General features: G+C 35.3%; 4 protein-coding genes across 4 annotated transcripts; 2 read left to right on the top strand and 2 right to left on the bottom strand.

Annotated features, from left to right (window-relative positions):
- Positions 1-40980: 40980 nt before the first annotated feature.
- LOC111911902 (ethylene-responsive transcription factor WIN1) lies at positions 40981-42452 on the top strand. The gene is made up of 2 exons (XM_023907652.3): positions 40981-41208; positions 41814-42452. The coding sequence occupies exons 1-2, from the start codon at positions 41126-41128 to the stop codon at positions 42328-42330; spliced, it is 600 nt and encodes a 199-aa protein (XP_023763420.1). The 5' UTR covers positions 40981-41125; the 3' UTR covers positions 42331-42452.
- A 7817-nt stretch (positions 42453-50269) lies between these two features.
- LOC111911903 (RNA-dependent RNA polymerase 6) lies at positions 50270-55403 on the bottom strand. The gene is made up of 3 exons (XM_023907653.2): positions 55188-55403; positions 51630-54446; positions 50270-51321 (listed from the first exon to the last, which is right to left on the bottom strand). Exons 2-3 carry the CDS (start codon positions 54351-54353, stop codon positions 50446-50448), a joined length of 3600 nt encoding a protein of 1199 aa, XP_023763421.1. The 5' UTR covers positions 54354-54446; positions 55188-55403; the 3' UTR covers positions 50270-50445.
- A 7677-nt stretch (positions 55404-63080) lies between these two features.
- LOC111911904 (SPX domain-containing protein 2) lies at positions 63081-64744 on the bottom strand. The gene is made up of 3 exons (XM_023907654.3): positions 64221-64744; positions 63781-63907; positions 63081-63701 (listed from the first exon to the last, which is right to left on the bottom strand). Exons 1-3 carry the CDS (start codon positions 64497-64499, stop codon positions 63259-63261), a joined length of 849 nt encoding a protein of 282 aa, XP_023763422.1. The 5' UTR covers positions 64500-64744; the 3' UTR covers positions 63081-63258.
- A 5280-nt stretch (positions 64745-70024) lies between these two features.
- Positions 70025-71019, top strand: LOC111911938 (uncharacterized). Its single transcript, XM_023907705.1, has 3 exons — positions 70025-70289; positions 70385-70495; positions 70583-71019. The coding sequence occupies exons 1-3, from the start codon at positions 70025-70027 to the stop codon at positions 71017-71019; spliced, it is 813 nt and encodes a 270-aa protein (XP_023763473.1).
- Positions 71020-72089: the final 1070 nt, after the last annotated feature.

Below are 72089 nucleotides of genomic sequence, written 5' to 3'. Positions count from 1 at the left end.
AAATAACATTATTATATATTATTCTCATAATATATTAATTATATCTCTTCTTTCTTAACAAGTTATCCTGTCAAGTTGCTATGGTGAAGGCAACCCAAAAGGATCATGCATAACCGGGTCAAGTACTTACCAAATATAGTTACAACCTTAGACACTAATCCAACAGTCTATACATAGAAACGACTCTTGCTCCTGCAAGTTGGCTATTTATTTTATGTGATAAAAATGTTCCTTTTTAACATTAGGGTGTGTTTCAGTTGAGTTAGGGATAATTTGATTTTATTTTCTATTTAACAAAGAGGACATCAAATTTGACTTGGACTTGAAGTTAAGAGGTTTTTATTTCAACTCAATTAAATATGTTTTTAGGCTTTACAATTGCATTAGAATCTTTAGTGTCATTAGTTTGAGGAATTTTAATCTTCGCTATTTAACTTCATCATTATGTTGCAGCAGGAAATTCATTAAGAGAGAGAATTCAAACAATAGTGGAGATGACTTGAAAAGAAAATGCATGTATTTATCATGAGTTGTGTTGAATATGATATGTTTGTATATATATTATGTAATGTAATTATAATTGTAATTTGTGGTGTTAGATGTGGTTTGTAGAATTTTAGTAAATGCTACATTTTATTGTTATTTGTATTAACATATGTATTTTAAATAAAATTCTAGATGTTTTACTTTAGCAGCTATTAATTAATATCGTTACATGGTATGTATTTGAATTTTTCGTGGTACACAATGTAAATATATTGACTTCACGGAGGTTTTACAGTAAAATCATAGGGCATCATTAATACTTTCTCCCAAGGCATCAAATACTTTTGGACCGGCCCTATATATATATATATATATATATATATATATATATATATATATATATATATATATATATATATATATATATATATATATATATATATATATATATCATTTTTATACATTTAATAACATATTAAAAATATATAATAATAATAATAAAAATAATAATAATAATAATAATAATAATAATAATAATAATAATAATCATACTAGTATTATTGCTTATAGTTAAATAAATCAGGAGAATATACACAAATAATGTTCTAGCTTAGTGGTAAGGTGTTTGCTCTTTTTGAGCCGGAGGTCAGGTGTTCGAATCTTGCTAGCGTCCTTTTCTCTCTTTGCGCTGGTTTTTTAAGCCAAGCAAGAAAAGATCAGCGCTAACGTGGCGCTTCGTCAGCCTCCAATAGTGGGTTCACCAGTCTATGTGTCACGCCACTTGTGCCGAAACCGGTTATCCAACTGGTTAACCTGCTAAGTGGGCAAAATTGCCAAAATTTATGTAATTTTACAGCTTTAGTGAACCTAAAAGTCATTAAAGGGTAAAACTGAATATTTATTAAAAACTTAGGGATTTTCATGACATTAACCCTTTCAGGATAGCATACTATAATTCGGTCAAGTAAAAGTCTTGGGCTTAATGGGAACGGTTAAGTAAAGGTCTTGGGCTTAATGGGAATAAACATTGACCTTACTGGATGTGATAATATATTCGGTCAAGTAAAGGTCTTTGGCTTAATGGGAATAAAGATTGACCTTACTGGATGTGATAATATTAGTTAACCGATTTAATCCCTGAAATTGTGATTTAGAGCCAAAAAAAGGGTGAAATGGGAGTAAGTGATATTGTTGGACTCTTTGTGTGAATTGAATGTTGATAATATTGGTTAATCTACTCCTGGATCAATTCAATCATGGCTCTCCTTTCCTCAATTACTCAAAAATTGCCACTACTATTGCCTGTAAATTGACTCGTATCAACTTCTTTCTTTGGAAAGCACAAGCCGTTCCCATTCTTTGGGGTGTTCAATTTTTTGGGTTTCTTGATGGATCCATTGTCGCCCCAACAACTAATATCACCGTAGGAACAGGTGATGCAACAAAATAAGACACCAATCCTGATTATGAGGCATGGGTTACTCAAGATCAAACCATTCTGTGTGGTTTGCTATCCTCCATGACTAAAGATGTCTTATCTCAACCCACTAGTTGCATAGATATGTCAAATCAACTATGGACGTCACTTCATATAATGTTTTCAACTCAGCACAGAAGGAATACTATTTAGATTCGTATGTAGATCTCAAACACAAGGAAAGGTGATATGAGCGCATCTAAATACTATCAGAAGATGATAGGTCTTGTCGATACCATGGCCAATATCGGTCATCATATGACTAACGAGGAAGTTATTAGCCATATTCATCCTGGCTTAGGTCCAAGCCACGAAGATCTTTTTAATATCATCACTGTGATTAGCAATCAACAATCAGTAATGTTATCGAAGTTCTACTCATATTTTATTGCTCATGAAACTCAACCCATGGCAATGAACAGACCAACATATTTCACATCTTCTACCACAACTATAATTCTTCCAATAACAACAATCATCAAACTAACTATCGTAATAGTGGTACTAACCGTGGTCAAGGGCGTGGTCATGGAAGACATAATGGTGGAGGTCCATGTTTCCAAGTATGTGGTATTCCATATCATAATGTGTTGAATTATCGAAATCGATTCAACCATGCAAATCAAGTCGAGGAGTATCGTAGCGGAAATAACGCCATTTTTGGAAGCTACAACAATGACCCAAATTAGTACATTGATATTGGATCCACCGATCATTTCACCAGTGACCTTGATCACTTTTCAATACCAGAAGGATATCATGGCAAAGATCAATTTCAGGTAGCTAATGGAACAAGTTCACATTTCTCACGTTATTCATTTTGAAATTCACAGTCTTAGTCGACGTCTTTTCCTTAAAAATATCTTACATGTCCCTCAAATTAACAAACATCTTATTTATGATGCTAGACTTGCTTCTGTTAACAATGTAATCATTGAAATTTACGCTAATGTTTTCTTTGTCAAGGACATTCTCATGAAGAAAACTCTTCTATTTTGTAAAAGTAAAAGAGGTCTCTTTCCAGTGCCGATCAACCACACTTCTCGTTATGTTGCGTCTAGAACTAAAGTATCATCAAATAAGTTATATCAACGTCTTGGTCATCCAACTTCAGCAGTTTTCAAGTCTATTTTGAAGTCAAATAAATTAGATTCTTCCTTTAATAGTGTGTCGTCTATTTGTAATGCATGTCAATGTACCAAGAGTCATCGACTTCCTTATAATTCCTTTGTTCATGTCACTTCATCACCACTTGAGCTTATTCACACCGATGTTTAGGGACTGGCACAAGTGTCTAGTGGAGGTTTTAGATAATATGTTAGTTTTCTAGATGATTATTGTCGTTATACATGGATATCATGGATTTATCTTCTTAGACATAAATTTGATGTTGAAAAAGTTTTTTATAATTTTAAAAATCAAGTTGAACTTCTTTTAAATACCGAAATTCTCACTATACAATCTAATTGGGTGGTAAGTACCACAAACTTCATAAATATTTTCAGCAATCTGACATTTCGCATCGTGTGTCATGACCGCATACATCACAATTAAATGGAATGGCAGAACAAAAACATTATCATATTGTTGAAACTGGTATGGGTCTTTTAGTTCACTCATTCCTTCCACTTTGTTTCTAGGATGAAGCTTTCTTAACAACCTGTTATCTAATAAATCGTATGTTAAGCTACACCATAAATAATTCTACTCCCATTACTCGTCTCCTCAATATAACACTAGACTACACTTTTCATCGAAATTTTGGATGCACATGTTGGCCATGTCTTTGCAAATACAACGCTCACATACTTGATTTCCAGTCTGCTTTATGTGTTTTCTTAGGGTACAACTCAATGAACAAAGGGTGCATCTACAACGTCCCAAAAATTACCTCTTCCCTCTCTACCATACCATCATCCATATCAAAGTGTGCATCTGCAACGTCCAAAAAATTACAGAGAGCCTTTCGATTTGAAAACAGATGAACCGATCAAAACCTTCAACTTAAAAACCATAAGTGACATTAATTTGTTGAAACCATAGTGTTGTTAAAGTTGAATTATAAGAAAGTGGAAATCATTCTCTTTGATGCGTGTAAAAATTCCTATTGAGCTCTCATAACATCCTGATTCCCAGGTATGAGATTTATTTCCTTAAGCATATTTTCCATTTGAACTCGGCGTGTTGGTAGACTCAATAAGACGTGTTGAAGGATTCTTGGGTCACGTGGTGATGGGAAAATCAACGTGTTGGTGGCTGGATGAGAAACCCTAAATTTTAGGGTTTTGCACCCTATATAACCACCTTAAGTCCTTAAGGCTGATCTTTTATCAGCCTCCAAACCCCTACATCGGCCCTTGTGAACCCTAATCATCCTCCCCTCTCATTTTGTGAGCTAGTATGCTGTGTTTGGAGCAAAAGAAGAAGTTGGAAGAAGGAAGAAAGGATTTAGCAAGCAAAGCTCTCATCTTCAGTTTGGCACTCTTCTGGACCTTTGTAACTGTCAAAGATTTGATTTTTATTCCTCTATGTAGCTAGATCTTGAATTTTGTACTTTTTCTCCACATTCTTGGATGTTGCTATGGATGGATCTTATAAACTTTGCAACTTTATGAATCTTCAGGTCAAGATGACCTTGTAGTGACTTAGATCTGGTCTTTAGCCAAGTTTTGATGCCATGCATAGAGTTTAGGTCATATTTTCCCTTTTTGACCCATTTTGGTTTCAAGACATGCATTGGACATGCATGTCTATATAGCACCAACCTTTGGGTCGATTTTGAGGCTAGAATCTCTTCTGGAAAGGTTGGGTTCCAGATCTCAAGGATTTTGTTCTTATTGGTTAAGCCCTTGAATCTTCAAGCCTTGTGGATGGGTTTTTGAGCACATGGAGTAGCCCTAGAGGATAAAGTTGGAAACTTTATCCTTTTTGATAGAATTAGATGTTAGATATGAGCCTTGGAGTCCCTAAAATCATAGGATCAGTTGAATGTATTAATCTCGGGAAAATTCGGCGAGTTTGCAAGCCAACTCAAAGTGTTGGCTAGGATATTCCCGACCTTCTAATTATTGTAAGAACTTGACGAGTTTATTGGTACACTCGACGAGTTGGGTCAACATGGACTGTTGGCCTTGACCATTGACCATTGACCTTGGCTTTGACCATGGTTGACCAAGTTTGGCTTTTGATTTCGGGATTTTGATGGAATTTGTTACATGGTGGTTGTAGGCATTTGAGCCGGGAGCTGAGATTTGGAGTAAGACCTTATCAGTTCTGCACTACTTGTGAGGTGAGTTTTCCTCACTGTACTTATAGGTCGAAGGCACCAAGGTAGACCCTTTAGATTTAATATTCTGCTATGTATACTATATTGTTGTAGTAATTTGTTAGATCAGTATTCTGGTATTTAGGATGTTGTTATGCTTAGTGATCTGTAAGATCCGTCTGTCTATTTGCTGACTGGTTAGTAGCATGTTTCTCTATATTATGTGCACATGATTGGTTGGTGGCTGAGGCTTCACTTCTTTGTGCGTAAGCCAACAGGCCAGGACATTCCAACCCGATGATTGAGGGCCTATGGTATTCCATCCCGAGGATGATTGGACCCATAGTATGTTGGCATTCCAACCAATGGTTGAAGGCCTGGGGTATTCCAACCCAATGGTTGATTGGGCCCACAATATGTTGTTATTATATTTATGTTGTAGACTATGCATTGGTATTTGGGGGAAATCACTAAGCTTTGGGCTTACAGTTTCGGATTATGTTCCAGGTACTTTAGAGGATCACAGGAAGGCAAAGGTGTGATCATGCACATCCTCATATTTTGTTTTAGGATTTTGGGATTACGCTGATGCTTAAACTCGTTTTGAAAACTATAATGTCAACAAGTATGATTTTTGGTTGGTCGAAAAAGTTTAAATTTTCATGAATTTTTATGACTGTTACAAGTCGGTATCATAGCCTTGTTTTGAGTGAATTGGAGGAACACTCGTGTGAATCCATTCTCAAACTAAGGAAAAAGATTTTTTTTTAAATGATTTTCAAACGATATTCAAAATAATCAAGGAGGATGTGATGTGTATGATCAATCGGAGCTAGTAAGTAAACCCCAAAATACATTTCTATTATTTGATATTATGATATGTTAGAACATCATGGTAGTGATAGGCTAGCGACCTTCATGATGTATGCATGAAAGAATTGCCTAATTATATGATGCATAATAGCCTAGGGTCATTCTCTAATGGAATTGACCGCATTACTGTAGTTGCGTAGTGTATGTATCATGGTCATACATAACTAAGATCTTGTAGCCTAAGATTGTTTGGTTTGGCCTTATTTCCTATTCTTGTTTGATGAAGGGCTTAGGGTAGGATCAGATATTCGAATGTCTATAGGGTCCGTCATTATGTATGGCTATCATACACGAGTGTTGCAGGGTTAGTGGAGGTTTCATGGATGAGTGGTGTAGGGTCAGCCGACCAGTTTTGATATGTGTAGTTATCCTTTAGGGTGTGATGATTGAGAGTATGAGTACGTTAAGAATTATTTTTAGGGTTGTTGTGGTGATCCTATCGGACAACTACGGGTAGGTGTGGAAGGTAGTATGGGTCTGTACTACTGAAAGCACATGACCAGTACACGTAACAAAGAAGCCACAACCCCTAGGGCTTGTTGGGAGTTGGTTCCCCTGTTATATTATGTATGTTATCTGATATCTCCCTAGCATATTTTCAGTATGGTGACAACGGTGCGAGTTGAGATCGGATCCGGATCGGGATCAGGAGCCGGTAGGCAGATAAGTTGGATGCCCGAATTAGGGAGATTCTTCATGACAAGGTTCTGACCATTATCTGGGGTCAGATATTGGAGTTGTTTTGGTCTATTAAGACCGCGATGATGGAGTTCTTTGATGACAGATACTCAATCATTGTTGGGACTGTTACTGCTGCATCCTCCGTAACTATAGCAGCTGCTGGTGCTGGACCAGGTCGGGTTTTTCAGTATCGGGACTTCGAAAATACAAAGCCCTGAATTTTGATAAGGTACAGGACCCGATCATTGCCCTAAGGTGGATATCTGATTTGGAGGGATGTTTCTTCAGTTGTTCATGCCCTGTTGACCAGAAGGTTAGGTGCCCTCTAAACCTTCTGAGGTCCGGAGCGAAGGATTGGTGGAGGCTCGCTACCAGTTCCTATTTTGCTGAGCAGACGCCTGTCGTGACTTGGGACAGTTTTCTGAGATTTTACGCTCCCGATATGTTCCACTGGTAGAGCTTGAAAGGTTGGTCCAGGAGTATCTGAATTTGAGATAGGGTTCTAAGATGGTGACGGAGATCACCAAGTTTCTCAAGGAGAGAGCTATGTTCTGGCCTAAGTTTGTTGCATCTAAGTAGGCTTAGATGGCCCGTTACTTAAGTATGCTCAAGACAGAGATCAAGCAGTTTGTTTCTACTCAGCGTTATGGTTCATTTTTGGAGATGCAGGAGGCCGCCAAGCCGCGTGAGATTGAGATTGATTTTCAGACGAGAGAGGCAAGACTGGCCCCGATGCAGTCGCAGCCTATATCGAAGCGGTTTAGGGCCGCTGACCCCAGTTCACGGAGTCAGAGGGGTTGCACTTGTGGGAATGGCGAAAAGGTGCATGATATAGCTTGTCGGACTTCTTCGGGTTGCCATAAATGTGGCAAGCAGTGCCACATTGCGAGTGATTGTCGGTAGCGGACACCAACTTCGAGTGTCAGACTTTGTTACCATTGTGATCAGGTGGGCCATATGAAGGCCCAGTGTCCCTTGCTAGCTGCCAGACCGGCTTAGGCTCCAGCTCCGACTACTTTGAGGATCATTAACGAAAGTCAGGGCAGGGCGGAGCCCACGAGGGCTCGAGGGCGCGCTTTCCAGCTTACCGCCGAGGAGGCCAGAGCAACACCGGATGTTGTGACTGATATGTTTCTATCCCTCATCTTATTGATTATGTATGTATTATGCTTATATATTTGCACCTTTGGTAGGTACGTTTCTAGTGAACTCCTTGCCTGCTTCAGTTGTGTTTGACTCGGGTACGAGTTGGTCCTTTGTTTCTTGGTCTTTTAGTAGGGAGTTTGCTTTTCCCTTAGGGGAGTTGGATTTTCCGTTGCGAGTTTCTATCTCCAATGAACATAGGGTTTCTGCTTCTTCGGTTTATCATAGTTGCGTTCTGGAGATCTTCGGGGTATCCTTTCCGATCGATTTGATTCCTATCCCCATGGGGGATGTCTGCTTGATTGTGGGTATAGATTGGCTGAGCCGTTTCGGTGCCATGATCGACTGCATGGGTCAGCACGTGGTAGTTCGAACCCTAAGTGGGGGAGAACTGGTTATTTATTTTGGTTTATTAGACTTAGTAGTTTTATTTTATTTTGGTGTGTATTTAGTTTGCTTAAATTAGGATGTTAATTTATTTTTTGTTGATGTAATTTTTTATTCCATATTGATGCTCTTTAATCTTTTAGATTTTTGTAGAATTTTCCCCCTTAGAAAGATGGCAGTAAGTTCAGCCGCTAGGTCGACTGTTGTTTTGTCATGAGAGAAAAAAAGAGAAAAAATCGTGAGAGTTTGAAGTTGATAATCGAGAGCCACAAATTTTAGTAAGTATGGGGTGTGCGTTGATATTTGGAGAGATTATCACTCTAGGAGTGGCAATTTTGACTTCCTCGATTTGCTATGGTATGGAAGAGTTGTTCCCATGCCATGGAGTTATGTTTCAACGCGAATCAGAAGTATCATCCCAACTGTCATGACATGGTTGACACTTTTCTATGTCGTGGGGGAGTTTTTAATCACAAGTGGAGATTGCCATCGTAGATACCACGACATGGTCGGCACTTTACCACGTTGTGGTCATGTTATTGTTCACGATACAAATTTTTCCTCATTTGACGCCACGACGTGGTTGACACCTTCCTACGTCGTGGTTACTGTACATTGCATTATTTTTCAATTTGTTGCACCACATTTTAGAATTCAATGATTCTTGGTTTTATTTTCCAACACATTCAAAGCAGCATTCTAGTTTCTAGTCTTCCAACAAATTTTTGCAGCAACTTTTAGCAGCCCCATTCAATCTCGCCACTACTACCTCAGGGGAGTCTCTCCTTTTTCTCCCTCTTTATTTTTGTGTTCTTTAATTGTTTATGCATGCAATGGGGACATCGCATGAATTAAGTGTGGGATTGGGGGTCGAAAGCTAAAAAGAAATTTTAAGATTAATTACCATTGCTAGATTGGAAAAAAAATTAAAATAATAATAATAAAGACTTGTAAAAAAGAGTCTAAAACTGAATCTAGTTAAAAAATTGTTGTATTATTATGTTGAGACCTAGGTTGATAGTGTTGTGTGGGACAATCTAATGCGAGCCTCGATGTTTATTTGAGACAACATATGTTCTAGTGTATTTATGGCTTCCCTGTCCTAGTGAAATCATGGGACAAAAACATCTTGCTTAGTTTGAGGGACATAATACGTTTAGCATATCCAGGACAACTTATGTAATCATTGCACTTTAGACTAAGGTCTTTAACCAATAAGGGTTGAGGATTAAGTTCTCTTGCTTAAGCATATATTTTTATTAGGTTTTTAGTAATGTGTGAAAAAAAAAGTGATTGCAAAAAATAAAATAAAAAATAGTAATAAAAAAGAAGAAAAAAAAAAAGAAAACCGTTGAGTAACAAAGCATATAAAGTTGGAAGAAGAAAGCAAAAATCGCTATTGAGTGTTATTTTATTGTAATTTTTCTTTCTAGGTTATTTTTCTATATGTATGTTTGAGAGCTTAATCAAAAATTACGTTGAGGTTAAGAAAGATTTATGATGATATATTCGGAGGGATGCATACAATGAATGTTGTTCAAAATAAGTGGGGGAGTGTTTATGAGGATCATAAATATTTGGGATTGGGGAAGGTTTTAGAAAATTTAAACACAAATATATGCATTGTGGTCTTGATGTAATGGATGGGCTCAAAATGGATTGTCTTGTGCGATGTTGGTGACTAGGGCTTTGATGTGATAATATGATAATTAAATCAATTTTGCTTGGGGGCAAGTAAAAGACTAGTGTGGGGTAGTTTGATAACGTCTATTTTATACATATATTTATGAATTCTTTTTATTATTATATACTATGTTTTTAGGATATTTAGAACTAAAGGGTACTTATAATGCTTTAATTTATCTTTTACATGTATAATTTGTTGCTAGGAGGAAAGATCTGAAGGATTAGAAAGTAGATTCATGCCTAAAATCATTTGGTTTGTTGTTCTGATTATGATTATCATTCCTGTAGGAACCCTTTTTATAACGAACGGTGGATGCGGAAGAAAGATATCTCAAGATTAATCGTGTTTTTGGAAGTATGAACACGAAGAACATATTATGAGTTCATAAGAAAAGACTAAGAACAAGAGAGAATAATATTGATGAAGCATGAAGAACATGGTGGGAGAGAAAATCTCCATGGGTGGGAGAACCCACCAACTTTCTCTCTCTAGATTCCATTGTGAGAAAATTAATCTTCTAAGAAAAGTAAAAGTGGCTAGCTTTTTGAGATAAGACCAACTCTCCCTTTATATAGGAGGGAGAGTATTTACACCACAAAATACAATAAAGGGAAAATACAACCTAATAAACACTCATTATTTGTGGAGCATTTACATGTACCAACATTCTCTCCCTAAATGCTTACAAATGATGAGAGATACAATAAGTGATACAAGGCTATAATACAGTAATCCGACTAACAAGTGTGGTAATAAAATGAGATCAAGTGCTGAAATGTCTCTGAAACTCTGAAGTGACTGTGAAGTCTGAAACTGGCCATGAATCTCTAACAATGAAGGTCTTCGGCTTCAAAGCACAACCAATGAAGCAAAAAAGATAAGATTCAAATCTTCAAACCAGTCATAATCACCCAAATAAGGAGGTCACCATGAGCAAGTAGAAGATCCAATAAAAGAAACACTTCGGCTTCAAAAAGTCTGAAAAACATCTTGAGTTCTCGAATCATAATACACCAAAATTCTTCAAAGAATAACCTGCTAAAAATGTGAAGCATCCATAAAATGAAGTCCGGATAATGATAATGTGAGTCCAAAAACATTGTCCAGCAATGCCAAAAATTTGATCCAAGGATCAAAAATAAGTGCCACATCACTTCGCCAAAATAATCCTCATCTTCAACATATCACAAATCCAAACTCGTGAAACCATAAGAACTGAACCAGATGCGAACACAAAATCATCTTGTGGTAGAGTCCGAATAATAAATAATCTGAATCGGAAAACATCGAGTAATACAAAAAATTTGATCTGTGAAGACCAAAAATAAGTTTCACATCGCATCACTAAATAAATAATCGTCTTCATAAGTCTTCAAAAATCAAAACTCAAACAATAATAACCAAATCCGGATGATATTCTCTCCTTATTTTTGATAACCAATGACCGGATATCAAAAATCAACAAATCATCGGATGGAGAGTGTCGGATACCAATAGCTAAGAGAAGCTCTCCCTAGATGTATGAAGGGTCTCGATAAGAATCAAGAAAGATTAGAAGAGATACTCTTGCGGTCATGAGAAGGAGGGTGACATAGTTGTTGAAGTTGTGCTGAGAAAATCATTTGTTGTGCCAAAAATATATATCCAAATATCCAAACTGCGGTGTTAGAACCTTGAAGTGGCTTCAAAGAAAATAAAGTCCACTTGCTTAAAATAAGCAACCAAGTCATAATAATCTCATAATGTGAAGAATGCGAAACAACTTTGTTGATCAATCGCTGTTGCGGTGCAAGCATCACAAAAAGATAATATGAAGTCCGACTGCGGTAGGAGTATTCTTCCAATAATAATAACCGACATGAAGTAACCAATGTGACAATCCAAGGTTCGGTTGTGGCAAAAATTGGTGTTAAATAAAATAATTGGTTTAAATAAAAAAAATTGGTTATAATAAAAAATGACTAAAATAAAAAAAAATGGTGTTAAAAAAAATAATTGGCTGAAAAAAAATTGTCGTTAAAAAAATAATTAAAAATAATAATAATAATAATAATAATAATAATAATAATAATAATAATAATAATAATAATAATAATAATAATAATAATGGCTATATAAAAAACTAATGAAGTTTTTTTTTTTAAAAAAAAGGGTTTAAAAAAAAAGGAAAGGAAAAAGGAGGGGAGGGGAGGAAAAGGTAGAAGAGGAGGAGGAAGAAGGAAGGAGAAGGAAGAAGGAGGGGGAGGAGGAGGAGGAGGGGGGGCTGAAGGAAGAAGGAGAAGAAGGAGGGAGGCTGAAGGAGGAGAGGGGGCGAAGCTGAGGGGATCCGAAGTCAGGAGGGTTGCGGGTGGAAAAGGGTTGGGTTCGGATGGGGAGCTGGTCGCGGGTCTAGGTTGGTTGCGGACAGTGGGTGCGGATGACAGGGGGTGAAGCGGGTGAGGTGTGGCTTCGGATCTAAGAAGGTGCAGGGGATGCGGACATGGCGAAGACTACGGTAAGCGCTAGCAGGCAAACGATTGCGGTCTGAAGGAAGAAGGCGGGTGTCTGTAGATCCGAGCTACTGATGGTCGCTGCTGTCCGAGCCAGGAGGGATCCAAAGCTGCGGTCTTGAGTGACTTCGGTCAGCATGATAAGGTAAGAATGGGTTGCGGTCTCTTGGCTGCTGACCTCGGCTGCAGATAGGGACATTGAGGACCTCGGATCAAAGGCTGAGAAGGGATGCTGAGAGGCTTCTCAGGGGACTCCGGTAGGCAATTTTTGGCTGTGGTTCGGGGGACTGGAAAGGGCTGAACAGGTGACGAAAAATGCATTTTTTTCATGAAAAATGGTACCGCAAAGGCCATTTATTCATATTTTAATAAGGGAATCTTTTTATAAAGCATTTTAAGTCAACATGTGGTCTTGGGAAGGCAAAAGGAAGAGTGTACAGGGGGTTTTTAAGGGACAAAAGGTGATGGGAAAGGACAATGTCACATGGTTTTTGCTTGGGAAGGCAAAGAAGAGTGAATTACTCTTTACCCAAAAGAGCAAAAAGGACAAAGAGCTTTTTACAAACACAATATAAGTCCAATATTTCTTCAATTAAAGATCTACAGCAAGAATAAATGATGAATAAAAGTCTTCATACCTCAAGAAGATTTTCAAGCTGCTGGGTAAAAAAAGAGCACCACTTCAAAGAAAATAAGCCCAATATTGTGTCTTTTCTTCCAAGATTAAAGAGACTCCTGGAGCATAAATTCTACAACTTTTGACAGACCACAAAATTAATTCTCTTCCCATTTTTTTTCATTTCTTCAACAGCAACAAAATAATAACTTTTAAGAACATCTTTTTCCAGCAACAAAAAGAACGAGCAGCAGTAGCAACAATTTATTTATTACTAAGATAGAATCACTCATAAGATAGAACTAAGAAAGAAATAATACAAAAAATCCGGTTTGAAACCCGAAAATTTTTCTTGCAGAAACACAGAAAAATCACAAGATAATCACCGAACGGGAGTCGTTCCCTTGAACTAATCATGAGATCTTCAAGGTACGACTCTGATACCAATTGTAGAAACTTATTTTTATAACGAACGGTGGATGCGGAAGAAATATATCTCGAGATTAATCGTGTTTTTGGAAGTAGGAACACGAAGAACATATTATGAGTTCATAAGAAAAGACTAAGAACAAGAGAGAATAATATTGATGAAGCATGAAGAACATGATGGGAGAGAAACTCTCCCTGGGTGGGAGAACCCACCAACTCTCTCTCTCTCTCTAGATTACATTGTGAGAAAAGTAATCTTCTAAGAAAAGTAAAAGTGGCTAGCTTTTTGAGATATGACCAACTCTCCCTTTATATAGGAAGGAGAGTATTTACACCACAAAATACAATAAAGGGAAAATACAGCCTAATAAACACTCATTATTTGTGGAGCATTTACATGTACCAACAATTCCAATGTGATTCCATATGTTTTTACTTTCTGATTTGGGTGTTAAAACCCTTTGCTTTGTGTTTATGATTTGATGAATTTTGAGATTATGAATTAATTGCTATTTGGATTGTTTATTCTGATTTAATTTATTCTGTCAAGTTTGATTGCAAGATACATATGTGTTAAAGAGTGTTACTTTATTCCCCATTGCTGAATTAATAGGGTTTAGATGATCATTCTGACTGTGTTAATTTAAATCATAGTTGTCCATGATCATTGGTAATTATGACTACAGTTATATCAAAAGATAGGGTTAGGAAATAAAGTGAGGAACTTTAATGTGTGTGCATGAGTAAATGATCATTTTTTTTGCATGATTTGATTCCTTTGATCATTAGGATTAATAAAGATCAAATCTTGCTTAATACGAACTGAACACTGATGTGCATAGTTTTTTGTTCACTTGATCACTGAATTAATAGTTGTGTTAAAATCAAAGGATTAGTAGTCTGATCATGATGTTAACTATATTAGAAATCGGTGAATAATGAATAAATATCCTTTGCACTTAGTAGTTAGCCAATTTTTTGAGATGAAATCCAGTCTAAACCAAAGTACCTACACACTTACTAGTTAGCTAGTTTTTTGAGATGAAATCCAGTATAAACCGAAGTACCTACAGAGATTATTGTTTAGTTAGTTTATCGCAATTTGTTGTTTAGTTGTTTGTTTGAGATTTAATTCTAGTAAGCCCCTCTTTACGGCTTTTGTGTGTTTAGTGTAACCTATAATCAAAAACTTTAAATTCATTCACCACCGTTCCCCTTGTGTTCGACACCTAGTCTTACCATGACTATACTATTGCACGATTAGGTACATTGCCTAGTGTGTTTATGAGTCTGGTTGAAATAAAATCCGTTTTATAAATTTAAAACTTGAGTAATTAATATATATATATATATATATATATATATACACACATACATCAACAATCCTCGACTCTAGAGCAACCAAAACTCCTATATATATATATATATATATATATATATATATATATATATATATATATATATATATATATATAACATACATAACGGGCCCCACCCAACCATACATAACGTGTCCAGCCCAACCATACATAATGGGTCCCGCCCAAGGAGTACACGAGCCCAGCCCAAACTCCATTACCATGAGCTACATACTGGTCTTCCATACAATTTCCAGGGACCAAATCCTGGTCCGCAATACAATACAAAAACCATACATAGTCTGGAATCAGATAGACAGCCAAACAGATGATCCACCCAAAAGCAATAATTCATACAAGGACCATGCATTCAGTCATTAGACCAAGAGTTCCTACGCTATCCAACATTGACTGCATATAAACCATAGGGTAATCATTCAATAAATAGACAATATTATCATTACCTTAACCAATCATGACACCTAGCAGTATCACGTAATCCTCAGGCAAGACTTTATCTGTCTAGCATACCATGACACCCAGTGTCCTACACCGTACATACATAACAAGGAGTTATCCTAGTCAACTAGCATACCGTACTCTAACTTTACCTTTATCATACCATGCAAAGGATACATAATAGGATACGTGACATAGTGAGAAACTCACTTGAACCAAAGAATCAGACATCAACACTCTCTCACACCTTGCACTCCTCAAACCGACTAATACAAAAAGAGATGAATCCTCAATCAACAACCCAAATCCTCCAAGTTTGACCACAATTCAAATTGGTCAAAAGTCAACAGTCAACGATCAACAAAAGTCAACGGTCAACCAAGTCAATATCCAGCATGCCGTGTGTGACAACCCGATTTTTCAACTCTTTGTAATGACCTAAAAAGTCAAGTATTGTAACCACTTTTGAGTTAATAAAATTTACTTCGATATTAAAAAGTCCAAAAAGTTCCTATTTAAATTTCTTCTATGTTTAAATGTCATCAAACCATGATCGTACGTAAAAAGAACGCCCAAATCCGACTTCGTATATTGAAGTTATGATTTTTCCAAGTTCAGCTTAGCAACAGACAGCTAAAAACTCGAATCGGAGATCGAGCGACTTTTGGCCGGAATGACCTAAATGAGAATCGAAGGTCTCGTCAATGGTATTTCAGCGGTAAAAAGTCTGGCAAAAACCGACGTCAGATAAAGAAGTTATGAATCTTTAAAGAAATTCCTTAATCACGACATTTTAATAAATAAATAATAAAAATTATTTCATAATTTGCCAACGGAATCTAAACGAAAGTTATAGATCTTAGTCTCACCTACGCGTGGATATAGAGAACGTCGAAAACGGAGTTCGTATGAAGGAGATATGAATTTTAGAAGTTTATTTAAAATAAATATAAATTTAAATATAAATTCTTGGTAATATCCGAAGGGGAGTCAGCAGATAGGACCGGAGTACGCCCCGCGTACTTGAATCAAGGGCCTCGGATCGTCCACGTCGCCCCTATGCGAAGCTATCCGACCCATCCGACCCGCCCCATCCGAAATACGTAAGTGATGACGTCTCGTACGCGCTGCGTACCCTCGTACGCCCAGTGTACAGAGGCGGTTCAGCACCCCTATAAAAGGGATGCGAGGCTTTCCGAAAAACTTGCTCATTTCTTCTCATTCCCCTTGCGTTTTGCCTCGTTTTCCGTGCCCACTCTACCCCGAAGCTCTGGTCTTTTTGCTCAAGTTCCGAGGGTCGATTTTACTCCCGAGATTCCCGAGAATCCCGAGAAAAATCCGTTTCCCGAGACGAAACTCTGCCCGGTTTTCCATCTCGCTATCTTCAAACTTCCAAGTGAGTTCATACCCCTAATCAATATTTTAAATGCTTTTTAAATGCTTTAATGGGGGGGAATACAAGTAGAAACAAACATGTTATATTCTTATATATGTATTTTATAACTATGTTTGTCATTTAACGGATTTCACATGCTACAAAATGTGATGCATGAAAGGGTTTTAAATCTTAAAAACACATTGTTATCAAATGTTTTACCTTTGAAATGTATATTAAAATGACATCAAGTCATTGTTAATTATTGTTCAAAACACATAAGATGTCTTACAAAACCATTTTACATTCTTGAACTAATGCATGTACACTTATATTCTTAAATATGTATTGATGTTATAGTTTACAACTTTCATTTAATTTCTCACACCCTTGAGTAGTAAGAGTGTATAAACCTACATGATCATCCAGTTATATTACAGTAGATTATCATAGGGATAATTTGAAGATATCAAACATTACTTCTATTACAAGGAATCACACAAGAGTCAGTTCATTCATGAGTCTATACTAGTATATTACCTGATATATATGAGTACTTACAGATGTTTACCTGATACATGAATATGTTTACATATACATACCTGTTACATGGACACACATACATGAATGCCATATAGGAACACTTTTACATAGGTGCATTATCCTGTATTCACTTACCTGGATACTTGTACTTAGATCTAAGAGGATAATTTATTAGTACTCTCTATGTAAATTATCTTTCCTATCCCGGTTCAATGGGATATCTAGGCGGGACTTACCATTCCGAACCCCACTGATTAGCACCAGTGGTCGATGACCATCTTCGGAGGTCTAAGGTTACTACTTATATTAGGAAGATCGATTTGGGACTAACCCTTCCGTCCACCTGCTGCTGCTACAGAGGACAATTGGACAATCTTCGGATGTTCATTAGGTTATACATTTCGCTTAATGCGATGTTGTGTTGGTCCTAGTACCCAGTGACAACACTTTCAGTATTACATTTTTCCTGTTTACTTTATTTTGTGATACATTCACATAAACGATGAGTTAGACTAAGCACTTTTAGTACTAGTCAAAACAAAGGAAAAACTATCATTTTACAAACAAAACATTCGGGTCTTGGTAGAAGACTACACTTCATACTTACAAAACATTCGGGCCTTGGTAGAAGACTACACTTCATACTTACAGAACATTCGGGTCTTGGTAGAAGACTACATTTCATACTTATAGAAAATAAGGGTTTTTCTAGGGATTTCATACTTACCTCAACATTTTCATTTAAAAGGTTTACATGGCCTTCATAACAGATTTTCACAAACAAGGCAATGACACTATTATACTTATGAATTCACCAGCTTTAAAGCTGATACTCGCTTTAAAAATATCTTGTATTCTCAGGTCATCAGTAGACAGGTACGGAGGCCAGGCTTTGAGAAGACGGAGTAGACAAGTCTCGTCTTTTATTTTGATTGTATATTTTTGGTGTCTTATTACAATGAAAGAACACACGTGTATTAAACTTTACTTATGATGCAATGGATGATGTTGTTGCTTGTTTATTATATTACACTGTTGTGATACTGTACATGACGTCTTCCACCCCTGAACGTTTCCGCCGTTCGTGGTTTTAGGGTGTGACACCGTGGAGACCTCTTCGCCACTTTGTAGGCATGTCGGAACAGAACCATCGACATACAGGACATCACCATGTTATGGGCCCTCCTTGGCCACGTTGTGAGCATGTCAGGACAAAACAATCATGAATCATAACTCCAACATGCCATGGGCCCTCCTTGGACACAGCGTGGTTGCTATTAGATCTCTTATTTCATCATTAAGAGCTTAATCCTTACAGATCTAGTCCCTTTTAATGACTTAATGGATAAATTTTCCAAATTTATCAATTGGGGCCTCAAGTAATATATACAACCTTAAGTCCATTAAGTCCTTAATATGACCAAAACTTATGCATGGGATCAAGAACACTCAAACTGAGAATTTTTTCTCACTTAATCAGAAGTCCAAGACCACAAGACTGTCATAATGAGCTCTGGAGTTCCTCAAATTCCAATATCATCATGAAGGGACCAAAATCAACTAATACAGACCATAAACATGAATCTCAAATAAACAAGGTCAAGGTGTAAGCTTTATACCTCTAATGGTCTAGAAACTTGAAGAAGATGATCGATCTAGACTTTATTTTTGCTTTCTTGAACCAAGAAGAGGTATCTTCCTTTACAAGCTTCACCAAATCATGAAAACAACCTCAAGTTCAAGTCACCAAGCTCATAATCATGGAAGAGAGGCTAGGGTTTCGAAATGAAGAGATTGAGGCTAATGGAGATGAACTAATCCAAGAATTACATGCTTAAATATGGGAGAAACCCTAAAAAAAATTATGGGCTTGGGTTGCAATAGCCACCACATCGTGACATCCTTCTTATTACGTCGTGGTGTCCATCATGACACGTTCCAAATACATGCCATGCCATGTCGTGGCCATCCATTTACCACGTCGTGGTATATGGTTTTCCTCAAAAACCATATATCTGACCTCATTAAATCTTTAGTTGATCTAATCTGGAAAACGAGTGTTATAACATCTTTTCCTTAAACTGAAACTATCTTAGTGAATAACCATTTTGCAGAATTAAGATTTATATTTACTGTAGGTTAACCCTTCTAAAGCAGCTGCAACACTGCTACCTTCTATTAGCAATCCAAGGCCATATAATACAATCGAAACATCACTAATGTCATCTACTATGACACATCAGTAGGATCACTCACACCCACATTCTAATGTTGTAGCTGCAGACCATACAACTCATGCTATAACAGAAGAAAAAATTGTCGATACTACTATCAGCAGTGATAGTCCAGTTATTACCCCTACTACTGACAACAGTGTCATTCCGGTCAACCACACTTCACCTCCTATGGGGTTACCACACATGCCCACGCCATAAAAACATTTCCCCATCAATTTACTGACGGAGTTGTTCTATAAAACCCTAATTGGTGTGCTCTCTTTGTTGAACCTACATATCATAAGTTGGCCTAGTCCGAACCGAAATGGCATCATGCAATGTAGGCATAATCCGATGCTCTTCAGAAAAATAAAAAATGGGTTTTGGTTCCCCGACCATCTGGTGTAAATGTCGTGGGTTATAAATAGTTTTTTTTAACTTAAACAATATCCATATGGTTTTATTGATAAACATAAGGCATGCTTGGTTCCTTGTGGCTTCACCCAACAACATGATGTTGATTATCATGATACTTTCAGTCCAGTTGTGATAATAGCCATAGTCTGGATCATTCTTTCTGTTATAGTATCAAGAGACTGGCATCTTCGAAAAATAGATGTTAGCAATGCATTCCTATATGGTTTCCTAAATGAAGATGTTTACATGACGCAACCTCCAGGTTTTGAAGACTCGCATCAACCTTATTATGTGTGTAAACTTCATAAAGATATTTATGGTCTAAAGCAGTATCGTCACATATCGTTCTCTCGACTCACTGACAAACTACATTAGCTTGCTTTTTGTTTATCCAAGGTTGATACCTACCTATTCTTATTTCATCATGGGAAAAATATTATTTACATCTTGGTGTATATCTATGACATTGTTATTGCTGGCTCTTCTCAAGGGATTGTTGATCAACTTGTATCCCACTTGTCCTCTTCTTTCCTGATCAAGGATCTCGGTCGCCTCAATTATTTTTTGGGGATTGAAGTCACTCACAATTAAGGGGGAATCACTTTTTTACAACATAAGTATGCCTTTGAACCCCTTCGACGAGATCACATGAAGAGTTGTAATAGTGTTTCAACCCCCATGTCTATATCAGACATACTTGCTCGAGACTATGGAAAATTTATTAATGATGATGATGCGTTCAACTATAGAAGTATGGTTGGAGGTCTATAGTACCTCATTTTGACATGGCCTGAAATCTCTTTTGCAGTCAATAAGGTTAGTAAGTATCTCTCAAAATCCACTGATATTTATTGGGAAGCTGCAGAACGCATCTCAATATACATAAAGGGGACAGTAAATATTGTGCTTCACATTTTGAAGTCCAACTCTACACTAATAAGTTGTAGATGCATCAAACTTTTGTCACATAAAATAACAAATATAAAGTTGTCATAGAAAATAAGTATGAACTTATTTTTTATACAAAAACAAGTTATCCATATTCTCCAAAAAACTAAGATTTCCTAAAATAAAAAAATCTAACCAAACTTGCAAGGTGGCTCTGATAACAATTGTTGGGTTTTAGTTCAAAAATAGTTTCATAAACTAGAAAAACATGGCAACGGAAGAATTTAATTTTTGAAATAACATAAACATTTTATACCCACCAAGGATCTTCTTGCAAGTTATAGAAAGATTAAAACACCAACCATAAAAAGGATGAAGTAATAACAACCTTTGTAGTTCTTTGGTTCCTCTTAGGAGGCTTGGAAGTTGATAAAGAATGTGGAACCTTTGAGACCCCACCAAAGACTGAACTTGATGTAGATGCTAGTCCAAAACTATTAAACCCTTAAGCTTTAAGTTCATAACCAATATGAACTTAAATAAGGCTTTAAGATGCAAGTAACTTCAAGTGTTCTGAACTAATTAAGAGAGAATGAGAGGGAGAAAAGAAGTTTCGACCACTTCTTCATGGAGTGAATGAGAAAACAAGGCAAGTGCAAGCCCATTTATTTATATTCATAAAGTGAAGTTAATAACCATTAGTTCCTTCAACTTTAGACAAACTTGTCCCCATGTCATAAGCATGTCCAAGCATGCCTTCTCCCATGATTGCACCTTTTAATAAACAATTTGGAAAGCCATACTTCTCTTCCTTTCATGCAAATCTTGAAATTATATATAAAAAGAGGAAAGTTAGTTTAAATTTTATAAACTCATGGTTTATAAAATATAAACTTTGTCTTTTGAGTAAAAGACAAAAGGTTTCCAACTAGTTCAAAAAGTTGGGCATGACTTATTAATTCATACCATATGAAATAATGTAATTTTACTTGCTAATGAAAATTATTATATCCATAAAATAAATAATTTCCAATTTAGTTATAAGAGTTTTATTGAATATTTATTAAAATCAAATTCTAATAAATAATCAATTGTATCAAGTGGTTGTTAGTGTGACCCATTAGTATCATATGTTATTTAGCAATATCACTTTAATATGCCTCTTGAGCAAACTAGACCTTTCATATGCTTATATTATCATATGTCTACTGGTAGATTTGCAGTATTTTTGGGTCCAAATCTGATTTTGTGGAGCTCAAGCAAACAACTTAGTGTTTCTCGTTCAATTACAGAAGCAGAATATAAAGCTTTAGCAAATGGTACCACTAAAGCAATGCGGGTGCACTCACTACTTAAGGAATTGGGATTATGTCAATCGAGACCACCTATTTTGTGGTGTGATGATTTAGGAGCTACCTATTTTAGAAATAATAAAGTGTTCCATGCACAAACAAAACACATAGAAGTGGATTTTCATTTGTCAGAGAGAATGTGGCTATGGGTGCTCTTGATATAAGATTTATATATTCTAATGATCAGGTTGCCGATTGGATTTACCAAGCTAGTCACACATAATATGTTGGAGCATTTTAAATAAAATCTAAATGTTATTACAGTTAAGATTTAGGGGGGATGTAAACAGAATACATATCTGATACATTGAAAATAGGAGTATATATTATTATTTGTATTTATCTTTTTATGAGTTGTATAGATAGGGATCCTAAACTATTGGATCTATCTTTTGTAACTGATGTATATAAATATATAATAATATTCCTATGGGATTTCAAGGCAAACTGTTTCTTTTTCAACTCCACTTACTCAAATCATCCCATAAATTCCATTTCTAAATACACCATTTACCCCAAACTAGATCCATTTTCAGTCAGCATGATACACCCAAAAGTTTCTCTAATTATTGCTTTCGTTTCACCACATACAAAATCCACCAAATTCTATCTTCCTTAAGAAATTTGAGCTTTCCAAAGTCAAAATTTTTGGCTAACAAATCTCATTTTATTCATGTACTTAACCATTGCTAAATATTATTATAAGGTACTTTGGTCTTATAATGGTATCATGGTTCCTAATATTCGAATATATATTATATGCATAAGTATCACAATTCAAGAAACTAAATTAGGTTCTAATTTTGTTTATTACAAGATATACTAATTCTCTTGTCCAGATTTCAGTATTTTGTATTTACTTAATAACGTACTTACTTTCAATAGAGCTCAATTATATTTGTTATCCAAAACATATACACTAAATTCTTCTAAATCTATATTAACGAAACATTAAGAAATCCAACTACATTATCCCAAACATATACACTAAATTCATTTGAAAGTGTATATACAACTTTGATCCTATAATATAAAGCATAAAATAATAAACTCTAGGTTCAAGATTTTAATTTAATAAAATCAAAATTAATTCCATCATACGCCATATAATAATGAAGTACTAGTAATAGTAATGATGAGCACTTTAACCGGAAAGCCAGACCATAACCAAAACTGAACTGGTTGGAACCGATTAGTGGTATTCGGTACATTTCCTGGTTCTCCTAATTCATCATTTTTGGTTTTCGGTTCTTTTGGTTCCAGTCCATTTTAGGCAGGTTTCGATACCAAACACCTTTTTAGATATCACACTTTCTAATAGAATCAAGCCGGAATCGGTTAGTGGTATTCAATTCGATTCTCAATTCCTCGTTTACCTTTTCATCGATTTTTGGTTCTTCTGGTTTCGGTCCACTTCGAACCGATTCCGGACCAACTTACATCCCTAAGTAATATATCCTAAAGGAATGTTAACCAACTACTTCAATTCATCACTTATTCTTAAGGTTTAAGTCTGAACACCATTTTAAGTATGTGGTTCACTTAAACCAAAGATCTAATATCAAATGAAACACCCCTCATGTTGACTATTTTAATTAATAAATTCCAAAATAATTTTTAATGTTTCAAACTTCGTTTACAGATAAAGATCCCAAAAGGAAAATTCTAAACATTTGAAAGTATAAAATGTCAAGTCATACAACGGTGTAATATGATAAACAATACACAATAGTTTAAGTAAAAATTATCTCATACACAAATAGATTGTCTTATCATCAAAATATTCAATAAAGTCAAAAAGAAAACAATATATATATATATATATATATATATATATATATATATATATATATATATATATTGTTTTCTTTTTGGGAAAGTGTTGTTCACATGGGTTATTTTAGTCATTGGGATTGTCAAAAGAAATCGAATGGTATCTTTTGGAGAACTTTGAGTACATCGATCCTTCAAAAAGTGAGTTATTGAATTGATGATCCATCCGTTCCGGTTAAGGGTTATAGTTATATGCCACGATTCGAGGTGGCTTAAGGATTTGGAGTTGTATCATGGGAAGTACTTGGGATTAATGAGCTCATTAGGAATTCGGGAAGTGGTGACCGAGTTTTGGAATGTGTTTGGTCACTAAGGTTGGCTCGTATTGGCATGCTAGTTCTTGTAAGCCCTAGTTGTTAGAAGTTGAAATTATAAGCTTGTGGGATAGATTGGGAATCCATCAAATTCTTTGCGGATTTGGAGAGTGCAGTCAAATCCAAGTGGGAGAGAATCGTTGGTATAAGGGGCATAAGAATGGATATTCAGGTTTCTTTACGCATCAGTCACCATGGTGGGTATGGGAATGGACCCAGGTGAAGGGTTGTATTAGAGCCTCTATCCATGTTCATGTCAGACTAAGGCTTCAGGATTTGAAGCATAACCCGAACACTTGATTGGATTATAATTGGATACGGGTTTGACTTACGGTGGTCATGGTCTGTATGGTTAATGAACTATAAAAAACTATGGGTTGGGTCCATGGCAGTAGGAAAGTGTTGTAAGACTACGGTGCAGTCGTAGCATTCACAAGTTTAGTAGGCTGGTGTGAAAATATTATAAGACTACGGGGTAGTTGCAGCATACATAAGGAGGATAGGTTGTCATGAGAGTTTTGTAAGTCTACGAATAGGATCGTAGTATTCACCAGAATGAGGTAGGCTATTATGGGAGTGGGAGTGGAACTGAGGAATGATCAGTGCATGCCCTGGTCGGGGCGGATGGTATTGTCGGAAGATTTCTCTTAGTTGATATGAGGATCATTGGAACTAAGGCGAGGTTACACCTGTACAACACTCGATTGGGTGAGACCCATGGGAGAGGCCCGTATGGTTATGAAAGTACGTGTGAGATCCGGTGGAGACTGGTTAGGGTAAGGTATTGGATTACGTTTCGCATGTGACAACTCTATGGTCAGTGATTGGTATTCCTATGATGTATAGGCTAGGGTAGCATATAGTAGTTAGACTCTCAATGGGGGCCTGGTGGTGGAACCAGGAGTGAGGTTGTTAGTCTCAGCGGTGGAATAGGGATGTTATATCTCAATTTAGTGGAAAGTTGTCGTGAAATCAGGATCAAAAGGATTATTCTCATTTCAGATTACAGTAGGAGGTCCTCGTTATTGTGTTTCGAAATGGTTCTACCTACATGGTGGTCAGGCAAGTGATCGCGCTTTGGAATTATAGCAGTAAGGTGTTGGTTCGTCGGATATAGGATCATTGATTTGTTCTTCATTAGGAGGTTTTAGTTGGGGTGTTTGGTTTCCAGGAGGGTGGTAAAGACTGATTTCGAGGACAAAATCTAATTTAAGTGAGGGAGAGTTGTAACACCCAGTTCTGAATCGTTTCCTAATTCAGGACCCTGAACCGAAGATCGGTTATCATAAGGCTTAGGTACTTTGGGAAAGAGAGAATTAGACCCCTTTGAATGTAAGAAATGTAGATCGGATGACTCGAGAGTTTGGTTTGTGTTTTGGGAGCCCAATGGTATATTCGTAAAGTGACATTTCGGGCCTTTTATGAATTCGGATTTAAGTTCGAAAAGTTCTAAGTCAAGGTAGAGTTGATAAAAGTGTAGATCTTCTCGTTACCTTTCCAAGGATATAAGGATCATCGAAAACGGATTTAAAACGAAGAAGTTATGGCCTTCGGAAGTTTGGTGGTATTAGGGTTAAGCCTAGTACGTTGGGCGTACATAGGAGTACGATGGGTGTTCTAGGAAGAAGGATCGCAGGTGCCTTAAGGAGTGCGTTGGGCATACCAGGAGCATGCAAGGCGTACTCCAGTCAGGTGCAAACCCTAATTAAGGGTCTTAGACCCTATTTAATGGCCTTAACCCAACTCCAAACCCTTCTACATTCAGCCTCCATCCCATTAAACCCTAGAAACGAAACCTTAGTCTCCATTGATGTGATTCTTGAGTTTTCAATGTGATTTCATGCATTTTGGTGCTCAGTGAAGAAGAAGGATCTTCTTGGAGAAGTGTGGGATTGCTTGAAGCTTGTGGATCCAGACCTTGTGCATCTTGATCTACCTTTTAGAGGTATAAAGCTTCAAACTTTATGGTTCTCTAGTATAGATCTAGTCTTGGGTGGTATTTTATCATGTTTTGGTCCCAAGGTTGTTGATCTTGTGAGTAGAAGCTACTCCGGGACCTTTGAGACTCATATTTGGTCATTGTTGAGTGGTTGAATCATAAAAATGTCATCTTGAGGGTTTTTCTTGATGCATGCATGTGTTGGTGTTCTTAATATGGATAAAAAACAAGGATTATGTCCCATTAAGTAATGCAAGGAGTAAAGTTGCCAACTTTACGTGTTAACTGTTGGATTAGGTGTCTAAGCCCATAACTATAATTGGGATGTACTTGACCCGATAGTAGCATGGTCCTTTTGGGTTGCCTTCACCATAGCAACTTGACAGGATGAATTATGAGAAAGAGGTTGATAGATGATTTATTAATATATTATAAGAATAATATATTAACTAAGAAATTATATTATTTAATTAGTATGAATCAAAAATTAATTTGGTGATCAGAAGAGACTGATTAAATGTATGGGGACTAATATTGCAATTTACTGTTAGTTGCAAGTTGGGTTGTGGACTCCTAATAGAAGGGGTGGACGAATTATATGGGAAGCCCATAAGAGAATTCATCCAAGGGGACTTCTAGAAGGGTTCCATAGATTGCTTAAGGCATAAGCAGAGAATTAGGATTTCGGTCTAAAATCCTAGCAGCACGACTATATAAGGACCCCTTGACTAGTTGAAATCGGCCCCTATGCTTTCATAGAAAACCCTAGCTGATTTTAGTAGCCTTCATCTCTCTCTCTTGCTCATCCATTTCTAGTTGGTTTTTGTGACTCCATTAGAGGTTCAACAATTGAGGCACTAAGCTCTTGAAGGTCAAGATCAACCAATCAATAAGAAAGGTATTCTTCTAACTTGTTTTATTCATTGAATCCAAAAATATGTATGCTAGATTAGGGTTTTGATTGGGAAAATTATTATGCATGTATAACTTGAGAAAAACCTAGATCCAAAGCAATTAAGGTTGCATGTGCACCATAGGAATGATGTAATGCTCAAAATCCATCATTAACACACCCCTTAAGGGTCAGATATGTGTTTGGATGCTTTTTTCTTAACCATTAAGAGCTTATTATGGATTTTGGGCCTCTGATGAGTAGTAAGTTTGGCATACGTAGGAGTATGCTTAGCGTAATGCTTGTTTCGTGCATCAACAACTTGTACCCTATGCTTCAAGGGTGAGTACATAGGGTGTACACTTGTGGTACGTGGGGGGTACTTCTAGAAAGTCCAATTTGAGGCTTTTAGGCCTTGGGCCTTTTAGGGGTTGTGTCATGAGATGTTTGACCAGTTTTAGGAAGGGTAAAATGGTCTTTTATCATTTAGTAAGATGGATCATATATTGGGCCTTGGATTTTGGATTTTGGGTTAATTAATAATTAAGGTTGTATTATTTGTTACTTGATTCAAGATTATCCGGTTCAACGTACCGAGCGGTATTCGATTATCAGCGGATTGAGGTGAGTTTCCTCACTGTGTTTGGCGAGTCGAATGCACCAATATCGGCCCATGGTTTATTATGATTAGGATGCTAGTTGTCTACGTGACTCTGCATGTATGATATCTGATATGTATATCAGACGGGGCCTGATGATTATCTTGTATGATATTTATCTTTGTGATTCTTTCATGTGTTTATGTGTTTGTATGTATACATGACAGGGCCATTTATTTACTAACAGGTATGTTCCGAGCAAGGCTCCATGATGGGTGGGGCCCATTATATGTTTAATATGTATGGTATGTGATATTTTGGGGAACTCACTAAGTTTCATGCTTATAGTTTTCATTTTATGTTTCAAGTACTTCCGGATTGAAAGGGAAGAGCTCGGGATGATCGCATCGCACACACCATGATTGTTCCGCATTTTATTTGACTCTGATGTTACTGGATGATTTTGACAAACTCTGATTTATTTATGGTTTTTATGAAAATGTTTTCGATGATGGCTTAATTATTATAAAAACAAAATTTTTGCTCTTAAATTTTGGGACGTTACATATAAATGATCATGATTTAAAATATAAATGTACCTTAAAACATTTTAGACTATTTAAAAGAAACCCCTACTTAAAAACTCATTCTAAAAATGTCCTTAAATCAATTTAAAGGACAAGCCTATTTTAGAAACTAAAATATCAAAGCATTTTAATGTAAAGAATGTCACACATTATACATATAGTATCCAAACAAGGCATACATATAGTATTTCCCATAAGAAATAAAGAAAAATTCAAAATACATTAATATATTGAGGATAAGTGTTCATAAGGTAAAATATTTACCTGAAGCACAGCAGCTATCTTTAAGCTCTACTAAGTGTTGAAGGATCAAAGAACACATATACAAGCATGATCAACAAATAACCATCAATACAAGACCTAATTCGAACTAACAAACTATATAGTCTAAGTCATGTATACAAGGGCTAGCAACTAACATGTAAGGCCTTGTAACACTACACTTAATGATATATTTTTGGTCCAACTTCGAACTCATGCCAATAATGTCTTGTTAAATCTTCTACAAGACTTACATAGCTAGAAGAAAATAGGGCACTATGTTGAGGTTTTATGTCCAATCCAATTATGACACCCATTTTTTATGATTTCTAATACTTATACTAAGTTCGAAACACTATGAAATTAAGTGATTACATTATGAATCATTAATATAATTGATTCATCACATAAAGATTGTTGGATTAGTGTCTAATTCCATAACTATTTTGGTATGTACTTGACCCGATTATGAGCATGGTCCTTTTGGGTTGCTTTCACACTGGTGACTAGACATGATGATTATTGAGATGAGAGGCTGGTTTATTGTTAAGAATAATAAATTGGGATATAAATATGATTTTTTAATATATTATATGAATAATATATTAATTTGGAATCATATTATTAATTAGTATTCAATCAGAAATTAATTAGGAATTAATTTCGGGATTAAAGGAATTAATTAAAAGTACAGGGGTTGTTTTGTAATTATTTGATAGTTGAGACTTTGGGCTATTTGATCACCCTTATTAAGGCTTGAATAAAAATCCTAGAAAGGATCTAGGAGTTTTCGTCCAAGGGCTTAAGGAAAGTAGTTCATGGACTTGCTTAGGCCCTAAGCTAAGGGATTAGAGTTTCCACCTTGAAACCCTAGTTAGCCTTAAGTATAAATAGCACCCTAAGGCACTCAATTCGGCTAACCTTTGGAGAAACCACATTAGGGTCGAATTTTAGAGCCTCTTGCCTCCCTTCCTCTCTCTCATATCCATCCTCTCACCCAAAGTGTGTTTGTGAGCCATTAAAGGTACTACGCTTGTGGTACTTGCTTTCAAGAGCTAAGGAAATTCAAGGAACTAGTTGTTATTGCTATATAACAACAAAAGGTATGTATTCTATTCTCCTTTGTGGATTTAGAAAATCATAGGATTATCCCAGGTTTCTTTTTGTGTTCATAAATTTCTATGTCTAATAATGAGAACATAGATCCAATTAGGGTTGCATGCACACATAGGATTGTTTGTATTAACCCCATCAGTGGTATCAGAGCCATTGGTTTTTGTTTTCAATTAGATTTGATACAAATGTATGAATATGACAATTAGGGTTTATGGCTAATAAACCCTGGAGGCTTGATTTTCAAAATTAGGGTTTCTAAACCCTAGATTTCGAAATTTTTAGTAGGGTTTCCTAAAAAAAATTCTTTGGCCCCAAGGTTTCAATTTTAGGGTTGTCTAACCCTAGAATTTCAAAATTTGTCTTGTCCCCTAGATAGGATTCCCAAATTTTAGGGATTTGGATAATGCCATATCTTGTTATTATCCTTGATTCCTGTAACAACGTAATTTTTCAAAACCATTTTTCATTTCTTAAAAACATAAATTGTTCCAAACCAAACCATAAAAATCCAATGTATCATAATCATAGTACAAAACATATCAAATCCCAAGATCAATTATATCCAAATCCGCCTGCGTGTGTGTGTACAAGTCATGCCGGCACCTTCCCACGGTCCTCGCTAGTACCTAAAACACAAAACACAACAACTGTAAGCATAAATGCTTAGTGAGTTCCCCAAATATACCACTTACACACATACGCCCTTCCGGTCCATGTGTCTCAGGGGACTTCCATCCCAACCCGGTAAACCTTCCGGTCCTACCCGTGTCGACCTTCCGGTCCATAACTCCCTGACCTTCCGGTCTACATCACAATGCCTTCCGGCCCATGACATAATGCCTTCCGGCCCATATCAAGCATAACATACATAACGCATACAAAACAGGTAACTTAACATACATACAATGCATATATCTTATAGCATACCAGACCTTCTGGTCACACATCGGTACCCTTCCAGGTACAGTGTAATGAAAAGACTCACCTCGTATGATGTCTAAGCCTCACGTGCTCGATATTTCAGAATCTCGTAACCTCGACCTAGCCTCACCTAATCACATCAAATATTCATTATAAATCATTAACAACTCGCAAGGCTATACTATATTCCATCTAAAATTCCACAGAATGGTAAAAGACCATTTTACCCCTCCCTGACCCAATAGTCCACATGATGACTAAAACCCTAAAAGTCAACAAAGTCAACAGCAAGCAGTACGCGGGGCGTACCAACTCCTGTACGCGGGGCGTACTCTTCTATTCCAGAAACGGGGTATGCAACCCCTTACGCGGCGTGTACTGGGATTACGCCCGGCGTAATGCCCAGTTTCCTTGTTCAGCCCATTCAGGTCTTAAACGATTAAGACTTGCGTCCAAACTTCAGATCTGACTCCTCTAATATGTCTTAAACTATAAAGTTGGAAACTTTAAGCCTTTGCATGGCTGAAAAGGTCACTTTGTGCTCAAAACACATTTCCTCTTTCCATAATGAGACTATAACTCATACATGCCACAAGATCCACGTCCAAGACTCGATTTTTATGACTCCTCAACACATATTACACTAGAAAAGGTCAGATATAAGCTTATGGAGACTCTTTGCACAAAAAGTCTCCAACTTTGAACCAAAAACCCTAAAAATGGTCCAACAAGCAAAACTTATGAAGAACAAGGAAAGCTTTGAGCTTTTTACCTCAGGAAGGATCTCCAACCACTATAGAACTCGGATCTACACTTGTTCTTCAACTTCTAGCTCCAACAATGGCTCCTTCTTCGCCTTGAAAAGACAACTTAAATCTCAAAAACTCACACACCAGCTAAAGCACGAACCTCAGCTCTTCAAGGGCTCTCTCAAGGGTGTATGGTGGCTAGGTAAAAGGACTACATGTTCCTTTTATAGAGCAAGGCCACAAATTAGGGTTTTGCATCTGGGCCGGTTACGCCCGACGTACCCCAGTACGCCCAGCATGCTCACCCACTACATCTTTCTCTTTAAAGGACTAACTAGCCAATTCTCCAAAATAGAAGGGTTATAAAGCTAACTTGGATTTCGGGCTGTTACAATTCCTTAAATAGATAATTAAAGATCTTATGAATTATCCCATTCCATAAATTTTCAAATCTTAGGGGATATGGGATTAGATTAAATTAATTGTTTAATTTAATAGATAATCCTACAAGATTTAATAATTAAAATTAATTGTTTAATTTTGGATAATTATTAAGTCAATGTTTTAATGTTTAAAATTTTAAAATTTAAGGGTTCGATTTTCGAAAATTTTGAATAAAATTAAAACCTAATTTGTTTTGAAAAGTTTCAAAACTTTCCCTCAAGTTTTGGAATTTAAATTGTTTGATTAAAAGGTTTAATTTTGAAAGTCTAAATTCTAAAACACCTAGTTTTGAAAAGTTCAAATTACACCCTTATGGTTTTGTTATGTTAATTAAAAGAGAGTTAATAAATCCATAATCATATGGTTTATATTTAATCAAATTAAAAGTGTAATTTATTAAATTAAACCACCTAGTATTTTAAAAGTGTAAAATACACCCTATACTATATAACATTAAAAGTCTGGTATTATATATGTATAACTTAAATTGCTAGTCTTACCGTTAGTAGGCCTCATTCACGAAGCCAATCTATAAGGGGGTATAAGGTTATGGCCTATAAAATGGTCGTTTAATGGGTGTCCACTCTCACCCACCGCTTCCTTGATTGGTGGAGGGTTGTTAGCCGAACGGGTAGGATAGGGCAAACCCTTTCCATTAAAAGTATAATGAAGTATAGTAACTAAATGTTTTTACAAAATTCACAATCTTAGTTACTTTAGGCAAAAGTGAATTGATGCAATTCCATGAAATTACACTTTGTGCCCTTGCGAAGACGTTAATGGAGCGTGTGTGGTTAACCGGCAAACTAAATGGTTCTAATCTAAGGTAGCAAAGGGTGACTCAATGTTTGTCATAGTTCGGTGGAGTGTGTGTGGTTAACCGGCACATCGAATAGGTGACTGTAACATTGGGGGCACCATGTAAGTTTGCATGGTTATTCACATCCTGTTTTGTGATCCTCGGCATCCCAGTCACAAATCGAGGGGCATATCGAGATTTAAACATGCCATTGAAAAGTTCAATGAATCTCAAACGATCTAGGAATTTTTCAATACATTTAAAACCTAATCTCTTTTTCGTTTTTCATGGTGGAAAATTAGTGAATCGTCATTCACTTACCTTCAAATGTTCTGCAATTTGGGTTACGACATCCCTCTCCCAAGTTGTGGAATATTGTGTTGGGTCCTATCCTTAATATCTCATTTGGGTGATTTATTAAGGACTCAACCAATCAACTAACTTGAATTTTTTTCTACCGTTTTGTAGATGTCAAAGTATGACAACTATGGTCTTCCCAAATCCCGTGGAACAAGCTTTCCACATGAAGATGATATTCTATGATTCGATCGAGGAACACGAGATCATGTTTCACTTCCTCCACCTCCTCCAATTATTCTCCCTAAACCCCAAGTACGAAGGCTTGAAAAGTTCAAGATCACTCAAGCCCTTTTGGCTAGTAAACACGAAGATGGGAGACTTATGTGTGCACACGTCTTAGAGAAGAAGTCACACATTGATAGGTTAAGGATGTTGGGTGTCGAGATTTTAGGTGAGTTGGCTGTTGATTGGGTTCTTCAGTCGCTTCCTGAATCATATAGTGAGTTCGTTAGAGAGTACTATATGATGGATCATGACGTGACTCTCATTGATCTCACCTATTTGCTTATAGCTGCTGAATCAAAAATGATTTGGTGTGCTGGTCAAGCAAATTTGTCTGGTGAATCAAACTCCCAAACTACAATGGACATTGAGAATGGTGACATTGGAAATCCAGAAAAGGTAAACTCTGAGATAGTTCCATGTGTTATTCCAAAAGAGTCCATTTGCTTTTATTGCTAAAAGAAGGGGCATTGGAGATGAAGCTGCCCTATTTACCTGAGAGATCTAAGAGATGGGAGAGTCAAGACGTATGACTCTACTTCAGGTAAAATCCATTAACTAACTCTTTTAAGTTCCTATTCTAGATTCTTAATACATGATGTGATAAGATTACATTTTGATGTTTTGTAGGATCGAAGAAAAGAGAGGAAGCTTAAGAGAAGAAGTGATCTGAATCTAATCATGAAGAAATGGATTTCGATCGCATTGCTTGAAGATTAGATTCTTGAGCTACTACTTGGAGTTAGAATAGATTGCTAAGAAATATGTAATAACATAGTTTTTCAATTGAATTGCCTTGTAAGGGAAAATTTTTCCGCAATAAAATAAATTTTGACTTTATCTTATTTATTTATCCTTGCAATGGCGTGTATGAAAAATTGATGTTTGAAGGTTTCTATTATTATCAATAATGGATTGGATTCTTAATTAGGTTATTTGTGGAAGTGTCGAGAGTTTACCAAATAGTGAGAGTTTCTCATCACCCAAGTTTCAAGTGGATAGAAACTTGGAATCATGCAACGTGTATTGTATGATGAATGAAAAACTTTCACATTTGGGAAATTTAGACTAATTCTTTGACAAAGTGTCAATTGAAGGACTAGGAGATCGAGTACACTAGGTGGTACGTTGATCAAGTCTACCATAAGAGTGACAAAGATATTCGTCATGATTTACTAAAATTTAGTAAATATGGTTATACTTATAAGATTAAGTATAATTTTGAGTTGATTGAAAGAGTTTCAATCAATTGCAGAACAAATAAGAAGAATCAAGTAGGCAGAAAGATAAAAGTTTCTCTATTCTAAGAAGAAGGGAGAGTACCTTTTATTGTGTTTTATGATGATTAAGAACTATTTCTCAATTGGTCCTCTAAATGATTCTTAGTACATATGTATGTCTAAGAAGAGGAATAGAGAACTGTAGAAATGGTCAAATCAAGAAGTCAATCATAATTTGTTCCAATATCAAGTCTTAGAGTCAAAATTGTGACTTGAGTGAAAAGTCTTAAGTAGGTTTATAACACTCATCAAATGTGGAATTTGGAAAAGTTTCTTATTCTTGCACATTTGAAATTGGTAGGTTGTGATGTCTTGGATAAGACAAAGACCAACTAGGACCAATTTTGTGAAGTGTTTTGTCTTGATAAAAGCTACACTAACTCTTTAATATTTTTTTATCAAGAAAAAATTCTTGAAAAAAGAACCTTATATGTCAAGGAGTCAGTGGGAGTCTTAAATGTCTTGAAAAGTTTCAAGAACAAATTCAAGAATAAACCTAGTTGATCATCACTAGCGCACGACTTGAGGTTTATAACCTATCGTGACTAACATACTCTAGTTTCTGTGACATTCCCTTTGAGTTAACTATGTGTGTGAGTTCTATGAGTTCTCATTTGAACGCATAAAGGGAAGCACCTTGATCAATGGAAAGTACATTGATAAGTAAGGGTGAGCTGCTTAACAACCTGGAAGCAATGGTGGGCACTCATGCTGCCACAAGGCAGTAAATTTAGATTAAACAAGTTCTGTCCATATGAGATAGATTTGTCACAAACATTGTCTTATGATTGTTGTTATGAAAATTTTACATGGATAGGAATGCATACATCATAAAATCTAAGTTTCATAAGGTTTACCTCCATGAAAATAATTGTGAGGAAATGCTTTCACTAAAAGATATTTTAAGGAGATAGCAGTTGTGTAAATTGTATTCTCAAATCCGATTATGATTACGACATCCCTCTTCATAGTTCGAATTGTGAGATTTGACAATTAGTCTGAACATTTGGGACTTAGTAACATAAGTTCTGAATTTGTTTAGACACACATGTAAGCTTTCTAAGAAAAGGTGTATGAGTTTAAGAAGCTTAGATAAAGGATTATCAAAGCATCTGGTATTAGAAATATGAACTTAAGGAATTCAATAAGCATTGTTTTTTGGAAGTTCAGTTGTTTTCTGAATACATGTCAAACCTAGTGGGAGCATAAGTGTTATGCCAATAAGGAAATAATCATCATGTTAGTGGGAGCATGATTATTATGGGTAGTATTGCAAGTTAGCAATATTAATTATAGAAAACAAGAGTTATACTTTGCAAAGTCGTAAGGGTTGAAAAGTTGTTTTGCTATAATTGAGAGAATATTATGCTTCATTTCAAATGTAAAGGCTTAGATTGTGGAATGTTAATAAATTTAGTCAAAAATACATAGTGCATTCTCAAAATTTGATTATGATTACGGCATCCCTCTTCATAGTTCGAATTGTGAGAACATGGCACATAAAATAAAATATTATGGCAGAAGATTGATAAAGTATCATATCTTTATGTAAGACATTATGCATCGCGTCCCATACGCTTCGGGTATAGGATCGATTGTAAATGCTATAATATTTTATCGTTCTAAAATTTTCCAAATGCCAAGGGCATTAAGAGGAAAAAGCGACTAGAACCAGTTTTGACTAAAATAATTAAACAACTATCAAAGGACAATCCAAAGTTCGCTGAGGATTGGTCGCTTGTGAGTAGTGGGAAGTATAGTAATGGATGGACCACATCGACATTATTATGAATAGATAAGATTCTATTTAGAATGAGTTGTCATATGGAAAATATGGAAATGTTTCCATAAATGGGAGTTGGAAATTAAGAATTTATGTCTAGATTAGAAAATTTTATGCAAAAAGGATGTTCAAAGGAATGTACTTTGAATGAGAGACATCACATCTATAGAATTGTTTTGTAACAATTTCTGATAGAGTACCTTGTGATTTCATTGGCCGAGTCTTTGTGACTTTTGTGCCGTGACTTCACGAAAAGATCATTGCATAAAGTATTAGAATCTGACATATTCTAAAAGTGGCAAGAATTTGGTATTCTTACACTAATTATAAGGATTGGGGATTGTGAAATGATTTTCATTGGAAAAGTTTTTCAAGTGATCTATTTCACAAAGTATGGACCATAGGAAACCAAAGTGTGCATGCTTGGAGCATGGGACAATTGTGGTTATAATTCGAGTTATAAAGTTAATTATCTGAAACATTAAACAATGGATAATGAGTAATCAATATGGTGATTAAATAAAGGTGTTTTATTTATACTCACAAGTTTGGGGTCATATAGGATTAAGTATTATCATTGTGTTTCTCTTTGCATGTTTTAACTTCCAGAAGAAATGGGTTATTCAAACCTCCACAGTCGGTCATACGTTGGGAGTAGGTATGAAGGAAGACTGTCATGAATCTGTCTCTAGATTGTCTAAAGAGTTTAGACATAGCACAAGTTTGCTGCAGAGTTCATGAGTGCTTTGATAAGATTAGAGTATTGGATTAAACCCACGCTCACAAAAATCACTTCATGGATTTTATCACGAGTGATTGTGAGTCGATAATATTGTATATTCTTTAAACCGAGACGTGTGAGTTGTTATTTGTTGGTCAGTTGCATATTGATGATAAGTTAACGCACCAGTAACTTGGTGTTATAAAACTTATTGTTGTGTGTGATTCGGTAAGTGAGTGAAAGCGAGCATTGAGTTGAAGTTTATCCGTTCCTTTTACCCAAAGTGGGATAAAAGCGATATATGTGGCCCCTCGATGATTTAGTGATGACACCCTAAGCGCTTGGCCCAGCCGGGACTAATTTGATGTGTTCAATTGTAGTCTGTTGTCAGTCGTCATAAATCGGAAATTGGGAAACAACACATAGAATGAGAGAATGATTTCAATCCATGTCTCACGTCTATGCGATATCAAGAATGGAGGTGTATATGATCCCTTATCTAAAGGACACACTTCTGATACGATCAGAGTTGACAGCGGCTTTTAAAAGCTACAATTGTTGATCAGGTTCTGAAGTCATACGCAGAATAGTTATTAGACTTATCCAAGTGGGAGATTGTTGGATTAGTGTCTAAGTCCATAACTATTTTGGTATGTACTTGACCCGATTGTGAGCATGGTCCTTTTGGGTTGCCTTCACACTGGTGACCAGACAGGATGATTGTTGAGGAGAGAGGCTGGTTTATTGTTAAGAATAATAAATTGGGATATAAATATGATTTTTTAATATATTATATGAATAATATATTAATTTGGAATCATATTATTAATTAGTATTTAATCAGAAATTAATTAGGAATTAATTTCGGGATTAAAGGAATTAATTAAAAGTACAGGGGCTGTTTTGTAATTATTTGATAGTTGAGACTTTGGGCTATTTGATCACCTTTATTAAGGCTTGAAAGAATATCCTAGAAAGGATCTAGGAGTTTTCGTCCAAGGGCTTAAGGAAAGGAGTTCATGGACTTACTTAGGCCCTAAGCTAAGGGATTAGGGTTTCCACCTTGAAACCCTAGTTAGCCTTAAATATAAATAGCACCCTAAGGCACTAAATTCGGCCAACCCTTGGAGAAACCATATTAGGGTCGAATTTTAGAGCCTCTTGCCTCCCTTCCTCTCTCTCATATTCATCCTCTCACCCAAAGTGTGTTTGTGAGTCATTAGAGGTACTAGACTTGTGGTACTTGCTTTCAAGAGCTAAGGAAATTCAAGGAACTAGTTGTTATTGCTATATAACAACAAAATGTATGTATTCTATTCTCCTTTGTGGATTTCTAAAATCATAGGAGCATCCCAGGTTTCTTTTTGTGTTCATAAAGTTGTATGTCTAATAGTGAGAACATATATCCAATTAGAGTTGCATGCACACATATGATTGTTTGTATTAACCCCATCAAAGATATCATCACCATTCTTTCCAATCAACCTTCAAAAAACTATTCATGACTTTTATATTTGATTTCTTTTGATGATTTGAACATAGAATAGATAAATTTATATCCAAGTCATATTATGATATTAATTTCATAATCAATTTTGAAACTTGATGAATCAAAGAGTGATCCACCATTGTTAAGATACTAAATATTTATCAAAGCATCATAAATTCAAAAATGACTTCAATGGTTAAATCCTTAACATTTATTTGAACTTAGGATGATGAAACCAAAATTCACACCATAGGATAAAACTAAATCAAACTACAAATTTATATTTCAATGAATAAAATATTGTTTCATCAAATCTAACGCTCAAAATCTTGTATTAGCTTTATAAAATCAAATTTGGCTTGATTAATGGATCAACTTCAATAGATTGGAAATAGACACTAGAATCTATTAGTAAAAATCCACCAAAACTTTAAGATTTTTTAATCAAACATGTGATTCACCATTCTTAGGGGACATCAAATGGAAAAGAAGACTACCTCAATAGCTTGAAGTCATGAAGGTAATGTTAGAAAACTATTTGGAACGTCTAATTGCTTCAAAATTTTAAATCGTTATTCAAACACATGGCTTAATGAGAAAGGAGTAGGATTGGGGACATAAGACATCACATATTTCCATCATCGAAAAAAATAACCCCTTAATTTCATATTTTTCAAAAATATTGAAGCTTCAAAATTAACAAACAAATTGAGTCTTAAAGTTTACATATTAACCCCCAACATAGCTTATCTATGCAAATAAGGTCCACGACTAATTACAAAAAAAGGGGGGAGGGAGTATATTTTCATTTTATGCTTTTTATTTATCTTTGACTTTTATACTCCAATGATAATCGTTTATCTTCAACTAAAATAAAAGATATAAAAATCAAATCACTTTTATTTTATATAGATTGATAAAAAAGAGAAAATGACATAAATGTCTTACGAAGTTTCTAGGGTTGGTTTATTTAGTCCTTAAACTATTTGTGTTGCTTTATAGGAGCATAAGGTAGGAAACAACTTATTTTTTTAGTCACCGTAACTTATTTTAGCCAGTTTCAATGTCAAGTCAGTTATTTTTGCCACATCAGTCATTGGAAAGTTAACATCACATTTTGACAATTTCTTTGTTACCTAATCCAAACACAAACCCATCATACTCTCTTGTTTTATCACGAGAAAATATTTCATTTCTTCTCTCTACTTCACCACCAAATCACTATCTCCCTCTTGAACTACCTGAATCATTCCCTCCTCTACCATTTCCAAATCCATTCTCCTTTCTGGAGATGAATTTCAATGAGTTTGCTTTGTTATCCACGAGTTTTGTGCTTCAACATCTGTTCACGGAGGTTTGTCCCTCTGGCTTGTAGTAACCTGTAACTGGATCTGGAATCCATGGAGTACTCGATTTCTTTGAGTCATCACCTCCTTTCTGCATCATTACAACTCCACTTCCCCTCATACTTACATAAACGCTCCCATGTGTTACCGTTGCAAATCCATGTCTATCAAGATCATCAAAAACATAATCAGGTACTTAATCTCCGTATCAGATCTCAAACAGAAAGAATATAATCAATTAAATGAATGCAACGCAAAAATATTCTTTGATTTTTTTTTCTCTCTTCTTCACCACCAAATCGCTCTCTCCTTCTTGAACTACTTGAATCCTTCCTTCATCTTCCATTTCCAAATCCATCCTCCTTTCTGAACTACCTACCTGAATCCTTCCCTCCTCTTAGCAAACCGACTTAATAGTTGTGTTTGGATGCCCTTGTTGAAAACTGTAACTGGGATTGATTTGTCAAATTAGGGAGCCCTAATTTCCTAGATGACGAGGAAGATTGCTACTTCAATTTGTAAGGAAATACCCGAGTGAAAACCTCACGATTCTCATGAAGAGATACATCTCCGATCTAAAACCAAAAGGTCCAACCACCGCTACATCCATCACTCGACAGATCACAAAAATCACCGCCCCATGCCAAGAGTTTGCGGTGATCATGGACTATGGTATTTTGTGAAGGATGAGGAACGAAATGGAGGGAAGAACCAGGAAAACGTTGTTGTAGATTTGTGTAAGATCCAGTTTCTAAGTATTTGAAGAACGAAGGGAATATGATTTATCACATACATGGGTCAACATGCCTTGGTCAAGGGAAATTGTGTCTTAAGAAATGCTTATGTGGCAAGGGGTATCCGGTTTACCCTTTCAATTTTTTCAAAATAACTTAATAGATCCGACAAAAACTAGTTTATGCCCTCGTAAAGCAATAAAAATACTTTAGAGACTAAATTGACCAACGCTAGAAACTTCGTAGGACATTTATGTCATTTTCCCAATAAAAAATATAAATAAAAATATCACCTCCCAATTACAAAGGTTATATTTAAATTAAATAGGTAGATTTCAATTTTTATCCACGGTAAATGGTGTGTAACTTTGTTATACTACCGAGTTATTACAAAACTATTTAACTTTTATTTTATAACTTCTGATCATCCCCTATACGATCTTGTGTCTCTAAGCCAAACCACCCTACCCCAACCCTATGGCCTATACCTACCCACATCTCCTCTCCTAGTAATATACCGACTTTGATCATCTACTTCTCATCTCCTATAAATTCTTCCCTCTGTCAAACCACACTACATGCATATTAATCTATCATGGCACAATCGTCGAAGAAGTTCAGAGGTGTCAGGCAAAGGCAATGGGGGTCTTGGGTATCTGAGATCAGACACCCACTCTTGTAAGTTCACCATTTTTCTCCATTTTCTTTAATAACTTACCAATCATATTTTACAATAATTTTCTTATATATATATATATATATATATATATATATATATATATATATATATATATATATATATATATATATATATATATATATATATATATATATATATGAAGTTATGGAATAATTTCTCACTTGATATTAGCTCTTTATAATGAAAACAAATCAACATCGTATGTATAATAAGTCACTTTTTTCAAAGTTTATTGTGTTTAAGGAACATACTTTTTACAAATGTAACTAGTCACTGTTTTGCAAACGAATTTGTTCGTTGTTTGTGGATCATTTATCTAGTGGTGTATAATATGCATGTGTATAATGAATGTGCGTAAAAAAAATCCTGGTATTTAAATGTAGAAGTTAAGAATATAAAATGATAAAAAAAAAAAATTCTTTTTGTGATTTTGAGTTTCATAAATTCCAATTCAATAATTGATATTATATGGATGTAAATAGTGCGAGTTGTCGAATGTCGATTTTGATACATATATACTTGTTAAAATATTTATGTAATAATTGATATGGATGTATAAACTTTGATGCAAGTTGTACAACAGGAAGAGAAGGATTTGGCTAGGAACATTTGAGACGGCGGAGGCAGCAGCCAGGGCATATGACCAAGCAGCCATTTTGATGAACGGCCAAAGCGCAAAGACAAATTTTCCGGCGACCAACAAGAACCTTTCCGGCAACGTTCACCACTCTTCGTCATCATGCCAGACAGAGATTCCGGCAGCCACACTTGCTGCCAAACTACGTAAATGCTGCAAGGATCCATCACCTTCACTCACATGTCTACGTCTTGATAGTGATAATTCACATATTGGAGTATGGCAGAAACGCCCTGGAAAAGGGTCAGGTTCAGGTTGGGTGATGAAGGTGGAGCTTGGTGGCAAGAGAAAAGATCAAGGGATGGTGGAGGAAACAATATCTCCAATGGTGGCAGTGGTGGAGGACGACGGTGCTTCAGGTGATCATGACATAGATGAAGAAAATAGGGTGGTCATGCAGATGATAGAAGAATTGCTAAACTGGAATTCCACTCCACCTTCACTTTGTATAGTCAACAATTAGCAAGAAACAAACTTTTCTATGGATTTTTACAAAGAAAATCCCTCCTTTTCTTGAGATGAATAATTTTTCTTGAATATGTAAAAAGAATAATATAGAAAATCCTACGGGATTCTTTGAAGGTATAGACGACATCAATTCCTTCACAAAAAACAGTTATCCGTTGGTAAACCTAGCTAGCTACTCATGAATCATGATGTTGAGAGATTTATCAATGTACCTTGTAAAAAGATGTAATTTTAATTATAAAAGATGTTGTTAGTGTTTCACAAAATAAGCCTATAAGCTTTTATCATAAAGTACAAAAGGCTACATTGATCTTTACCAAATTATGTGATATGATTTTGACTTCTTCAGATGTTTATATCTAAAGAAGTGAGAACTTGAGGGGTTTTATGTTAAATTTCATTGTTTTTTAGTGTTAAAAAAGGGATAGGTACTAAGGTATGTATAGTTATGTACTTTCTAAAACTTGAAAGTTTGACTGATTTAGGTTGAAGATAGAAATTTTTATCATAAAAATAGATATATCTTGATAGTAAAAGAATAGTTAGAAGATGGTTATGATGCAATTTATAGCAAGTTCAAGGGCCTAGATAACCCCACAAAGGAAATAACTTTAACCCTAAATCCCCAATCGTTGTTCATTTATAGAAAATGTTCAGGTTAGGCTATATGAGTTTTAAAGAGTATAGGGCCGAAAATCACAGTGAATTACCAAATACGGCTCAATCCCTAATAGTGTCTTCACCTTCTTCATTATTAATATGCATATATATGATCCTAATGAAGGCTATATAAAGCTAACCACTAGAAAATAGTAATACTTCAAGCACTATAAAACAATATACATAAATTGATCATATTTGTTAATCCCTAGTGTTTGAAAGACAACAGAAAAGAATGTTGATTTCATTATAGATGAGACAAGTTTCTAAAATTTGTTGTGATTAATGCACCAAACTATCATCTCATTTAATGCCAATACATAACAACAATTAACTCTTACGTATTATGTGACAATTTTGATTCCTTATCGTTAACACAAAACCATTTATTAGTGCATCGAACTTCGTTTTCATGATAATTAATCAACTTGAAAACTATTGACTTCAACGTTCATACCTTCTTAATATGACATATTAATCATATATGAGTATTAATGAATCAAGTTGAGTTTGACATTTAGTGTGATGTGGATACATAATTTTGACAATCTAGTTGCACAAAACGTGATTAAATTAAAGCATCAGAGAGGATTGCAATCATATTCAGAGAAAACACGTTTTATTTCCTCTAAAACATGGTTTCCTAAAATGGTCCTTAATTACTAGTTGAAATTAAATGAGTACATGAAACATTTAGGTCATGACCTCTCAATTAGAAAATGATAGTGAGATACACCTACTGAGGTCTATTTCATGTCCTCTCATGGTTCCTACTTCTTTATTATGATTACAATATCATCAATGGAAAAGTCTCCATATAGCTATCATCCTAATCAATTCTCTAGCTCTCCATAATTCAAGGCCACAAGTAAAATTTTATAACTTTTAGATACAATTTATGGTCCACATAGTGGAAGTACTCTATAAACCGACAAAAGAAGATCATGTGTATGTTCTTGTGGTGGTTTGCATTAGAGATCTAACCAACTTATGTGTCATTAAAACAGTTGGAAGATGACATTTTCTTTGTGGTGGATCATGAGACGACGAAATGTTATTGGAATAGACAGAATTATGAACCTAATCCGACAAAAATACAAAAAGCATGAATTAAATAAAAAAAAAAAAAAAAAAAAGGATGATATGTGATATCTTCACATTCTATATTAATGAAAAACAATCTAAGTCTCTAACCTAATACAACATCTTGGTGATCTCACTCAATTATTTAAAAAAAAAGGAATGTATTAAGTTTGATATATTATAGGGCCAGTCACTAAAATGCCTAAAAAGTGATAATAGAATCACAAAACAATGGATTTTGACACAATTCAAAAATAATAATATCTCAAAACTTTCGAAATTCTATTGATTGGACACTTTTTTCAATAATAATAAAATAACATCACAACAACAATATAATCTTTCTGTCAGAGTAGCTACTAAATTCTTTTCGATTTGAGATTGTATATTCATTTTGCCCACTGATCGAGTAATTCCACGGAAGGTTTTCAAGTAAGTTTTACAAGTTGTTCTTTTAATATTTTATGTCACATCAGTGTGAAATTATTTTATGTATTTTCTAGTACATTTATTATTTCATGTAGCTGCATTCCATTTACATTTTAATTTCATACATTTTCAATATTTTTAGGACATTTTTTTATAAAATGATGGCATCCGATATTTGTGCGTATCTTAAAGTGTTGCAGGAACATTTGAAGATGACAATATGCTTGATGTTGATAAAGCTTCCGTGTAAATTTCAGGAAATCGGGGAAGGAAAAAAAATATTTCTGATTGAGTCGTAAAAATATGTAAGCATAAAATGTTTAATTCTTAAAAATTATGTTAGAGTATCTTGTATCGGTGCGATACGTTGTTATAAATGATTATATATGTTGGAGTCTCTTTCCCTACAAGTTTTTTTTGAAAAAAAAAAAAAAAAAAAAACAATTTTAGACTCCACATATATTTACATGGTATCATAGTTCACTTCCCGCACCCTTGTGGCTCAATACATCCCTGTCTATCCTCATCGAGTCTCTTCTTTTGAAGATGCAATATTGGCTCCATATATATTTACAAACTAAAAGATAAAAAAGAAAAAAAAAATGTTTTGTATTACATAGTGGTGCAGAAATCGGCCTTGGCGGCCGATAATTAATCGGCAATTAATCGTTTGGCGGCCTTGAACTGATTGCGATTAGGGTGTTTAGCGGAAATTTGTCAAAATCGGTCAAACTCGGGTTTAACGGTCCTTGACGGTCTCGACTGTCATAGGCGGGTTATAATTTTAAAAATTCAAAAAAATTATTTTTCAAATATTAGACCAAAATTTTATATTTTCAAAATTTTAAGTTATCAAATTGTAAAATATTATATTAAAATTTTCTTACAAAATTTTAAATTTTTTAATTTTCAAATACTTAATTTTTTACGAAATATTATTTTTTTAAATAATTTTATTAATAATTTAGGGTTCCCGATTAATCTCGGCCTAGTCCGATTAATCGTTTATCATCAGTCGACCGCCAAGCTACCGCCGAACGACATTTACAACCTTGGTTTTACAAAAGATGTAAAAATAGCTTGCAGAATTGGAAGACATTTATTACTCTATAGCTTCTAAAGTTTGTCAACTTTTTTTTTAATTAGTTTAAAAAAATTCGATTTGGGTTTTTGGTTTGTTTTTTATCGAATTTTCAAGTTTTCTATTTAATTTTTCTTGTTTTTTTCAATTTGTTTTTGTTTTGGATTGTTGTTTGTTCTTGGTTGATTTTGTTTTGAATTTGAACAGTGTTCTTATTGATTTTTGCAACATAATGGTTTTCGAAGATGGTAAGGATGGTGGTGATGGTAATGAGTAATGATATGATATGGTTACTCATATGATTTTATTTAATTTAACTTTATTTACATAAATAAAAAAATTTAGCATACACACTTAAAAAAACACATATATTTTTTCTTTATGCAGATTGTATTGAAAATTTAATGGGTAAATGTGTTATAAGTTTTTTTTCTTGTTAAACCTTTAAACTTTAAAGACTTTAGTGAATACTAGAGATTGACCAAACTTACACATTGTGATACGGTAGTTGTAGTTAATAAATACAACTTAAAACGGACAATATTGTGATACTCGAAAATTAATAATAATAACTGAATCAATTATTTGCAACTAGTCGACATATAATCTCAATATTATTTTTTTGGTTTGATTATTTTTCTATCTATTTCGATATTCAACACATTGTTGACTTTTAGTCTAACACTTCTTTGGCATATATTTTACTTCTTAAGAAAATACAAACTACGTGGTTCATGGGTTTTGAAATGAAGAAAAAGAAGCAATGTACTTTGAAGAATACATGGTTCGTGTGTTTTGGTTTGTATTTAAACATGTTGTGTAATTGGGTCTGATGCTAAAAATAGCAACAAACTTTGCCTGAATTGCAAGAAAGAGTAATGTACTTTTCGGTTTGCGCAAGTCGTGTGTTTCTTAGCCTATTACACGAATCGTGTTAACTATCGCGCATCTTTATTAAGGGTAGGGGGCCTGTGGCCCCCCTTATTTTTTTTTATTAGAATAGTCAATGGACCAATATTTTTTTTATGCATAATAGGCTTAAATATTTTAAACTTGGGTTATGGCCCCCGTGTGCAGTCTGAACCAGAAGAGTAAGAGCAAAAGTCAAACGAACTAACAAATCGTCAACAATCATCGCTCAAACTCTAACCCAATAACCCTCGTTGAGTCGTTGTCACTCCATCCTTCGTTGATATGATTCATCGCCCCTCCTTGCTCAGGTATGTTCTCAATTCTCAGTTCTCTCTATTTATCTCTTCTCTCTTCTCCTATTCAGTGTTCTTTTGTCTTGATTTCAGCCCTCCTGATTTTAATGTTCATAAATCATAATGATTTCATATTGTTAGATAATTTTACATAATTTAGGAGCATTGTTAGATAAGTTATTGCATAATTTTGTTATGATATATGAATATTGAATTTAGGTTAGGAGCATTGTTGTGTTAGAGAAATTGTTGTAGAATTTTGTTTGTTGGTTTATGAGATGATGATTTCAATTTTGTTTTTATTGATACAAAATTTTGCTTGTTGCATAATTTTGCTTGTTGTGTTAGGAGCATTTTGTTTTTATGAGATGATGATTTCAACTAGTCGACATATAATTCTAAATATTATTTTTTGGTTTGATTGTTTTTCTATTTATTTTGATATTCAACACATTGTTGACTTTTGGTCCAACACTTCTTCAGCATATATTTTACTTCTTAAGAAAACACACACTACATGGTTTGTGGGTTTTGAAATGAAGAAAAAGAAGCAATGTACTTTGAAGATTACATGGTTCGTGTGTTTTGGTTTGTATTTAAACATGTTGTGTAATTGGGTCAGATGCTAAAAATAGCAACAAACTTTGCCTGAATTGCAAGAAAGAGCAATGTACTTTTCGGTTTACACAAGTCGTGTGTTTCTTAGCCTAGTACACGAATCGTGTTAACCATGGCGCATCTTTTATTAAGGCTAGGGGGGTTGTGGCCCCCGTTATTTTTTTATTAGAATAGTCAATGGACCAATATTTTTTATGCATAATAGGCGTAAATATTTTAAAATTGGGTTGTGGCTCCCGTGTGCAGTCTGAACCAGAAGAGCAAAAAGTCAAACGAACTAACAAATTGTTAACAATCGTCGCTCAAACTCTAACCCAATAACCCTCGTTGAGTCGTTGTCACTCCATCCTTCGTTGATATGATTCATTGCCCCTCCCTGCTTAGGTATGTTCTCAATTCTCAGTTCTCTCTATTTATCTCTTCTCTCTTCTCCTATTCAGTGTTCTTTTGTCTTGATTTCAGCCCCCTTATTTTTATGTTCATAAATCATAATGATTTTAGATTGTTAGATAAATTGTTTATTGTTAGATAAATTTTACATAATTTAAGAGCATTGTTAGATAAATTATTGCATAATTTTGTTATGATAGATGAATATTGAATTTAATTTAGGAGCATTGTTGTGTTAGAGAAATTGTTGCAGAATTTTGCTTGTTAGTTTATGAGATGATGATTTCAATTTTGTTTTTATTGATACAATCATTTCATGGGAAAAATGAAAATCATTTAGTGTTTTTTCAAACGAAAGGTTTATGATGAAGAAACTCATAATGAAAATCAATAGAACGATAAGATTGGTAATTGTAGATAATTTTGGTGTTTAATTGGTGAAAAAATGGTTTTTTATATGTAAGAACGTAGTTTCTAATACTCCCCCCCCCCCCCCCCCCCCTCCTCCCAAAAACCAAAAAAAAAAAACTCCGCCCCTAATGTAAACGCAAGAATTAGTTTTTGAGCGCTTTTGTCGAAAGATAAGTTGGACTTCTATTTTTCATATGTTGGATCCAAAGAAGAGTTAGATGCGATTTTCATCAATATTTAGCTTTAAGAATTGTTTGGAAACTATTTATTTATGTTTTACCATCTTTGTTTTGCAACACTAACTTGAACTTCATAATTTTCAGACATTGTAAATTGCAAAGGGTAACCATTAACCACAACATAATTCTTCAAAGAAAACTTCAATTGTTCAAGGGTCTCATATCTCACTTGATTTGCCTCATAAGGTTCCATGCTTCCTTTTTTTCATTGTATTCAATGTTAAGAACTTCATTGTTGCACCATTCATGCCAAACTCTTCATCAAGGTTACTATATGGTCCATCACTTTTGTACACCCTTCCCTACAACAGCACCACACCGTTCAACATTTTGTTGTCATGTAATAGATGTAAATGTGTATCATTTTGAGTGTTTCTCATGAAACCTCGTAAAGCCTCCATCTATTTCAACATCTAATGAGACCCCACTTTCATGGTCATTATCATGGTATTTTACCTTACTCTCGTCCATATTTTCACTATTGATATTAAATTTCATGGGACAAGATGCCATTTAATGAGCTGTGAAAGAGAAATAGAATTCACAAAAAAAAATGTGAACATCTAACAAGGAATCTAACAAGAAATCGACAAGAATATTGAACAACTTACAGTTTGGAGGTTATAATGTCGTGCAAAAGTATTTTGATTTCCATATAATCGTCCAGGCTTCGATGATTTGCTATTTGAAAACACGTTTTGGAGGGTTGGATCTTATTTATCGATTTGTAAGTGTTATGTATTTAAATGTCTGAGTCATTAAAGTAAAAACTTGTTCTTGGTTGCATTTGTCCTTTGTAAAAATGTCACCGTTTGGATTTAATGGCGTAAAATGAAGCGAAGGAAACTACACATGGTGCATATACACGTGGTAGGTGTTGATTGGGATGTTTAAGGAAATGCCTTACCAACCATATATCAATAAAGGCATGGAAAAGGACCACACACAGTCACACAGCAAGCCAATATGTAAAAAAATAAAAAATAAAAATTATATGCAATATACCCATTTGCCAATTGTCATTTCTTCAAACCAAATTTTCCTATATTTAACACTAAAAGTTATTTTATTATATTTATAAACCATACTCATAGTCTCATACCATGACAAATGGTCCTTGCCGACAACCCCAGAAAACTGTACTTGGATCTGACTAGCGTGGATCAACATCGGTTTTTGGTTCAAAACATTTTCAAAAGCTGATTATTCATTGTACTACAATTAAAGTATTTTTTATATTTTTATTTTTTTAATTTCAAACGTGAAATGTTCTTTATTTTTATATTTTTCATATTACGGACCTCCTAAAAAATTATTTGGTCCATACCCTCGTCTAGGAAAAAAAAAAACATTCCAATCCAATATCTACAGAAACAATCTCACTACTCAATTGTTGTTGTTCTTATGACATTTATAATTGAAAAATCTAAATTTTATCTAAATTATATGAACAGATGTCTTATATGGATAAATTTTAAGTACATTTGCTTTTTTTTCTTTTATTAATTAGCAAACTATTTTATGTTTGAAATTAAAGTGATCCGTTCATTTTGTGACAGTTAAAAACAGAAGTTAACAAGACATTGATTGTTGCAGTTGATTGCCTGCCCATTGGGTAATCTTGCTCGGCCATCAATCCAAGTTTGAAAAAAATCTATACGAACATAGACCGAGTCAACTTTGATAAGTCAAGATAACAACTACGACAAACTTCACCAATTCGACTGTAATCTATCCTCAATATTTTTTAGAAAACTAAAATAGTTAAATAGGGATTGTTATCATTTTTTATACTTTATGTATAAAAAAACAATTAAATAGAAAAAAGTCAGAAAAATACGACTTTTGATTTTTCATTAGGTCTCACCTTTAAATATATATAATATTGAACATGATTTCATTGCATTAATAAAGAAAAACCAACACCTTGATTCAGGGAGAAAGTGGCAGAGTGGTCTTGCAGCCAAAAGTATGTAACAGTAACAGCAACTAAATCACATGCGGTCAGCAAGATATCGGCCAAGCGAATCAATCGGTTTACACGAATTCCCGTCTCCTTTTCCCCTTTTCTTAATCTTAATTCTCGCAAGATAATCAGCTGCAATCCATGCAAAACTCAAATTCACAGTTTCACTTCCCCCATCAGGTTCTTGCAAATCCAATGATTCCTTAACCCAATCCGGATGATAAGTAACCTGGTACCAAGCCGACGCCTTTCTCTCAAACATCACGTTTCTCTCTTCTTCCGGAAGCTGGTCAAACTCAGGACCTAAATGGTCAAACACCTTCCGGAAGTCTTTCCTTAACGCGCTATAAGCATGCTTGATTCTTTCTTTCATTTCCCCTTGTTTCTTGCTACTGTGTTTTGGCATTGACCATATATGACCCGTGACAATTTCTTCTTCACGGGCCACCTTGTACTGTCCGAGAAGACCGTTTAGTTGTCTGTCATATGATAGCTTAGATCCCCATGCCTCTTTTATAAAGTTTGAAGCTTCTAGAATCTCAAGATCTTTGTCATATGGAACATGGGTTGGGAGGATGTGAAGCTCTGAAGACGGCATGACATCATCGTTGTAAACGTCTTTGATTTGGCGATAGAGTTTCCCGAGGATTTTTTTGGATTTGTAAGATTGGAAACTTTCTTTACCCATGTAGTCAGGGTATAGCTTTGGTCTCAGCTGAGGTGGCATGCTGACAATCTTCCCGGTTTTTGGGAAATCGACGGCTGTGGCGGCTAGTTCTGCCAGTTTTACGCATTTTTCATCCAGAGCTCCGTAATCGCTCATGTCAGCATGGACCACATGCGCGTTGCAAATTGTTCCAAGACTGTCGTTCACCATGTTCTTTGTGAAAAACTCTATTATGTCCTGTTGGGAAGAAAAAGTAAAAATGTAGATTTAGATTCATAAGGTCAAAAACCAATGGGGTTTGACTTTTACTAATTTTCAACTTATTAAAGTATGTATTTTCCAAAAAAAATCATATCAATTTCAGCTTTCGAGAACTGCTATGTTTAAAGAGCAAAGTGAAAGTCAATCAAAAAGGTGGTACACCATGGAACCATTTAAGAAAAAAAAATGACCGTTTTGCCCTTGAAAAACTTCCTCGATACCCAATACAGCATATCAAAAGCTAAAGCAACCAGAAGGTTAAAATGGGTATATCAAAAAGTTACCGAGTGTTTAACATCGCGTGGCAACTGTTTAGCTTCGGCAGCAGTATACTCCATTGGTGGCCAGCTTGTTTTACTAGGTGGGATAAGCATTTCATCCCAGGTAACGAAATAGAGATCCCCATCAAGATCGCTTCCCGAAGCTTCATCCGTGTGGGGCCTATCACCCTTCTGGGGAAACACCAAACAATCGAAAAGATGTTCCAGTCCCGGAACATTCACTGCTTTCAAAACCCTAACATCACCCGGATGAAGACACGGGTTTTTTGCAATTACCACATTACCCTCAATCACCTTCAAATTCCTATCTGTATCACAAAACCTTGACCCGTGTTTCGCAAAACAATTCTCAACAGACGGATTCGATACTTGAATAAAACACTGACCTTGTTCAAGAACACCCAATTCATCCAAACACCCCATTAACCACCTTCCATCTTGCACAAAAATTCTTGATTTTTCCCTCAAATCTTCAAGTTGAGCAACTCGAATACTACTTAACATCCCCCTAAGATGAGGCTCACTTTGAGGTTTAAAACCCGCACCCAACATTATCGAAGCTGTGTTTCCACTTTCAGCACATGAAGCTGTGAGGACATCAAATGCAACATCAGTGTCTGTAAGCATTAAGTTCAACTTCTTCACCATTTTCATTTGCATATTCCAAAAGATATCATCTTCCACATTCAAAGCCGAAAGTAAAGTTATAATCTGTCTGTTTAAAAACCCGGGTTGTAACCTAGTCCAAGAACATATTTCAAGAACTGTGTGATCAGATTCGAATTTATTCATACTTGGCCTTAAAGAAAGTTTTATATTATCTCCTTTTTTATCAGGCCACCACACAACTACCCCTTTACACCCTGCATATCTAATCTGATATGCACATGGTTGATTGTCTTTCAATTGTAGTTTTTCAGCAACTTCAAGGGCAAGTTCAGGAGAAATTTTCCCGACCCCATCTGAGAATGTATACCCGTTTCTTTTAATGTCTTCGAGTTCCAAATCGACCTCATGTCTTGGGACCTCAACTGTCGCGTATGTTGATGAAAAGCATTGTCCCATTCTTGCAGCACATTTCGCGACATTTTTGTTATTGAATTTCCCCATCCAAGAGATTATATCTTTACAAGTAAGCTTGTCTTTTTCAGCAAAAAACCATGCGGATCGATCACGTAATTGATTTGCAGAAAAAGCCAAGAAAGAGTATTTTCGCCCACATAAGTAAAACCCTTGACTCAAAATGTTCTTCACACGTCTAAACATGGTTGTTTTTTGTGCTATAAAACTCGATGTTATGTCTTTTACAATGGGAGCAGGGTAGAAATTGAGAACATGGTTGTTTAATGTTCTCATACCTTCATCCATGAAGGTGACACGTAAAAACCGATCAGAAACATCGCGATAGTGTCGAAGAACACGGTTTGAAAGTTCAACTTCTGGAGGCAAACAATAGGCTTTACTTGGAGTAATGATCAATCTTCTCACTTCAATGATATCCTTTTGTCCTCCTTCTTCATCAATGAGTTTAGGGTTGTTCATCAGCCATTCTTGAACGATTTTGACCCGTGTAAATCCATCATACACAGGTCTACGGTAAGAGCAGATGTGTTTTAAGGCAGCAACAGTCACCTCCTCTTTCGCGTCCCTAAGTAAATCGAATACCTTTTCTGTGAATTGATGTTGATTAATGATGCACTTATTTAACACAGCATTCACCAAAAACAAGACTTTGAAGGGTATGTCCATCTTGTATTGAATGCAGAAAAACGGGTCCCGCAAAGGGGATCCGAAATCTGGTTCGTTTTCAACTTTTAGATTTCTTGTAGGGTGATCGATGTGTACCCTTTGTTCTTTAAGAAACTCCAAAGCTTTTTTCACTTTTGGGACATCACGGATCCGGATCAAAATACGGTAGGTGTTGCATCTCCCAATCGCGCCACCTGGCGTGAAATCAGTGGTCCGGATCCAGGGATCATCATCATCCAACATTTCAGATGGGTGTGTAATAGCAATGTCATCATCTGCTGTTCTGTAGGAGATCAGAGGAGCTGAAGCTAACTGGAAAACTAACACCTGAGATGCCTGTGAATAATCCATGTACTCTTTGATATCATTCACATCTCTTGCTAAAAATTCCACTTTGTAGTTGCATTTAATCACAGCATGATCTTTTGTACCTTTAAAAGAGAAAGCTGTGTCTTTGGTAAAGAGAAACTTACAACTACAGTCAAACGGGTCAATCAGAAAGTCAAGCCCAGAAGAAGGCCCTCTCCAGCCTACTAAAAACTTATCCCGGCTAGCTAACAGCCCGATTTCCAGAACCACATTTGACAACTTGAAGGGCGTTTTCGTCCTTCTACGTTGGTTCATTCGGTAAGGATTTTCGGGCCCTAAGTTGACCTTTAAATAGTTGTTGTCCAGAACAAGTTCACATTTGCCTTCAGCTTCTTTTATAGAGTTGACTGAATCAGGGTCAACGAAATGGACAAAAGCATGGGGCTCTACTTTCTCATAATCATTCAGTTTTTGAATGTTTTCCAGGTCAGCATCAAATTCAGGGTAAGTGTCGGGAGGTGTTGAAGATTTTTTTAGCCTACACCTCCAAACTTGTCCTGCTTTTGCTTCAATGTAGTCCAAAAGCCTCTTTGCAGTGATATTATTATCAAACCCTCCTATACTGACTTGTGTAACCACTAGTTCCTTGTCACTTCTCTCAGACTCCATTTTTTTCTTTAAAGATGTTTGAGTGTAAAGTTTGGAACTTTATAAGAAAGGGCTTCTTTCTTGGATCATGCAAGTGTTAATAAAACGTCAAACCTGCAAATGATTTACACCAAACTCACAAGTGTTAATTCATCTTTATTATGTAAGTAATATAGTTTTCTTCTTAGATGAAAAGCAGGAAAATTTTGTAGAAAGGTAAAAGGTTAAGCATATTCGAAAATACATGTAGCATATAAGCCCCCAATACTAAAAAGCAAAATGAACAAATATAATGTGTGTAAAGATTGATACTCTCATTGGGGAATTTCATCAAACGCCTTGTGTTCATAACTACAAAGGATGTCAAAGATGTATAAATCATCAAAGAGGTCGAAGTTGTAGTAGAAGAGATCGACTAACAGTTGGTGTTTATCATTAACATAAAAAGAATCATCAAACAAGGGTTTATACTAGGTTAGTCGATTTTTTTACTTCTTTACTTATAAAAAAGAAAGAAAGAAAAGGTATCAACATTAAAACATTCAAGAAACCATGGATTAAGCATAATTCATGAAACTAGTAGTTTGAAATGTAGTATTTGACATTCAAAGGCCAAATCGCATAAAATATGGAACGGCGAGAGTAATGAAATCAGATTATTAATTAAACCCTTCTTTCATTGCGCCTCACCATCACTGCACGCAAATTGAAAACCCAGAAAAGAAACAACTTTCTGATTCGAAGTTTTATGATCAGGGCCCAACTCTCAATCGCAGTAAAAACAATCAACAATCAAGAAGTAGAATACTGGAAAATTCTCATAATCGAACCCTAAATCATGGATTTCCCACTAACCTTTAGTTCATTTGTGAGAAATGATGAAACCCATTTCAGAAAGCGAATGATACACTGAGAAACAATTAAACTGAATGCGATCAAAAGGCAATGGATTGATGAAGAAAAGCAAACAGACTGGTGATTGTCCTTATTAGAATATAATAGAGAGAGGACAACTGATTCTTTTTTGTGATACTCACGCGGGAATGGGTTCTCTCTTTCACCAAAAATGGGAATACAGACGAGAGAAAAATACCGAAAATAATCACCTAATTTTTACTAAATTATACAAATGGTCCCTTTGTTTTGAAAAATAGTCACATGTTCGGTCCTATTTTGTATGTGGATGCTCGTGTGATTTCAAAGACTTCTACATTTGCTTCCTAAGACCAACTCTATTTGTTTTTTACCGTTTAGTCTATGGAAAATGACTCTTGAGGGTAATTAACTTTTGCGTTTGTACTCATTTGGTCTATTTTCTTTTTTTTGTATTCAATATACCATCGAACTTGTTGTTGGTGTTTACCAATTACCATAGCCCTTTTGACCGGCTTTTGACCTGTGATAGCCGGTCAAAGGGTTATGGTGAACACAAACAACAAGTTCGATGGTATATTGAGTACAAAAAAAAGGAAAGGGACCAAATGAGAACAAACGCAACAGTTGGTTACCCTCCTGATTTATTTTCCCTTTACTCATTTACAACAAATCTCACATCATCTCCTACTGATATTAATGACTTTATGAGATTCATTATTGCTTCTCTTCAAAACATAACATACGAAAGGACATTATTCAAACATGTACAACTTTGTAATGCACTTAAATATTTATTAGGGGAATCTTGACTAAGCAGGCGCATTTCATGACTACATTTACATTTCCAATCAAATGATTTATCGTATCATGGATTCTAGACAAGTCTACAAATGAGTGGAATCACAAGTGCTATGATTTTTGAGTTTACTTAGCTTTAAGATCGAACTCATGGGATAAGATACAACATCAATATGTACAATATTATGGTGATGTGTCTACAAAAGTAGCATGATATTGTACATATTGATGTTGTATCTTATCCCATGAGTTCGATCTTAAAGCTAAGTAAACTCAAAAATCACAGCACTTGTGAGTCCACTCGTTTGTAGACTTGTCTAGAATCCATGATACGATAAATCATTTGATTGCAAATGTAAATGTAGTCATGAAATGCACCTGCTTAGTCAAGATTCCCCTAATAAATATTCAAGTGCATTACAAAGTTGTACATGTTTGAATAATGTCCTTTCGTAGGTTATGTTTTAAAGAGAAGCAAGAATGAATCTCATAAAGTCATTAATATCAGTAGGAGATGATGTGAGATTTGTTGTAAATGAGTAAAGAAAAAAATGAATCAGGAGGGTAACCAACTGTTGCGTTTGTTCTCATTTGGTCCCTTTCCTTTTTTTGTACTCAATATACCATCGAACTTGTTGTTTGTGTTCACCATAACTCTTTGACCGGCTATCACAGGTCAAAAGCCGGTCAAAAGGGCTATGGTAATTGGTAAACACCAACAACAAGTTCGATGGTATATTGAATACAAAAAAAAGGGACCAAATGAGTACAAACGCAAAAGTTAATTACCCTCAAGAGTCATTTTCCCTTTAGTCTAAGCATATGCCTCACATATCAGGGTACTTTCTTTGTTTCTTTACTCTCCCTTCACTTAGGATTTTAATGTAACATAAACCTTCAATTTTAAATCATTATTGTCTTTTCTTTTTGCACATAGTTGGACCCTCTTCCTAGAAAATATGATCACCAAAATGGTGATTTGTTCGGAAGGCCCAATTGTAACCATGACATCTTGGACGGATCGCAACAATGCAAGAGGTTTTGGTCTTGTCCCCAATTTGGTTCAAAGCCCAAATGTATCAAAGGGTTAGACCCACTGATGTGCCCTAGGCCACATGATGTAATTCCTGGTTTGATGTGATCTAAACCAAATGTTTCTAGCGAGATGACGGTATCAAGTGTTATCATCATTCGTTGAGGTCGAGGTTCATGTCACGTATGAAACATAGGTGGAATTATGAATAACTTAAAAGTAGATTAGATTTTTTGTTCAAATAAAAAATGTTATCTAAGAACAAGTTTGAAGAATTTCTAAAACAAGTGTGAAGAGGCTTAAATGATGGAGTTGATGTGTTGATGATTAATATTTTTTTTTGGTTTTACCCTTTCTTAACTCTATTTGACTCTGAGGCCCCTGCTAGTTAATCTTCAAGGTGTTAATTTGCAATGGTTGCTAATAGAAACTCGTTTGGGGGTTGATAATCTTTTTTGTATACATAAAATTCGGTTTAATCCCGACTCCGTCCTTGTTTTTTTTTTTAATTTATTCTATACGGAGTCGGGGTCCCATAGAGTTTTTGATATCCCTACTCATGCTTATTGATAAAGATTTGGTACATATTTTAATAGTGTTGAGTAAGTTACATGACTCGTCCTTGTGGTTCGGTCTAATATGCAAGTTTTGTCCTTAAATTTAATTTTTCATTCGGACCGTCCTTCAAATATGGTTTTTGTTGCGGTTTTGGTCTCTAAATGATTTGAAATGACTAAATTACCCTATTGAAATTTTAATATTTTTTATTATTAACTTAAATATAAAGATTTTAATAAAGAATGTGGGTATCACCATGATGGTTGTCGAAGCCAACAAAATAAATATTATAAATCTTGCACACTAAAATAGTGTATAGTGACAAAAAGATCGTATCCACAGAGATTGGTTCAATTTATAATTCTAAAAAAATATCTTTGTTCAAATACTTGCAAAACAAAAATAAAAGTTAAAAATGGGGTTTTGATCTTTTGGTTGTTTTAAAGAAACTAAGGTTATACTAAGATATAAAAATATCAAGTAAACAAGTAAAGATTTCAGTTTAATCAAGAAGAGAAAGATTGAGATTGGTATTCACCACATATACAATTAGTTAACTTGTCATTAGATGTTATGGTGCAATGTTTCTGATTTCATTTAAATTGGTTATAGTAATTTATAAGCATAAATCACTTCAACTCTTCTTTGTTATTAAGATGGCTAGAGAAGCTTACAGTACATTTCCTTAATTAAAGTTACAAAGTCACTGAAGTATGTAATTTTGTGAAAAGCAATTAGGATTAAGTTTTAAGAGTCACGAAGTCCAAAAAGTAATCAAATGTTTGCATTACCATTATGGAAGAAATATTTATGTGGCCTAATTGAAATGAAAACAAATCAAATATTCATTCATAAACTCATCATTAAAGACAAACAAACATAGAAAAGATGTTTAACTAGAAATTACTTCCATAAACTGCAACCACAAGTCCATAAGTTATCTTCAAAATGATTAGTCGTCCATGGATTAAACCAACATCAACCAAAGATAAACTTAGTCTAACATGACTAAGATTAAAGAAAAGTAAATTAGTTTAGAGTTACCAAACATAACCCAAGTGAAAACAAGATGAAAATGTAACACCCATAAAAATCATGCCAAATTTAAACTTTTTCAAAACCATTAATTATTACAAAACTTGTTTTCAAAATAGTATAATATCAAAGTATCCCAGAAACAAGTCATAAACATGAGGAGTTGTATGATCACGCCTTTGCATTCCCGCGATCATCTGATGTACCTGAAACCAAATCTGAAATTGTAAGCCCAAAGCTTAGTGAGTTCCCCCAAAACACTCATACACACAACAATACTCATATAATCACAAACAACATGTTATGGGTCCAGTCAACCATCGGATTGGAATACCCTATGCCCTCAACCATCCAGTTGGAATGCCAACATACTATGGGTCCAATCATACTCATGATGGAATACCCCAGGCCTACAACAATAGGTTGGAATCCCCACATATTACGAATTCAGTCATCCTGGGGATGGAATACTCACGGCCCACGACCATCGGGTTGGAATGCCCAGGTCTATTGGCTTTAGCACAAAGCATAAAAGCCTCAACCCCTAATCAAACATGTGCACATATAACAAATAACCACATACCAATCTATAAACCAACAAACCGATCTAACAGATCATAACCGCATATAACATCCTATCTACTAGGATATTGATCTAATGGATCATAACAGCATATACAATCCTATCTAACAGGATACTGATCTAACAGATCATACAATACTCAGCATATAATATATCAGGATGACAATCCAAAGGACCGGCCTTGGTGCCTTAGACCCTTGAGTATAGTGAGGAAAACTCACCTCACAACTGTCGAGTTGAAGTGATAAGTTCAAACTCTCAAATCACCGCCACGTACTCCACCGCCTATATTTACCATAGAACCATATTCATAAATTTCCAATTTACCAAAATACCCCAAAATTCAACTAGTCAACCATTGGTCAAGGTCAACAGTCCATGTTGACCCGATTCGTCGAGTGCAATTCACCGACTCGTCGAGTCCTTCCTGAACCCGAGAAGTCGTGAAATCTCCCATCGACGCGTCGAGTTTCCCTGCAAATCGCCTAGTCTTCCCACTGACTCGCCAATTCTTCCTACTGACTCGCCGAGTCCATGCAGAAACCCTTACACGACAATCTTCATCGGACTCGTCGAGTTGACCATGCAACTCGTCAAGTCCTCTCAGTCTTTTCTCCATTCAGATGCTTTTTAATCCATTCCAAAGCTCCATAATGTAGATCCAAGCTCCTAAGTCATACTTCTTACGTAAAGTTGCGAACTTTACGTACATGCAAGGTGCTAATGACTTAAATCAAGCTAAATAAGAGATTCTAGGCAAGGGAATTACACTAGCATGCTAAAGACTGAGACTTTATGATTGTAAGGGCCAATATGAGCCTAGATCTGAAGTTGCAACTTCAGATCTTGGTTCATCACTCGAAATGAAGCACCAATATGCCAAAATGGCCCCAAAACTGAAATATAGAAGGATCTGGATAGAAGAAGATCAAGGTAACGACTTGATACCTTCAAATGATGCTAAACGGGGGTAGACTTCAGATCCACACACGTTCCTTGGGTCAAACTTCTTGATCTTCAAATTCCTCTCACCAATATCCACCTTCCAACGCTTAAAACACACAAGTATGGAGAGAAAACTATGATTTAGGGTTTCTGGACTCACAAGGGGCTATATGGGAGGCTAATGACCCTTTAAATAGGGTGCAAAACCCCAGAAATTAAGGTTTCGTCCTCCAGATCCAACTCGTCGAGTCGTGTCATCCGACTTGGCGAGTTGGTCACTTAAGTTTGTGGTCCAAACGCGTTCCTACTCGACGAGTCAGGGCCTCCAACTCGTCGAGTAGACTTTTCAATATGAAAGAGTAAAGCTGAAAATTAATACCTGGGAGTCGGGGTGTTACAGAAAATGATGTGTTTTTCAAGTTCTTCTTCCCCTCCAAGAGCTCGCAAGATGCAGAGAAAAACCTTGATTTTTTGGATCCAAAAATAAGCAAAAAAGCTCACCAACTTTCCCCATAGAGCAGCCATAACTGAAATTTCAAATCTGCCCCTACGAGCTCACGTGAACTTTACAGACTCATTTGCACCGCGTGAGTCGTGTTGAATTGAAGGATCGTTTCTTTTTAAAGGCTATCTCCCTCCATCTCTTCTTGTATTTGGTTCGGCCCACTTGAATGCCTTATAGGCCCAATTGATTGTCAACAAAACACTCCGATTAGCCCATATCTTCCTTGATGTTTCATAGTCCAAATCATCACATCCTCTTGGATCAGTAGCACATATGATTCTATCTTGTTCTTCTTATTTACATCAAGTCCAATTGTTATCATCCATTAATCTGGAAATACACTGCAAACTTTAAATAGCATGATCTCGCACTCTACCATCGCTTCACATTGAATAGTCTTTAATAAATCCACAATTAAACTCAAAAGACTATAAAGTATATGATACAGATATAAAATAACAAAAAAGGAAAATATGCATGGAGATTAGCTAAGATAAAATGAAATATGTTAAAATAAACTCTAAAAATAAGTAAATAGAATGAAAATATCACACCGCCTATATATTTTCCCATCACCCTTAACATGTTATTGTTACGTCCTCTTTTGGTTCTTTTGTTCTCTCATTGACACCATACCCACCATATATAAACTTTTCGCTTTTCCATCGCTACAACCTCAGCCCTCCTATATCGTCTACAACCTCAACCCTCCTCAATTCACTAGTTAGTACCCTAAAGAAGCATTAGTAGGCCTTTTACCAGATTTAAGTACCACTATGAGATTTCCTATTTACGAATGGTTTTATCCTTGTATCTTCATTTTTTCATTTGGTTTTATACTTGAATATGTGTTATACAAATAGGTGTTTTCTTGTATTTATATATTTTACACCATCTTGTAAAAATTGGTCCATGCGGCCTCTTACTGTCTACGATTAATGTTAGTCGGTCGAGGTAGGTGGAGTCGGTCTTGGGCGGCTGTAGGCGATCTAGACGGTCTAAGCCGATAAAAAAATCAGGCAAAATTTTCAACAAAAAAAAAAAAAAAAAAGAAAAGAAAAACTCTGATTAGTCAAATTTTTGTTATTGGGTGACTAAATTATGACAATTGATGACTAAAACCATTAAAAATATCCTCAATTAGTCTAAAAAATTATTATATATAATGATTAAATATTTAGACATTTGAATATGTCTAAGTTTTATGGTTTTTTATTTTGTTAGGATATAGGTAATATTAATTAAAAAAAATCTATTACAATTAAGGGTCTTCGCCTAGGCGTCGATTAATCTCTGCCTAAACCGATTAGTCCTTTAACCTTAATCGACCGCCCGACCACCGCCTAACGACTTTTACAACCTTGATTTTACACAAGTTGGTGGTGATCCTCTCTATAGTTCTCTTTTTGCTTTCGGATCTCGCCACTTCTCAATTCTCTTGTTTTTGTGGTGGATTTGTCGATCAGAAAAGACAAATTCACAAAGCAAATCCTAGTTTTGGTATCTAATGTTTCCTTTGTTTAGGTTTTATAGGGGTTAGGCTATGAGATGTGGTATCATACTTTTTATATTTTTTGTCTATCACATCAACGTCATGTCATTTTCTCTCACTCCGTTCCTCACCAACAACAATTTTATATCTTTGACCCGTTGCTTTTCTTCACGTGTTGTCTTTTAGATGTAGCTTCTCTTTTTCAAATTCCATATACACATTAAAGTTGGAATTAAAATGGTCGAACAAATTAGCCATTTTTTGGAAGTCCAACTTATCTTCCGGTAAAGTAGAGGAAGAACCTTTCTTCTTGGCTTTATAATTGCTTCAATTTCAAGCTCGTCATCACCGAAGCCGAGGTTAACCCTAACACGAGCTTCCGAAAAAGTTGTGTAGTTGGAGTCAAAAGTCTAAATGTTTTGAAACACTAGCATTTTGATCCATTGTTTCCACCAAATTCCATTTTGGGCTTTTTACAGCACCTTTCCAAAACTCAATAAAAATTTGAAGGTTTCTCGTTATTTTTATTTTTATTCCGTATATCTGAAGTGCCTAGTCAACATGTGTCCTATCACTTTGACGGGTTTTTCGATGGTTGCACAAATTCTTATACATTCTATTAAATTCCATGACTATTTTGTTTTACGTCACAAATTTTAGTCATAATTTGTCTTTTGTTTGGTATTCACCAAACTTTATATCTTTGCGAAAAAGCTCCGTCACGCTTCACAAAAAATGTTTGCATGTTTCTATTCTTTGAGATTGAGTCCTCTTTCGCACGCTCCATGTTGTTTGGTGAAAATGACATATCCAGTCCAATTTTGAGTTTTCTTGTAGGGATAGTCCTCTTTGTTTCATTTTATTGTGAACTAAATGACCTGTTTCAGCTAGTCCCCATTAAAAAAACCGAGACCAAACTGGTATAAATAAACTTAATTAGATGTCACAAATTTTGTGATTATAAAAGAAAATATATTACATTATCGATTCCTAATTATCAATTACAGGTTATCGTCCCAAGAAAAAACCAACTGTTCATCTTATTCCTCCTTTGTTCAAAAATCAAAGGCTGTTTGTTACAAAGTTATGGGTGTTGTTGATTCACTTAGCAACTTCTTCAACAACATAAGTTTTCTTCCATACCTCCTCCCTCTCCTTGTTCTGTTGCATCGGGGGTAGTGAAAACGAGTTTACAGTCGAGCTTCCATTTCGAATTTCTGACAAAACTCTAAGTGCTGAAAGAGTTTGTTTCATGTATGTGTTCTCCCTGTTCTCAATATCAACCAGTTCTTCAGGAACCCTAACAGAAGACGACTCCTCATTTGGTTCAGAACTCCTTCCTTCTTTCCTGTTTCCTGATTCAGATGGGGATGAACTTTGTTGCTTCGTGGATAAAAATTGGTCCAGCATCATCTCACACTTCTTAACAAGATTGTTTAGAACATCAGTTTTGTAAAATGGCTCATTCATAACTTTTTGGATGAAAGGCACACGAAGAAGAGCTCCGCTTAGTTTGTCATGTTTCTTCAGTATCTTAACTAATCCTGTAACATGATTTGAAACTGTAAAGAAGGAGATACTAAATTGTTTGGAGAAATGAAGACTGTAGAGGTTAGTGAATACCTGTGTAATTGAGTGCACTGTAATTTAACAAGAGAACTATCTCCCCATGTAAATCTGCGAGGTCTCTAGCAACTTTCCTCAACTCTTCACTTGAATCCTTGGCTGCGATCAAGTTACCTTCTAGCACCTTTAAAATGATTTGCATTAGATATGTGACAGTATGCATGAATTGTGCACAATAAAGTGATAACCCAACATTATAACACTAATTGGTTAGATTCATATGAAGAGCCAACAACTGAAACGAATTCAATAACAGAAATGATCATCCGTGAAGTTTCGAAATTTGAGATGAATATCGAATTTCCATCTGTTTATGGAAGAGATAACGTAACATTTAGCAATTAAGATGTAAACAGGAACAATTATAGGATTTGATAACAGCACAATCGAGATGCAGGTATTGACGATTCAATTCGAAATTTAGAAATCAAAATTACCTCCAGTTTGATGATATACCACTCTTGTTTTTCAAGGACGAAATCGTTAAGCTTGTCGGTTTGCTCCTGGCACAATTTCACGAAATCAGCAACCGCCTTCTCGTCCACCGCCGGCTCAATGTCGTCACCGGTGCTCAATTTCATCCTCTTGTTACAGCGACCGTCTCTGGAGTAAACCCGCTTCAATTGCTTCTTCAGATCTTTATAAGACAGAAACTTATCTCTCCAATCCGGCATCATCTCGTCGATCAATTTATTCAGAAGCTTACGGAATTGCATCTTGTTCGATGATTCCACCTCTTACCCTAGAAAACAAGTCGAAATTTGGGAATATGGATGACTTGGTATAAATCACACGTCTGTTCCAGATGTACGTATATATACAGAGAGGAATAGAGGTTTGACAATGGCTTGGATGGATAAAATATTGGATTGAAACAATCAAGGAGGATATTCGGCGATCGATCTCATTCGCGACGAATATTCTCCATGTTTCCGAGGTTTAAACCGGCCAGCTTCACTAAAAACAAAGAGAACTCATTTGTCATTTTCTCTTTTTTGCCTTTGTTAAATATATGATCTATGATGGTTTGTTTTGGGTGGTAATCACAAAATTTTAATAATAGGCCATGAGGTATGGACTTCATTTGAAGTATGTGAAAGAGATGTTCACTAGTAAATCATCCTCAATGGGTGTAATGGTGGGGTGTAATGGTGGTGTGGATTGAAACCACTCACAGGTTCTCGCATCGAATCAAAACCATTTATCTCTCTCTCTCTTTTGTTCTCTCTTGTTCACTAGTACCATTTCCCAATGTTTTAAAACTCGGGTCGACCCGGCCGGTTCAACCGGTTGGACCGTGATCCAGGATAAAAGGTGGGTCAAATTAGAGCGGGTTTTTGTAAAAATACCGACCGGATCGAACCGGCCGGGTTTACACTAAATCACGGTTGAACCGGGTATCTCGAACCGCTAAAAACCCGGATTGGCCCGTTTATTAGGGTTTGGATAATTAAGTGAGATCGGCTCTCTCCAGGGAAAACAAACTCGTCTCCTCTGGGAAAGAAAAGCAACTGGAAGAAACAAAGCAGCGACCAAGGAACGACATCAACAACGATTGAACTATAGTCGTTGAAGGAGATTGAAGGAGCAACTGAAGCAGGCAAGCAGCGAGCACAGCGATTTCATTCTTCTCCAGGTGAGTTTTTTTGTTTTCCTGCATCCTTATTTTCCTGCAAAACAGCGACCAATTCCCCCTCTATTACTAATCCACTTACTCCAATCATCCAATTTTGAGTCTATCTAGTTAATGATTTGCGATTTCTGAAGCATATCTTTGTTTGGTATTACAAGTTTGTGGTTGATTGGGTTATGTGACAACCCGAAATTTCCATTCGGTCAAACCCTAAAAGTCAACCACTTCGTATCATAAGTTAATGTCATTATTTCTTATTTTTAAGAAATATTATTTTAATATTATTTTTAAACGATCGGGTGAAAGAAAGTGTCGTCTCGGGTTTTGAATTTTAAAAACCGCAAACACCTCGTGTCTTAGAAGTTCCCGGCCAAACTATTATGTTTGGGTTGAAAAATCATCCCAAAAACCGTAAACTCATACATATGTATGAGTTTACTCCCCAAGACTAGTCATTATGTGTTTACTCCCCAAATACCCAAAAAAGTAAACTCCAAAAAGGCTTTTAAGTATCGTCCTAGATTTGATTCCAAATCTTCAAAGTTGTAAGTGTTCTAACCATTTTAAGTTAGTAAAACACTTAATCTAGTGTTTGTACATCTATTCATCCATTCATTTATGTATTTTGTCTAGATTTCCAAAACACCAAGAGCACACACTAAGTGTTCTTGGACTTTTAGCTCAAATCAAGCCTCTTAATCGTAAGTACTTCCTTCCTTGAGTGTTGTTAAGCTAGTATTACATTTAAACATCAAGAAATTATGCCAAGAACACAAGGTTAAAGGTGTTCACGGTCCAAGAATGTTCTTGGGCCGTAAACACCAAGAAAGGCACAAATGGTGCCTAAGTCCCTAATCTAAGTCCTAGTTTGATGTTTAAGCCATCCTTGACAAGTTTAAACCTTCCCTTATTGTGTCTAAGCCTTGAAAAACACCAAAGACCAACATTTATAGGTGTTTACGGTTTGGGGATCTCCCAAAACCGTAAACACCCTAAAGTGTGTTTAAATGGGTCATTTTCCTTCCTTAGGCCTAAAAACTAACTTAGACTATTATCTAGTTGTGTTAAGGACTTGAAAACATGGAAATACCCTTTTCCATAAGGGTTTACGGTAGTAAACCCAAAGGGGAATGACCATGAGGCCGTAAACTCCTCTAAGGAGTGTTTTTGTTGCCCTAGTCCCTTCCAAAGGCCAAATCACCTAGTAGAAATGCTTCAAAAGGCTTGTTAAACCACAAAACAACACATGGTCAATAGGAGTAGAGTTTACGACCGTAAACCCTAGAGTTTACTGTCGTAAACTCCTTGGGTTATGACCATCAAAACCGTGAACTCCAAGAGAGTTTACCCTTGAACTCTAAACACCCTAGCTTTGCCCTACCAACACTTGGATGCAATCCTTGTGATCTTTAACACTTGAAACAAAGTGTTTTCTTGTTCTAGAGTGTCCCAACTTAATTTATTAGTTATAAATTGGCTAATTAGTTATATATATGTTCATTATATGATAACTAGGCTCGTGCGTGTGTACAAGTCTCCATTTGTCACCTAGCACCGTACCCGACACTCCAATCCAATCCACTCACCACAAGTGAGTTCATACCCCTTAATCAATGGTTTAAATGTTTTTAAATGCTTATATAGGGAGAGGGGGGGATACAAGTCAAATACTTATAGTTATTACATCAATCACATGTGATTAATAACTACAAAACCAATGATTTCCTTATTGTTTAAATTGTTTATCAAACTGTTTTGCTTCAAACTGTTTTACAAGTTCTTATACTTATCAAATACATCTGCTTAACTCTGTTTTACTTATTATCAATTGCATATCTAAGTATGTATAGTTATATAAGAAATGTTTAAAGGACTTACGAAGGCTATCCACCCTATTTCCTTTTCGCGCTTGAGATGTTCGTTTAAATATTAGTTATATATCATGTGTACATATATAGTCATAAAAGATCCTTCTAGTTCATTCGGTACCCTTGGGTAGCAAGGGTATACTTCCATGTTCATACGTACCAGTACATCACTAATAAGTTACCATAGGGGTAACACAGGAGGATACTATTATTATTACTAGAACAATGAAACATACAATGAGTCAGTTCATTCATGAGTCAATACTTGCTAAAGAGAGAGAGAACACTCATTACAGCTAGTGCACACAGTACATTACTATACATGCTAGATAGAGAGAGAACACACATTACAGCTAGCACACACAGAACATTACAGTACATTACCATACTATTATATAGATATGTTTACATGATTACGCTACATGAGTAAGCTTACATGAGTACGTTTACATAGATATGTTTACATGAGTGCGTTTACATATACGATAATAGGACAGACATCATTAGGTGCTATAGCATAGAACAAGTTCAGGATCTAACTATACCGATGAATCACAACGTAGTGTTATAGTTATATCGGGTATACATGATCATAGTAATGTGGATGTTCACGGCGTGCAAATATGCAGGAGTCGTGTAAAGGTCCCAAAATCCCTTTGATTGGGGGGGGGGGGGGCGTCTAGCCTGGGATCTAGCCATCACATTAGGCCTTATCCCTCAAATAAGGCAATAGGAGTACAGAGTTAGTCACTTATTACAAATACTACAGTACTTATAAGAATTACCCTAGACTTAAGGTAATTAGTACGGTTGTAGTACGACACTACACCATAGTACTATCTCATTTTTTCCATTAACATTCACTTCGTGAATATTCACACGATGCACGATAATGTAGAATCTATATTTTTGGTTAATGATAGTCTGAATTGGGGAAAACACAGACTCTATCAAGAGACATATACACAGACACTAGATGCCTTGGTAGAAGGCTATAGTTAGTAGGAAACATAGGGTTTTCTAGGAGAGCTCAAACATTATACAAAACATCTTATAGAAACATTTTACAAACGTTTTCATACAAACTCAGACATTAATATACTTATGATCTCACCAGCATTAAGCTGATACTCGCTTTCAAAATAACTTGTATTCTCAGGTCACCACTAGACAGGTACAGGTGCCAGGCTTTTGAGAAGATGGAGTTCGTTCAAGACTCATCTTTTATTTTGATATGTATATTTTTGGTGTTTATAACTTTGACAGAACACACATGTATGAAATTATATTATTAATGCAATTGATGATGTTGTTGCTTGTTTACTATTATTCATTGTTTGTGATATTGTACATGACGTCCTCCGCCCCAGAATGTTTCTACCATTCATGGTTTTGGGGTGTGACAGGTTATGTTGCTTCTCTTTCTGAGCATCTTGTTCAATTTATCACTGAAGTTAACAATGGAATACTTTCATTATGAATATCAACCAATATTTGTCAAAATTATTGGTTGTTTCATGTTTAAATTTGTCAATTTTATTGAGAAAAAGTTTAAATCTAAAAACAAATCAAAGGTGAAGTGGGTGGAATGTAAACAAATCTATTTGTCAATATCAACCAATATTTATCACTTAATTAGTCAGTTGTATTAATAGAAGAATTATATATGTTTTATATTCATTTTGAAGTTTGACGTAATCAATAAAAAAAACATTTTCTTTTTGGTATCATTGCCTTGTTATCGGTAGATATACCAATGTGGAATTTGATCAAGTTTAGGTAATTCTTATAACAATAATCTTTAGTAAGTTAATTTATTGATTTTAAGATGTTTGTATTTATCAATTTATTTTATAATTCAAATTTGGAAACCAGAAATTGATAAGATCATCTCCGATGTAGATTTTATAAAACTTATTAGTTTTTGAATAAGTTATTGTATATTTTTTACCATTGGAACGTGAAGGTTTTTGAAATCAACACATGTAAATTTCGATCACGTAATGTATTGTTTTTATGTTTTGTGTACTTAATCCCAATGTTTTAAAACCCGGGTTTTTAGTTGACCATTCGAATGTTGCTTCTCTACCTAGTTATGAAATCAATTTTCTTTTGACTGTGAAATATGTGATTGTGACATATTTGGTTAGTTTAGAGTTCATTTATTGTTAATTGATCATTGTTTCAAGGTTTTGATTGTATAGATTATGTAATTAGGATACAATTGACATATGTTTATTGATTATAACATTACTTTTCAATGCAGTTAAATATGGAATCAAGGGAAGAAGAACCATTGCAAGCACAATCTCAAGCTCAATCCCATTCTTCGGTTCAATCAAATGTACGAACAAACACGGATATAGCATGGGAACATGTTACTCAAGTCGTTGATGAGAAGGGGAAAAAGGCATGGATATGTAATTTTTGTCAAAAAGTTATAGGTGGTGGTGGAATAAATAGGGTTAAGAAACATCTTGTTGGTATTAAAGGAGAGGTTGTAGCATGCCCAAAAGTTAGTCCTGAAGTGCGGTTTACTATGCAAGGGAAATTGAAAGAGACTGCCCAAAAAGAAAAAGAAAAACGTACCACTAGTGTTACTATCTTGGATGATGATGAAGAGATGGAGGAAGCAGAAATTTCAACTATGAAAAAAGGAAAAATGAAATATTTCTTCAAACTTGCATCCATTTTTTATGAAAGGTATAAATGATCCTTCCCAACCACTATCAAATCTGCAATGCAAAGTAAGGCAAAAATACATGATGTGGATTTAGCTATTGCTATGTGGTTTTATGATGCATATATACCTATGAATGCTTGCAACTCTCCTTTTTTTCAACTTATGGTAGATAAAATAGCAAGTACTGATTATGGATACAAAGCACCTAATTATCATGCTCTAAAGGTTAATTTATTGACAGATGCAAAAAAGTCAGTTTCATTGATAATTGATTCGTTAAGAAGTCAATGGGTTGATACTGGATGCACAATTATGAGTGATGGTGGAGGGATGTTTCACAACGACATTTGATTAATTTCTTGGTTTATTGTCCGAAAAAGATATCATTTCTTAAATCTGTTGATGCATATGATATAGAGAGCAATGCTACAAATTTGTGTAATTTGTTTGCTGAGATTGTTGAAATGGTAGGAGAAAAAAATGTGGTGCAAATGGTAACTGATATTGCTGCTAATTACAAGCTTGCTGGTACTAAGTTATGTGAAAGATATCCTTCTATTACTTGGTCTCCATGTGCAGCACATTGTCTTAATCTTGTATTAAAGGATCTTTAAGAATTGGATAATGTGAAAAGTTTGGTCAATCTTGCATCGAGGGTTACTGTTTTTGTGTATAATCATAAGTGGCCCTTGAATTGGTTAAGAAAAAGACCCGGTTGGAAAGAAATTATCCGTCCAGGTGCTACTCAGTTTGGTACCGTGTTCATTGCATTGCAAAGTTTATATGATCATAAAGAAGACTTACAAGCAATGGTCATATCTAATGAGTTTAAGAAGATGTTGAAAGTGGGAAATGTGGTTGAATGTAAACAAATTGTCTTGAATGAAATCTTTTGGAAGAATTGTTTGATTACAGTGAAAGTAATGACTCATTTGTTAAAGCTTTTGCGATTGTGTGATTCGGATGAAAAACCTACAGTTAGTTATGTTTACGAGGGAATGTGTCGGGCAAGAAGAGGGATTAAGGAATTGTTTAAAAAGAAGAAGAAATAATATAGGCCTTACACTAACATAATTGATAGTCGTTGGGATATGATGTTAAGAAAAAGTATTTATTGTGCGGCTTATTGGTTGAATCCTATTTTTCAATATGATCATGCAAATCTTTGTAAGAAGAATGAGGTGTTTCAAGGCGTTCTTGAAATGGTTGAGAAGACTTTTAAAGGTGATGATGTTTTAAATATTATATTGAATTTAGGCAGGTTTCGTGATGCTGAAGGTACCTTTGGTAGATTTAGTGTCATTGCTTCTCGTAATCTTACTCGTCCAGGTATGATTTAAATTTAATTTGTTATTATTATATATAAAATTTTGTATTTTTTAATATATTGTTTTGCTAACTATATCTTTTGTAGATGAGTGGTGGAAGTTATTTGGCGAAGATATTCCGGTTTTGCAAAAGTTTGCTATTAGAATATTAAGTCAAATGGCATCTTCTTCCGGTTGCGAACATAATTGGAGTGTATTTGAAAGGATTCACATGAAACGAAGGAATAGATTGGAACATCAAAGCTAAATGATCTTGTATTTGTTCATTACAACTTGCGTTTACAAAATAGGTATGGTATCTTGCTAAGATATACTATGCTATAAAAGGACCAAGTTATATTTGAGATTTTTTGTGAATGTTTTTGTAGATTGAAGGTTGATATGAGGTCTTACGATCCTGTTGACTATGAAAATATTGATAAGATAGGATTTTGGGTGGTTGAAGAAGAGCGGGAAGGAGAACTTAATTATGATGATTTGGAAAATATGCTTGATGAGCAAGAGCATGAACCGACTTCTGAATCACAAGGTGACCATGTTGATGATGAAGTTGATAGTGAATTTCAGTTACTAAGTGACCGTGAGATTGATGCTTATAATACTCCAATTTCTCAAGATCCATGATTTGGTTTGGTCGTAACGTGTTTGGATTTGTCTACAAGTATGTTTTCTATGTGTTTAGATTGTTTGTTGTGTTTAGATTGATTGGTCGTAACTATGGTTTCTATGTGGTTGTTTGTTTTGTTATTGATCTATAACATGTTATTAATACTCTTTGTGGTTGTTTGTTGTCT

Source organism: Lactuca sativa, chromosome 1, assembly GCF_002870075.4.
Source record: "Lactuca sativa cultivar Salinas chromosome 1, Lsat_Salinas_v11, whole genome shotgun sequence".
Classification (NCBI taxonomy): domain Eukaryota; kingdom Viridiplantae; phylum Streptophyta; class Magnoliopsida; order Asterales; family Asteraceae; genus Lactuca; species Lactuca sativa.
This window is presented reverse-complemented; position numbering and strand designations above follow the sequence as displayed.

Coding starts and splice junctions, on each gene's coding strand:
- LOC111911902 (XM_023907652.3), top strand. CDS start 41,126: ATGGCACAATCGTCGAAGAAGTTCAGAGGTGTCAGGCAAAGGCAATGG. Junction 41,209..41,813: donor GAGATCAGACACCCACTCTT/GTAAGTTCACCA, acceptor GTTGTACAACAG/GAAGAGAAGGATTTGGCTAG.
- LOC111911938 (XM_023907705.1), top strand. CDS start 70,025: ATGCAAAGTAAGGCAAAAATACATGATGTGGATTTAGCTATTGCTATG. Junction 70,290..70,384: donor ATGCACAATTATGAGTGATG/GTGGAGGGATGT, acceptor CATATGATATAG/AGAGCAATGCTACAAATTTG. Junction 70,496..70,582: donor TGCTAATTACAAGCTTGCTG/GTACTAAGTTAT, acceptor AGGATCTTTAAG/AATTGGATAATGTGAAAAGT.
- LOC111911903 (XM_023907653.2), bottom strand. CDS start 54,353: ATGGAGTCTGAGAGAAGTGACAAGGAACTAGTGGTTACACAAGTCAGT. Junction 51,322..51,629: donor CACGCGATGTTAAACACTCG/GTAACTTTTTGA, acceptor TCTTCCCAACAG/GACATAATAGAGTTTTTCAC.
- LOC111911904 (XM_023907654.3), bottom strand. CDS start 64,499: ATGCAATTCCGTAAGCTTCTGAATAAATTGATCGACGAGATGATGCCG. Junction 63,908..64,220: donor GGTATATCATCAAACTGGAG/GTAATTTTGATT, acceptor ATCATTTTAAAG/GTGCTAGAAGGTAACTTGAT. Junction 63,702..63,780: donor CAGTGCACTCAATTACACAG/GTATTCACTAAC, acceptor ATCATGTTACAG/GATTAGTTAAGATACTGAAG.